Genomic DNA, 72,089 nt, shown 5'->3' with positions numbered 1-72,089 from the left:
CAGTCTGTCCTCCACATTTGACAGTTGAGGATTGTGAATGGGTGTTAGTATAATACATTTAACAAGCTGATTAGCCTGAAGTACCTCTTCAACACCTCAGCATGCCCAAGAGGAGATAAAAAAACAAGTGCCACTAAGTGGTGAAGTCTTAGTTACCTAGCCACCACAGGATATTGGCATTGGGCTTCAGTTTGTTGAAGACAGGAAAAAATTGCTTCTCATAGGAAGCCTTTGATTCAGGAAATACCAGGGAGCACATGACCGTTTGACAGGTGTGTGTTGACAGCGGGAAACGGTCCATGCCTCTCAGCCTCTTGGTGAAGTTCTGACCCTGTAGCGCTCTAGTTTAGCTTCTCCTCCATCAAGGAGCAGATGAGACAGAGGGACAGAGGAGGAAGCCCGTCAACCTGGACACAAATTGCTGGGGTTTACATCTTGGTTTTTATTACAGTGCAGCATGCGGTTGTTGTTTATGAACAACCCTGCAGAGTTAATCTGTTCAGTGTATCGTCTCTGGATAGAAAATAGACAACAACAACAACTATCTGTAGAAAAACCCATAGCGACCGTTTGATGTTGTTAATCGTATAACAACAAGACAGCAAAATAGTTGTCCAGATACCCGCCCTTCACAGCACAGGAAGCAGGGAGAGGTCCGATGGTTTACAGTAAAATATGGCTGGCTGGCCACCATGTGAGGTGTTTTTACATGATGCCATTTTGGACAACAGCTGGAGCAACTCTGCTCCAACACAGCGTGAGAAGAGGAACAGTAGTTTGAACAGAGGACCAAATAAATACAGGTTATAGAGGCAAAAGGGGGACAAAAAGTATTCTATCTTTGTGGGAAACCTCTTGATCTGGGGACGTCATCCGACCAAATGGTGTAATAGTCTAGTGACTTATGTCTGTGATAAAGTCTAGCTTACCCTTGTGAGAGTAAGTGTTTGTGATTTATTAAGACAGATAAACCCTGAACTGATCTGCCAGCTACAGAGGCTGACATAAAATGGTTCTGCTCAACATGGCCTGCCCTTATTTTCCTTTAATAAATCATTGCAATCTGGAGCCCATTTAAATAATTGGCCTCTGGTTCATCTTCACTTAACAAAGACACCATTCAGTCTAAAAGTGACCTCATGGGAAAACAGTGGTGGTTGGTGAACCTAGATACCTGTGGCCCTGCACTGTGTGACAAATCAGATCTGTACAGAGAGTGAGAGAGAAGCTCACAGCAGCAGACTGTATTATGAAGTGAAAAAAGGCTTTCTAGCTTCAGCTCTCCACTTAGATGCAGAGAGGATGAGGTGAGAGTCAATTATATGACAATGATGATGTCATTGGACTACTGGCTTTGATGAAGTCCATATGTCTGGTGGGTTCCCATGGAGTTAGTTCTCTTTGGTACCTTTCAAATAAAACATATGTTCTTCCCCATCTAGAGAGAGCCAAGAGAATGTGACCACAGCATTACTGGAGAGAACCAACAGACCATTACCATAACCTCTGACCTCTGACCTCTCAACATGATACATATCTTTATGAGATTAGGTTAGAATATGCAGGTGGTAGAATTTCATAGACGTGAGATGTTTAGATTGCGCTACTACATTGTGTAGAATAGCGGTTCCATTCTGCATTACGCAATACCGTAGGCTGGGATTACCGACAATGACAATCTGTAAATCTGGTTCATTAAGTTTTTAAGGTGGGTAGTGTCGTGTTTTTGGCTATGCCGGATTAAGTGATATGACATGCTATTCTGTAAAATCATTTCTCTGTAATTTATATTACCTGATTAAGCTACTCAGGTAAATAATTAACTAGAAAGTTGGGGCACCACAAAATAATGTTTATAGAGCTGTTATCTTCCGAATAAACTTTTAAAGATCTGGTAATCTTTTACATCAGTAGCAGTCAATATTTAATCCTCACCTTATTTACAAAAAGCAGAATTTACCATTTCCTGGGAATTTATTCCTTCACATGGTAAATTTAGGGATTTAGGGGTCTCATCGGAAAGTAGTACATTCTTGGTTATCTTCTTATGGCTGCAGGGGCAGTATTGAGTAGCTTGGATGAAAAGGTGCCCAGAAGTGCTCAGAGTAAACTGCCTGTTCCTCAGTCCCAGTTGCTAATATATGCAGATTATTATTAGTATTGGATAGAAAACATTCTGAAGTGTCTAAAAATGTTTGAATGATGTCTGTGAGTATAACATAACTCATATGGCAGGCAAAAACCTGAGAAGAAATCCAAACAGGAAGTGGGAAATCTGAGGTTGGTTGATTTTCAACTCAGCCCCTATTGAATACACAGTCTGATATTGGTTATGTTGCACTTCCTAAGGCTTCCATTAGATGTCAACCGTCTTTAGAAACTTGTTTGAGGATTCTACTGTGAAGGGGGGGGAGAATGAGAGAATATTGAGTCAGAGGTCTGCCAGCAGTCATGCACATTTCACATGAGAGCTCCTTTGCTTTTCTGACGACAAAGGAATTCTCCGGTTGGAATATTATTGAAGTTGTATGTTAAAAACATCCTAAAGATTGATTCCACACATCGTTTGACATGTTTCTACGGACAGTAACGGAACTTTTTGACATTTCATCTGCAACTAGTGAACGCGCTTCGTGACTTTGGATTTGTTTGCCAAACGCGCTAACAAAAGTAGCTATTTGGACATAAATGATGGACATTATCGAACAAGTCAAACATTTAATGTGGAACTGGGATTCCTGGGAGTGCATTCTGATGAAGATCATCAAAAGTAAGTTAATATTTATAATGTTATTTCTGATTTCTGTTGACTCCAACATGGCGGATATATCTATTTGTTTTCTGAGCGTGAAATTTCAAAAAGGCTTTACGGCGAAAGCACACCTTACGAGTTTGTTAGGTCAGCGAGAAGTCACACAAAAACATACAGCCATTTACCAAAGAAGGAGAGGTGTCACAAAACTCAGAAATAGCCTTAGAAATATTCACTTAACTTTGATGATTTTCACCGGAATGCACTCCCAGGAATCCCAGTTCCACAATAAATGGTTGTTTTGATTGATAAAGTCCATCATTTATGTCCAAATTCCTCCTTTTTGTTTGCGTGCTTAGCCCAGTAATCCAAAAGCATAGTGCGCGAGCAATTAGTTCAGACGAAAAGTCAAAAAAGTTTTATTACAGTTCGTAGAAACATGTCAAACTATGTATAGAATCAATCTTTAGGATGTTTTTAACACAAATCTTCAATAATGTTTCAACCGGACAATTCCTTTGTCTTTAGAAATGAAAAGGAACGCAGCTAGCTCTCACGGTCGCGCGCCTGACTGAGCTCATGGCATTCTGCCAGACCTCTGTGACTCAAACAGCTCTTATTCTCTCCCCCTTCACGGTAGAAGCCTGAAACAAGGTTCTAAAGACTGTTGACATTTAGTGGAAGCCTTAGCAAGTGCAATATGACCCCATAGACACTGTATATTGGATAGGCAAAGACATGAAAAACTACAAACCTTAGATTTCCCACTTCCTGGCTGGATTTTTTTCTCAGTTTTTTGCCTGCCATATGAGTTCTGTTATACTCACAGACATCATTCAAGTGTTTTCTACCCAAATTTCTACCCAAATCTACTAATTACAGTGGGGAGAACAAGTATTTGATACACTGCCGATTTTGCAGGTTTTCCTACTCACAAAGCATGTAGAGGTCTGTCATTTGTATCATAGGTACACTTCAACTGTGAGAGACGGAATCTAAAACAAAAATCCAGAAAATCACATTGTATGATTTATAAATAAATAATTTGCATTTTATTGCATGACATAAGTATTTGATCACCTACCAAGCAGTACGAATTCCGGCTCTCACAGACCTGTTAAGAAGCCCTCCTGTTCTCCACTCATTACCTGTATTAACTGCACCTGTTTGAACTCGTTACCTGTATAAAAGACACCTGTCCACACACTCAATCAAACATACTCCAACCTCTCCACAATGGCCAAGACCAGAGAGCTGTGTAAGGACATCAGGGCTAAAATTGTAGACCTGCACAAGGCTGGGATGGGCTACAGGACAATAGGCAAGCAGCTTGGTGAGAAGGCAACAACTGTTGGCGCAATTATTAGAAAATGGAAGAAGTTCAAGATGACGATCAATCACCCTCGGTTTGGGGCTCCGTGCAAGATCTCACCTCGTGGGGCATCAATGATCATGAGGAAGGTGAGGGATCAGCCCAGAACTACACGGCTGGACCTGGTCAATGACCTGAAGAGAGCTGGAACCACAGTCTCAAAGAAAACCATTAATAACACACTATGCCGTCATGGATTAAAATCCTGCAGCGCGCGCAAGGTCCCCCTGCTCAAGCCAGCGCATGTCCAGGTCCATCTGAAGTTTGCCAATGACCATCTGTATGATCCAGAGGAGGAATGGGAGAAGGTCATGTGGTCTGATGAGACAAAAATAGAGCTTTTTGGTCTAAACTCCACTCGCCGTGTTTGGAGGAAGAAGAAGGATGAGTACAACCCCAAGAACACCATCCCAACCGTGAAGCATGGAGGTGGAAACATCATTATTTGGGGATGCTTTTCTGCAAAGGGGACAGGATGACTGCACCGTACTGATGGGAGGATGGATGAGGCCATGTATCGCGAGATCTTGGCCAACAACCTCCTTCCCTCAGTAAGAGCATTAAAGATGGGTCGTGGCTGGGTCTTCCAGCATGACAACGACCCGAAACACACAGCCAGGCCAACTCTTAAAATAATTCTATATACATTATTAGAATCCACCCCTCCCCCCGGCTTGCACAGGGTTTAGACTGTTATGGGTTAACACGTTGGGACACTGGAGGTATATAACTGTCATGGGTTAGTACTGTCATTCCACTTCCAGGAATGACAGTACTAATGTGATTTTACAAAATGATGCATGCTGTTGAGGCCAGAGTCACAATCTCAGATAACAGTGTTGGGAGGACTGCGCTGTCCCAACTGATCCAAGACCAATACCTCACGGACACTTATCTAGTTCACAATTTGCTCCCATTTTACAAACTCTAAGTGAGGTGCAAGGTCATGGAGAACACACACACACACACACGCACACACACACACACACAATATTGTAATGTGTAGTGACTGGGGAGGTGGAGTAATGAAGATCACGATATTTAACCTCCATTTCTTATCTCAGCCTGTCCTCCTATTTTCCCTCTCTCTCCTTGTAGGTATCACCTTCCACATTTCACTCATGGGAGAGACCACGTTGTCTTTAACACATAATGGTCCTCTTGTTGTTTCAGACAGCAATGCATTCCATTGTGTCATCATTCAAATGCTACTCCTTGTCCTTGCTCCATTTCAGTGCATGCTGTCTGAGGTGAGCAAGTACACAAGTATTCACATACCCCCACACCCTTTATAACGGGAACCTATGGTTGATTAAATAACCACCATGCCTCCACAAAGCCTAAAGACAGAAATTGTTTTGGCCTACAGTATCTGTTGTCCTGACCAGCAACAACTGTGGGCCCACGGGCCATAGAGCCTGAAGTTCTTCCTGATCAGATAATGTGGTGAGGTAAAACTCCTGTTCCTGTGTTAATGCAGCATGCTGAGTATTCCTGTGGTTTTCCATGAAAGACGAGTCTGTCCCTGAGCGTGGAGAGAGCTGTTATGTAGTTGACTCAGCGCCATAGTGGCCCCCTCCCCTCCTTCCCATCCCTCCTTTCCTCTATCCCTCACTTCCCATCCACTCGTCACAGAACACACGCTCCACATGCACCAGCCTGGGGTGAGCGGCTGGTTCTGATTCTTAGTAATGGCGATCCAACCTAGGCCACAGCCTAATGAATCATTTCCTCCAACATACGTTGAGAATATCACTTTCAGAGTTGTCGGTTAGGGGACTGATTCAGCGTGTAGCGCTCTCCTCTCTTCTCCTCCTCCTCGCCTTCCTGTGAGGATTAGCCAATCAGCATATCATGTGGTGAGATGCAATACAGTTCCAACAAAGCAGAGGAGGTCATCTGATGTCCTTTCATGTGCTGTGTTGTCCCTTTGATGGCACAAACTTGTTAAATACGGTACTCAAAAACCAAATGAGCATGCGAGTGTGATGTAATTTTTCTTCCTTCTGTCCTCTCTAATGGTGTGCCCCCCCCCTTCTAGCCCACCCCACCCCCTCCTACAACAAACACACATGCACCCTCCACACACCACTCTCCCTCCCTCCCACAGACACCTCTCCCTTCCCTTCCCTCCCTCACACACACACACACACACACACACACACACACACACACACACACACACACACACACACTCACACAGCAGCAGCCTGCTTTCTGTCACGTACCATCTCCCCCTGGGCTCCGGGACCTCCCTGCTGCTCAAGCTGTGTGACTTGGCAGCTCTCTCTCTCTCTCCACATTACACAGCACCCGGGAGGTCACCATGTGTGTGCGTGAGTGGTGGTGGGGGGATGGTGGGGCTACACACTATAAAGGATGCCGCCGAAATGCGTACATTTGTTTTGACCTCTGCTGCTAAAAAATAAGATATTAAAACATATTAATATTTCAGTGAGTGCGGGTTTTTCCTTTCTTCCAGTATACGCCCTTTGAACCCAGCACCCAAAGATTTTTTGGGACTACAAATATTTTGAGCTGAGCACGCCAATTTCTCTTTCTATGGCTACACGCCACAGCACAGCTCCATGACACAGGTGGCCGTATGCTGTACATCAGTGTGTAACTAGGCTCTAACTCCCAGTGCTGGGGAATATTCCTGAACATTCTGATTCTCTCCTCAGATTCTCATTAATGCTGTAGTGGTCCCTGTTCCCCTATTGTCCATGTTAACTCCCCTCCACAGCCATGTATTGGTTCCTCACACACAGTCCCTTACAGGGGCCTTGTTCTCTGCCTCTCTGGGCTGTTTGGCTTGGCAGCCTGCCCTGTCCTGATCTGTGCAGTTGTGTCCCAGTCATCACAGTAAATTGTTAGGACTATTTATGTTGATGCTCTGGAATCCCTCATTTACAACCCCCCAGCCCACTTTTCAACCTCAGGAGGCTGAAGAAATTCGGCTTGTCACCAAAAGCACTCACAAACTTCTACAGATGCACAATCGAGAGCATCCTGTCGGGCAGTATCACCGCCTGGTACGGCAACTGCTCCGCCCACAACCGTAAGGCTCTCCAGAGGGTAGTGAGGTCTGCACAACGCATCACCGGGGGCAAACTACCTGCCCTCCAGGACACCTACACCACCCGATGTCACAGGAAGGCCATAAAGATCATCAAGGACAACAACCACCCGAGCCACTGCCTGTTCACCCCGCTATCGTCCAGAAGGCGAGGTCAGTACAGGTGCATCAAAGCTGGGACCGAGAGACTGAAAAACAGCTTCTATCTCAAGGCCATCAGACTGTTAAACAGCCACCAATAACATTGAGTGGCTGCTGCCAACACACTGACTCAACTCCAGCCACTTTAATAATAGGAATTGATGGGAATTGATGTAAAATATATCACTAGCCACTTTAAACAATGCTACTTAATATAATGTTTACATACCCTACATTATTTATCTCATATGTATACGTATATACTGTACTCTATATCATCTACTGCATCTTTATGTAATACATGTATCACTAGCCACTTTAAACTATGCCACTTTTTTTACATACTCATCTCATATGTATATACTGTACTCGATACCATCTACTGCATCTTGCCTATGCCGCTCTGTACCATCACTCATTCATATATCTTTATGTACATATTCTTTATCCCTTTACACTTATGTGTATAAGGTAGTAGTTTTGGACTTGTTAGCTAGATTACTCGTTGGTTATTACTGCATTGTTGGAACTAGAAGCACAAGCATTTCAGCTACATTCGCATAAACATCTGCTAACCATGTGTATGTGACAAATAAAATTGGATTTGATTTGATTTGATTTAACTCTGTCTCAATGTAGTCCATGGAAGGCAGCTGCGCCTAATGGATGAGGCAAATGTGAAACAAGAGATTTGCTTAATCCTGCTGTCCTGTTGCTTACCCTGGCCAGGACCTGGACCCTACTGCTCCAGTCAGAGAGTCAATGTCATCATGGTCCACCAGTAAAATGGGCCTGTAATTATCGCACTTCAGTCCAACAACCAACCAGATGACTTAACCGTATCAAGTAACTGACACATATTTATGTATCTGTTTCAGTAGAAAAAAGGCAAGCATATTTTCCTCTACATTTGTATGACTATATCAAAATTATAGCATTTTTTACTAAAAACTTGAAAGTAAAGGAATTTTGGATTTTGATCCAAACACAACAGCAGACCAGCAAAACCTCCTGGAATTTGCTGTGCAATTGTTGACTTAACTGCCAGCTACTGAAGATCACTGCATATTTCTGCTGCTTTTTGAGCATTCCTACATTACTAATATGAAGATCTGCCAACATGTGTGCTTCAAGTTTCTTTATTTTCCCCCTTGCAAGCGAGCGTTCCTCCCATGCCCTATGCCACAATTCGCTGCCTAGTCATTTACTAGTTTTGGCACCACACTCCTGTTCTGGCAGCGAACTTACCTTGTATTCAAATCAAATCAAATCAAATTTATTTATATAGCCCTTCGTGCATCAGCTGATATCTCAAAGTGCTGTACAGAAACCCAGCCTAAAACCCCCAACAGCAAGCAATGCAGGTGTAGAAGCACGGTGGCTAGGAAAAACTCCCTAGAAAGGCCAAAACCTAGGAAGAAACCTAGAGAGGAACCAGGCTATGTGGGGTGGCCAGTCCTCTTCAGGCTGTGCTGGGTGGAGATTATAACAGAACATGGCCAAGATGTTCAAATGTTCATAAATGACCAGCATGGTCATATAATAATAAGGCAGAACAGTTGAAACTGGAGCAGCAGCACGGTCAGATGGACTGGGGGCAGCAAGGAGTCATCATGTCAGGTAGTCCTGGGGCATGGTCCTAGGGCTCAGGGCCTCCGAGAGAGAGAAAGAAAGAGAGAATTAGAGAATTCACACAGGACACCGAATAGGACAGGAGAAGTACTCCAGATATAACAAACTGACCCTAGCCCCCGACACATAAACTACTGCAGCATAAATACTGGAGGCTGAGACAGGAGGGGTCAAGAGACACTGTGGCCCCATCCGAGGACACCCCCGGACAGGGCCAAACAGGAAGGATATAACCCCACCCACTTTGCCAAAGCACAGCCCCCACACCACTAGAGGGATATCTTCAACCACCAACTTACCATCCTGAGACAAGGCTGAGTATAGCCCACAAAGATCTCTGCCATGGCACAACCCAAGGGGCGGCGCCAACCCAGACAGGATGACCACATCAGTGAATCAACCCACTCAAGTGACGCACCCCTTCCAGGGACGGCATGAGAGAGCCCCAGTAAGCCAGTGACCCAGCCCCTGTAATAGGGTTAGAGGCAGAGAATCCCAGTGGAAAGAGGGGAACCGGCCAGGCAGAGACAGCAAGGGCGGTTCGTTCAGCCTGGTCACCTCCAATAGTAAATGTCCTCAGCACACATGGAAGACCATCAATAACAGGGCCATTTCCTCAATCTGTGTGTACCATGTACCATGGGGGCTGGCACAGCTGACAGATAGCTCTCTCTCTCTCTCTCTCTCTCTCTCTCTCTCTCTCTCTCTCTCTCTCTCTCTCTCTCAAGTTGAACCCATCTCATTCTCTGGCCAACACACAGTTATTATGAAATGTCTGTGTTTTCCTTTGATTGATTATCCCCATGCCCATATTCCACTACATTTCACTCTCAGATCCTTCTTTATCCAGGAATCAGTCCTTGTAAAGAACGCTTCTCATGTCGTCCTGTTGGAAACGTCTCCAGAACTAACAGAGAGAAGGCCATCAGTCTAGATGATGAAAAGATTGCTAGAATGTTTTTTGATTGGTCACCACCATTATGGGTTATGTAAGTGTTCATATTCCCTTGTAGGGGCCCTAAAGTGCCATCTAACCATGTATTTTTAAAAATCTTTCTCCTCCTCCTCTTCTCTCTCTTGTAGGGGCCCTAAACTGTACCTCTTTTTATCCATATCTCTACTACTCTTCTCTCTTGCATCTCCCTTTCTCTCATTTCTCTTGTATTCTCTCTCTCCTTATATCTCTATTCTCTCTGTGGCCAGGGACAGCAGCTGGCTGCACTTTGCTCTTAAGTGACCGTGAGTGTGGACGGGTGACATCACTGGGCTTCCGGGGGAGATATCTTTGAACAAGATCAGCAGGCAAAACATTACGGGCTTAATGCCCTCATTACCATGCACGTGGGATCACGATGCAGTCAGGGTCACTCGGAGGTCTTTTGTGTCTTTTATCTACCTCTTCTTTTCCGTTATCCTCTGTTATCATCTAATCCCCCTAACTACGTATGTTCCCTGAAGTCCAAACCTTGGATTTCTACCGCAATTCTGGACATGGAGCAACAATCAGGCGGGTGCTGGGGGATTCTGTGTGTGTGTGTGTGTGTGTGTGCGCGTGTGTGTGTGTAAGCTGCATTTATGTGTGTGAATAGGTTGGTGCAAGGCTCCAATGTAACTTTTACTCTCTAATTTTTATTGTCTTCAAATCTTTTCCCCTAATTCTGTATACATTTACAGTATGAGCTTCACTTCTAATTGACAAAGTTTGGGATAGGAATGCGTAGACAACTTGATCTCACTCAAGACATTGGATTACTGTAGATTGGATATAACAGTAGCCACCAAGAGGAAGATGGTTCTGTTTTCTTATATAGTCACGGAGATCCCTCTTTCCTCTTTGTTAAAGTATCCTCCACATGCTACAGGTGTTACTGTGTGAATTACCTTCCACCCCAGTGTCATGACTGTCCTGTGAGGATCCAAATAGGTCAGATCAGCTTTGCAATAAATAACTTCAACCAGACCTTTCCAAGAAGGCCCTGTCTACCGAGAGAAACCTATGATTTTCACGTAAATACATGAATGATTTCTTACTCCAAGCGGGTGGCGGTTCGTGTGCAAAGTATAAGTGAGAGTAGTCTTTTAATGTACCAACGTTAAGTGTCTCTGTCCCTCTCTCTTTCTTGCCCTCTCCATGTCTTTTTGTAACAAGCAGCCATATTGTTGTCAATCCGCTAGTAGCCTGTTTCTAATGTATTAATTGTGAATGTTTATCCTGTGTTACAATTTAGTTAGCTAGTAAATAAATTATTAAACACATTTGTATAGTACTGAATCATAAGTAAGGCTCGGGTTTTGCAGATGCAATATTACGACTGTTCAAAATGATGATATGATACAAGGTTATGATTAATAAGTTGACTGTTTATGGATGATTGGTAAATACCTTTAGAGTTTAATTCGGGAGATGGTAACTCTTTAAAGAACCACTCTCGTGGTGCCCCAAATCCTAATGAGTTAATTGTTACATGATTCATTTAGTTGGGTAATAATTACACACAGTTAGTTGATTAGATAAATAACAGTCATCAGATTAATGAAAGTCAAGTCACGACACCAGGTATAGTTTGCTTCCTGTGAAACCACGGCACATATTATTCCCCAGTTCGTCACATATATATTGACCTCTCAAGGTCAGTTTGACCACACGTTAACCATGCTAGATCAGCCATAGCCCACAGTACTAAAGCCGATGACTTGTCATATATCATACAATGCTAAATTACATACTTAAACACAGCCCCGGAGGGTTGCGTGAGGAAGGTGTGATGTCAACTTAAGGACATGCCAAACCGAAGTAGTGCTGTGGGATATGAGCTCTAGGGCTCCATCCATGTTTGGAAATGCTGCTGTTCGATGTCGGATGTGCATCACGCAGTGGGGCGTCAGGAGTGTTTTCTCAGCTGTTTGAGTCAGGAGGAGGATGCCGCTAGCGCTCTGTGCACTCTGAGATATGCACGTTCTCTATAATGGGTCAGGTTTCACATGAACGCCACTAAGCCTCTCCAAACAGACAGTACTGGCGGTATACACATAGCCTGCTACAGGCCCACACACACACATCCATGCACACCTACACACACACACTAGCTTACATGCAAGCGAATCCTCTAAACCAGATCAAAGCACGTACAGTGTGCTCTGTGTGCAAACACACTGTTCTAAGCACGCTCCTCATTTTCAGTGACTTGCACAAATCAGGCACGTAGAGACAGTAAAGTAGTGAAGCATGGCTCTTCAAGAGACTAGGAGGTAAACTGTCTGTATCCAACCAAACATCTTTCATAGGCCTTTTACAATGATGCAACGTCATATGCCAGATTTGTAAGTGGATTTTGCACTTTTTAATAGTAAAGTTACTCAGTCGATATAAAAGTCTATAAAGTTTACAACCCTTAAAAAGCCAAACATTATGTTGAAGTAATGATAGATCAGTAATTGAGCTCATGGTTAGAGTCTTAGTAATGCTGATAAACTGGTTGGGTAGCAGGATGCCAGATACCAAACAGTAACAGCCATCCATCCAAAAACCATCATGTTACTATGAAAGCATGCCACAAGGGTGTGTTGTGTGTGTGTGTGTGTGTGTGTGTGGGGGGGGCTGAGCAAGGACACCCCAGAGCCCATTTAAATCCCAATTTCCAACAAAAGAACAATAAACGCAACAAGTGGTCTGCTCCAGTGTGTACATAGTAACTTATCTTGGCGTGCACACATTTCCTCTAAAACTGGCATAAATGTTCTTGGGTAAAGTAAATCTTGGCCTGAGAGGGGAAAAAAGGACAAAACAGAGTGTAGCTGTTGGCAGTAGGCCCCTGGCAGGCCGTGATGCAGGTCGGCTTTAGTAGAAAAGAGAGAGAGAGGGAAGGGGCTAGCTGGGTTTATTTATACTGGCATAGAGGAGAAGTTCTACCTTGGAGGTGGTGGGCTGTGGTGGCCTATACATCCTGGCAGCCAAGCTTGCGGGGGATGCAGTGCTGTGTAGGGGGAGACCGGTGAGAGAGGAGGGAGGTGTGGTGGAGTTAGTGGGGGGTATGCTGAAGGGAAAGGGGCCTACTCTGCTGGGGAGTCAGCCAAAGTGCAGGCCTCCCTTAATGGGTTCTCCACTGCTATGTGATCCCAGCTCGGAGAATTGGAGCAGACACCCTGACTCCTGTCTTCCCTGCTCTCTCTATGGAGCGATGGACTGTGTGTGTGAGAGGGGGCGACAGTCATCCTTGCCTTCTGGTGCCTCCAACGTGAGGAAAGGTGATGGTGACCAAACCACAGACACCAGTGGTTCTTCAGTGTGATTGAAGTCACACACTTAGTATAGCATACTCACAGAACAAGTAGGGAGGGCTTCTTGATCATTGGAACAATCTTCTCAGTGGGAAAACTGACCTGTGAGTCACTTTAACTGGATTTGCACCTGAGCCTGAAACGTCCTGATAAAAGACAAGCACAGTCAGTATTGGGTTAATGCTCACCATCTTTCTCGTCTTTAACTCAGTCAGAGAAAAGTACTGTAGTCCTTGTGCCATATTGCTCTGTCGTGTCAGAGAAAGAATCATTCATGCTAGTCCTGGAAGTTAAAATGTGGTAAAATTGTTTTATCATAAATTCCCTTTAAATGGTTTCCACTCCGGGCTGACGAGGTTCTAGACCCCCCCAAGTTACTCTCTAGTTCAGACAGAGGTAGCAGACTGAACTGCAGACAGATAAGTTGTTAACCTCTTCTCTGCCTGTCTGTCCTGAGTGATTACCTAATCAAGTAAAAGTGCTGCTGATGAGCAATATTGTTTCCATGAGATTTTCAGGTTTTGATGTAAAATGTTGGTGCTCTTCAGCCATCAAAATGTTGATTTGATTTTGTGTCACACGCGCACACACACGCACGCACGCACGCACACACACACACACACACACACACACACACACACACACACACACACACACACACACACACACACACACACACACACACACACACACACACACACACACATACATAATTGAAGTCGGAAGTTTACATACACTTAGGTTGGAGTCATTATAACTCGTTTTTCAACTACTTCACAAATTTCTTGTTTAACAAACTATAGTTATAGTTAAAGTCATTTTTCCAACAATTGTTTACAGACAGATTATTTCACTTATAATTAATTGTATCACAATTCCAGTGGGTCAAACGTTAACATACACTAAGTTGACTGTGCCTTTAAACAGCTTGGAAAATTCCAGAAAATTATGTCATGGCTTTAGAAGCTTCTGATAGGCTAATTAACATAATTTGAGTCAATTGGAAGTGTACCTGTGGATGTATTTCAAGGCCTACCTTCAAACTCAGTGCCTCTTTGCTTGACATCATGGGGAAAAAAACAAAAACAATTGTAGACCTCCACAAGTCTGGTTCATCCTTGGGAGCAATTTCCAAACGCCTGAAGGCACCATGTTCATCTATACACACAATAGTACGCAAGTATAAACACCATGGGACCACGCAGCCGTCATACCGCTCAGGAAGGAGATGCGTTCCGTCCCCTAGAGATGAAAGATACTTTGGTGCAAGAAGTGCAAATCAGTCCCAGAACAACAGCAAAGGACCTTGTGAAGATGCTGGAAGAAACAGGTACAAAAGTATCTATATCCACAGTAAAACGAGTCCTATATCGACATAACCTGAAATGCTGCGCAGCAAGGAAGAAGCCACTTTTCCAAAACCGCCATAAAAAGCCAGACTATGGTTTGCAACTGCACATGGGGATAAAGATCATACCTTTTGGTCTGATGAAACAAAATTAGAACTGTTTGGCCATATCAACCATTCTTTTGTTTGGAGGAAAAAGGGGGAGGCTTGCAAGCCGAAGAACACCATTCCCCCCGTGAAGCACGGGGCTGGCAGCATCATGTTGTGGGTGTGCTTTGCGGCAGGTGGGACTGGTGCACTTAACAAAATAGATGGTATCACAAGGGAGGAAAATTATGTGGATATATTGAAGCAACATCTCAAGACATCAGTCAGGAAGTTAAAGCTTGGTCGCAAATGAGTCTTCCAAATGGACAATGACACCAAGCATACGTCCAAAGTTGTGGCAAAAAAAAAGGACAACAAAGTCAAGGTATTGGAGTGGCCATCACAAAGCCTTGACCCCAATCCTATAGAACATTTGTGGGCAGAACTGGAAAAGCGTGTGCGAGCAAGGAGGCCTACAAACCTGACTCAGTTACACCAACTCTGTTAGGAGAAATGGGCCAAAATTCACCCAAATTGTTGTGGGAAGCTTGTGGAAGGCTACCTGAAACATTTGACCCAAGTTAAACAATTTAAAGGCAATGCTACAAAATACTAATTGAATGTATGTAAACTTCTGACCCACTGGAGTCTCGATGAGTGAAAACATCCGAAGCTCATCAAAGGTAAACGATTTAATTTGATTCCTTTTCTGATTTTCGTGACCAACTTGCCTGCCGCTAGGTGTACATAATATTTTGCTTGAATATCGATAAACTTACACAAATGCTTGTCTTGCTTCGGCTGTAAAGCATAATTTCAAAATCTGAGATGACAGAGTGATCAACAAAAGGCTAAGCTGTGTTTCGCTATATTTCACTTGTGATTTCATGAATAGGAATATGTTCTAGTAAGATTGTTTGTCCATTGCGTTATGCTAATTAGTGTCAGTTGATGACAATTCTCCCGGATCCGGGAGGAGTAGTTCCAAGAGGCTAACTGCCTTGTTCAGGGGCAGAACAACAGATTTTTACCTTGTCAGCTCGGGGATTCGATTTTGCAACCTTTCAGTTACAAGTCCAACACTCTAACCACTAGGCTACCTGCTGCCCCAGTATCCCATGTATTTTGTCTGCATGGCATCCCCATTGACATCGTTTCCGACAGAGGACCCCAGTTTGCCTCCCAGGTATGGAAATCCTTCTGTTGAGTATCATTATCCCTCTTTCTTCTGGATATCAACCCCAGACCAACGGCCAGACCGAACCAGGGCCAACCAAGAGTTGGAGACTGCCCTATTCTGCGCGACCTATGCCAACCCTTCCTCCTGGAGCACTCAGCTACCCTGGGTTGAACATGCCCACAACACCCTCACCAACGCCTCGTCAGGTATGTCACCCTTTGAGTGTGCTCTGGGTTACCAACCCCCCTTGTCCCCACCCAAGAGTTTGCGGTTCCCTCTGTCCAGGACCATCTACGCCATTGTCGTACCTGGCGGAAGGCCCGGGCTGTCCTTCTTTGTGCTTCCAACAGGACTCAGTCACAATTCAACTGTCACTGGTTCTCAGCCCCAGTCTACACCCCGGGGCAAAAGGTATGGCTCTCATCGTAGGACCTGCCATTGGATTGAAGGTGGCATCAAATAAAATGTCCCCCCGATTCAATGGCCCCTTTAAAATTGACCGTGTCATCAACCCCTCCTTGCCTGAAACTCCCAGCCTCTCTCAGGATCCATCCTACCTTCCACGTATCCCTAATTAAACCTGTCTGCTCCAGTCCCCTGTCTCCTCCTGCTGCAGCTCCTCCACCCCCTTGGCTCATCGATGACCATCTTGCCTATACTGTCCAGCGGCTTCTGGACGTGCACCGTCTGGGTTGTGGCTGGCAGTACCTAGTGGACTGGGAGTGATCCGGGCCAAAGGAGTGTTGCTGGGTGCTCTGCCGCCACGTTTGGGACCCATCCCACTTACAAGATTTCTATATCTCACACCCAGATAAGCCTGGTCGGGCGCCAGGTGGCACCTGTAGAGGGGGGGTACTGTCACATCTGCTCCTGCAACGCCCTCTACTGCTCATCCTGTGTCTCTTTGGCCTGCCGCTTCCCCCAGTGCTCTTTCCCTCGCTCTGTGTGTGATTGTGTGGGCGGAGACAGGTATGCTGAAGCCAGAGCATATCCCCACCAGCTGCAATCTGTTCCATAATCAAGACCTCTACAAGTACTCAGTCCTGCCACATCCACACTGCCAGATTGCCATCTCTGCTCAGTCAGTCTACGCTTCTAGCTATTTGTTACTATTCAGATCATGTTACCCTGCTGTGCCTGTTTCCCTGCTGACGCTGTTTTCCTGTCTCAACCCCTCTCGCTCCAGCCTCAGACTCCGCACCTGGTCTCCAGTGACCCGCCCGAGCTTCCCCTGACCTGCACTTCATCTTCCCCCTATGTTCCAATAAATACCTTGCTTACTTCATCCCTATCTCCATGTCTGAGTCTACTCTTGGGTTCACCCGTTCCACTCTGCCTAACAAGTGCACAATGATTAACACATGGGAAGAGACGCGTAATCATCTGCTCAATCCACAATGGCACAAAATCCAAAACACAAAGCACAGGCACTCACACTCACCAACAGACATTGTAACAATAATCAACAGCACCATGGTGAACAAAGTGCACATATATACAAATACAATCAGTGGGAATAGGGGCCAGGTGTGCGCAATGAAAGTTCCAGAGGGATCTGTGACATTCCTGTGTCAGATCAGCTTCTACTTCTCCTCTGCATCCCACTCATTCCCTGTACAACACAGTGACTCCTACAGTATTATCATGGAGAAGAACTGCAGTCCAAGTCCCCTAAGGCCGGCAAGCTGAGTAAACGGTGTCTCCGGATCCCTGTGTTAGCCAGGGCCGTTCCCGTAGGCACCCTTCATCCTGCACCTCCGCAATTGCTTAGCCTGTCTTCGGGGGCCCCCTCTCTGACCCCAGGTGACCCTGCCTTCGAGGGCCCCCTTCTCTGTCCCCAGGCGACCCCTGGATTCACTCAGACCCTTTATTACAGCAGCACCCCTCGACGTCCGCCGCAAGTAGGCTTACCTTACTTACTGTACACTAAAACACTACACTACACAATATTACACTACACTACATTATACTATACTACACTACACTACACTCAAACACACGGTCCTATACTCCACTATGCTACACTACACTACACTACACTACACTACACTACACTACACTACACTACACTACACTCACTATACTATACTACACTATACTGCACTACAACATACTATACTGCATTACACTATACTACACTATGCTACACTATACTATACTATACTAAAACACACTACACTACACTAGCTTGATAATGTAGCACATACTCATAGAGAGACACTATACTAGTACAAGCAGACATGTAAGCAACTACACACTCATAAATATACATTCACCCACTGACTGACTGACTGACTGACTGATTGACTGACTGACACAGACAGACAGACAGACAGACAGACAGACAGACAGACAGACAGACAGACAGACAGACAGACAGACAGACAGACAGACAGACAGACAGACAGCTTGTGTTGTTGTGTGTTGATGTTGACCCCACCTGTTCCATGTCACCTGGTTGTCAGGCTAAGTGGGGGGCCCTGCTGGCACTCAGTGTGCTGTCATAAAGCTAATGACTGTTGAATAAAGCATGGGGCACATTGTGTCCCTAAATGGGGACAGAGCTGCCTGAAAAGAAGCGAAAAGAAAACACCAGGTACTGTACACTGCACTGACTCTGGCTGACATGACATGAATATTCATCTGCTGCTGCCGGCCCAGCCAAATTAACAAAGTGTTGACTTGCTGAAATTTTTATCAGACCTGTAGCCAATGTTCACCAGGGAGTTTGTGTTTGCAAAACAAGCCCTAGACTGAACCTTGAAGAAGAAAGAGGGTTGACAGCATGGGCTCTACTGTGAAACAGATTGCTTGACTCTGTACACAACAGCACAGGGATGGAGTGACTATGGACCAAGTATATGTCTGTAGAAAATCACTCAACACATTTGAATGTTCAGAACCCAAAATATAATGTCAACATTTATATTTTTCAGTGTTTAGTGATCAGTTCAAGAGACTAAGTTGTGTTTAATTAGAACTAGGAGGGAGTCAGTCCCTGATAGGAGCAATCAGACCCACCTACAAACAGAGAATGTAAAAACTACTGAAAATGAATCCCTGCGAACACAAATCCCTGCGAACACAAATGTATTAGTAATTTTGACCATTGCCAAGAAAATAAATGTCTTGAAGTGGGATGGAGGGTGGGGTGAGGGAGGGGAGGGTGGTGCAGTTCATGGGGCAGTGCAGGGGAGAGATGAAACTGTTGGCCTCTTGTTACAATTGTTACTGAGAAAATGACCTGCTATCCTGAGCAGAGGACTGCCAAAACATGCAAGTACAGTACAGAAAGTCTGTGGATGAATGTCTGGAAGACAAATATACACTCTTAAAAAAAAATGTGCTACAGTATCTAGACCCTTAAAGGGTTCTTCGGTTGTCCCCATAGGAGAAACCTTTGAAGAACCCTTTTGGTTCCAGTTACAACCCTTTTGTGATCCATGTAGAACCCTTTCTACAGAGGGTTCTACATGGAACCGAAAAGGGTTCGACCTGGAATAAAAAAGGGTTCTCCTATGGGGACAGCCGTAGAACCCTTTTGGAACCGTTTTTTTGTTGTTATGTAGACCGGGGTTGGTTGTTTCACGGGTGGGTTGTCACAGTGCTAATTACCCAATCTAAATGGCCCTATGTAATTTTCTCAAGGTTAAAACGTGTGGCTTCTTCGAAAGAACTCATCCTCCTGGTTAATTCATGTTAGCATGACAAATCATTGAGGTGAGGGGATTTTATGTTTTTCATAGTTGGAAGTTAAAAATGTATTATTGGTATTTTTCTTGTAAATGTTTGAATTATGGGAGTATCCATGAATAAATATGTTTGTTGAAAAGAGGAAAGGGAGTTGGTTGTCACTATCAACATTGCCACTGCCAGTATTAAAATAAATCCCAAGCTATTTTGTGCTTGTGCTATAAAGAGCTCCCTTCGTTGCCTCTCTCACACACATATATTATGCACGCCTACACGCACAACTTTACTCAAAATGTTATATGATATTAACAAGGCATAAAATGCGGAATTTTGTTACGATTTGTTTCACTTCCTGCTACAAAAGGAATAAGCTACTAGCAAACATTGTGACCATCAACCCAATACCAACCCCGCAATGGAGCTGGTTGTCACAAGTGGACAGAGTGTGTTTGATGGCTAATAACTCCATGTTGGAATAAGATATGAGGATAAAAAGGGTCGCGATTTCAATCCAATACCTTGGTATTTCTCCTAATATTGAAAAGTCTTGTAAGATATACTGTTCCTGAGTGAAAGGTGTGACAACCAACCCTGGTCTCCCCTACATTCTATTCTATGGTTATGCAACAAAACAACATTTCTGTAGTTTCTCTTTACTACCATTCACTGTGTTTTACTGAGTTGAAAACTCAACCAAATGTAAATCAAAACTAGCCATTTAACTGATGTCTGTGCCCAGTTGGTTGTCTTATGCTAACAGGTTTCATGCTGTAGGCTCAAAATCAGTGCCTGACCTCACTAATGCTCTTGTGGTTGAATGGAAGCAAGTCCCCTCAGCAATGTTCCAACATCTAGTGGAAAGCCTTCCCAGAAGAGTGGAGGCTGTTATAGCAGCAAAGGGGGGACCAACTCCATATTAATGCCCAGGATTTTGGAAATAGATGTTTGACAAGGAAGGGACAGGTGACAGTGCACAAAGCACCGCCCAACATAAGTAGTAGTCTATTAGAGACTGGAAAAATGTGTCTGCTTGTATATTTAGCAATGAATCCACTGATAGGAATATTGCTGAAAGACGTCCAATGGTTCTATCGAACAAGGATACGAATATCTACATGCACAAAACCTACAGTTCAATCAGTTTAACATAGAGTTTTCGCAAAATGTCACAAAGCTGGAATATATTTATTTTAAGATCTTGTCCCCCCATCAATACACCCGGAAGCCGTCAAGGGTGTATCATTCAGAGTACGAAGCCCTGACTTGCCTTCCTCCTGCGCAATTATATGTGAAAGACAATTCACTGTCCTAGAAATGCCTGGGACATGAAAACAAACCCAGATTCCCCCAGGGTGAAATTCCCCTTTAACCCTTTAACATGACTCACTAACACTAGCCCCTAGCCTAGCTAACGTTAGCATTAGCCACCTAGTCACCTAGCTCATGTTGGAATTCGTAACATATCATATGTTTAGCAAATTCGTAACACGTTGTAAAAATTGCAATTTGTAACAAATTGTACAAATTGTCATTTTATAACATGTCATACGAAACAGATGGTGGACATCCACAAATGAATACATACCATACGAAACATAATATATCATACTAATTGGAGTGACACGGATTTACATTTACTATTTTACATCTACCTCTGCTTAGATATGCAGAAAAATATACATATTTGTTTTTTTTACATAGAATTAAGCATAAGGATAATGGCTCTAAAGTGCATGAAAAAGCTGTTTCAGGTGTTTAAAAAAAATGCTAAAATCTCCAACTTCCAGACCACCCCCCAACCATCCTTATGTACTTTGTGCCCACTCAGATTTTTGTGGTGCATGATGTCTCTGGCTGTGTTGTTACCCCGCTTAACCTTTTCCTTGTGGAAATGCTCCCATTATTTTAAGTTAATTGATGAGAAAGAGAGCAACAATGTAGTCAAATCGTGAGCTTGGGACGATAAGGTTCTATTTGCATTTTTTGTAAAAATTTTGTTATTGACATAGGCTTATTCTGTTTAATGTTCTCTACCTATACTGTACTTTAAATATCCCAATTTGTGTTGTTAAGTTCAAAAGAATACTAGATACAATTAAACAATTTAAACCAATGAGGTTTCGAACTTTAAAGTAAATTATCTCAGAATCATCTTTTTGCAGACAGAACCTTTTAGTCCAAGCTCTCAAAGTGCAAACTCTGCAATGGCAGTATTGTTCTCTTTGCCCAGAAGCACCAAATGTTACATGAAAAGCATCTAGAACATTAAAATCTTATGTTTCAAAAACATGGCAATCATGTTATTTGTATGTTTGGTAGGACCTTGATGGAATATTCTCCTAACCCACAGAACTGGACACATGAATGTTCTTGTAAAGTTTTCATTTAACGTGTCTAGCTCGTTAATATAGTATATTCTGAAAACATGGCAACCATTTTCTGTGTATGTTTGGTGCGCAGGAGGTTGGTGGCACCTTAACTAGGGAGGACGGGCTCAGGGTAATGGCTGGAGCAGCATACCACACTTCATCACACTGCTGGCCTGCTTCTGAAGCTAAGCAGGGTTGGTCCTGGTTGTTCCCTGAATGGTCCCTGACCAGATGCTGCTGTAAGTGGTGTTGGAGGGCCAGTAGGAGGCACCCTTTCCACTGGTCCAAAAAAAATATCCCAATACCCCAGAGCAGTGATTGGGGACACTTCTCTTTGTAGGGTGCTATCTTTTGGATGGGATGTTAAAAGGGTGTCCTGATTCTCTGTTGTCACTAAAGATCATATTTATTGTAAGATTAGTGGTGTGAACCCCGGTGTCCTGGCTAAATTCCCAACCTGGCCCTCATACCATCACAGTCACCTAATCATCCCCAGCTTACAATTGACTCATTCATCTCCTTTCCCCTGTAACTATTCCCCAGGTTGTTGTTGTAAATGAGAATGTGTTCTCAGTCAACCTACCTGGTAAAATAATGGTTAAAAAAAATTGATGTGGTATCAAACACAGTTTCCATGTCTTTGATGCTATTCCATTTGATTTGATTTGATTTGATTCGCTCTGTTCCATTATTATGAGCTGTCCTCCCCTCAGCAATTTCCTGTGATTTGGTGGAACGTTGACAGAATATTCTCATAACCAACAGAAAACTGGACACAAATGTTTTTGCCATGTTCCTATGAAATGTGTCAAGAACATTAATATCTTAAATTCTGAGAACATTGCAACCATGTTCTTTGTAAGTTTGGTGGGATAGTTAGAGATGTTCTCCTAACCCACAGAAAACTGGACACATGAATGTTCTTGCAACCTTCTCATTTGACGTGTCTAGTACTTTCATATCTTACGTTCTGAGAACATTGCAACCATGTTCTTTGTAAGTTTGGTGGGACAATTAGGGACTATTATCCTACCCAATAGAAAACTGGACACATGAATGTTTTTCCAATGTTCCTGTGAAACGTGTCTAGGACATTCATATCTTAAGTTCTGAGAACACGGTAACCACGTTCTGGGTAAATTCTATTTGACATTAAGGGAATTGATTCTTGGAAACATTCCTTGCACATCACAGGAGCATTCCTATGAAAACTTTAGTTAATGACCTAATGAGACTCTTAAGGGAATGTTCTCTAATGTTTTGGGAATGTTTGTTGTTAGCTGGGAAGCACCTCTCAATGCCCCTCAGTTGTGGCCACAATCAATCAGCAGAACTGTGGACCAGGGCTTTGCGGCCTGGTTTATTAGGACACGCTCAGTTGGGAGAAGTGCATAATGCTAACACGCTAATGATGGTATTCCCTTTAATTCCAGGAACATCCTTAATCTGCCTGTGTTTATATTGTTGTTATGATTTTCCATGCAAGCCGAGGAGTTAAGCCCATGCTTCTACTAGACGCAGAGGCTTTACATCACCATAGTAACAGGCTAGTTTGCTCAATGGGCCTAATTATATGAATAGCTGCCGTGCGTCCACGCTAAACATAGTGTGTCTCTTGCCAAGAGCGCATGGCTGGGCAAGGTCTGCCACAGCATGTGCCATCTCCTTTTCTGTTTTTCTCTCTTCCCATAGCACCAAGGACCGGGCTGGAAGTTTAGGGAGGGTTCAATGTTATGGAGTAGGCTGAGGATAGTTATTTTCATTAGGCTACAGTATGTCACGTTACATTATATTATTCCCAAGCAGCTGTGCTGATGATGAATCTCCTCCTCCATTTGTGACGGTCACTGTCTTGTCAAGTATCAGCTATCGACAGATTGAGCTATAGCGCCTAAAAACTAAGCAATATGCTTCTGTATTCCTTTTAGTTGTGTTTTTGCAGTAAAAGACAATCCTTTAATTCAATTTGAAGATCTGTGCGTTTGATATCTGAGAAGCTATTGTTTTTTCCCTCTGATATCTTACCCATATGTAGAATAGCACACTCTTTTGTGCTTCCAACCTTCTCTTGTTACTTGAAAAAATATACACAGCAATAATACAATTTATTTCCCCATTAAAAACATAATAGATCGGTCTGCTTCTCAAAGACAGTTCCATTTGGGGTGCTTAAGAGTGGTGCCAGCGGATTGTTTTGTCTGAGCAGTTACGTCCTGTGAGACTGCTTGACGCTTCTATATCTGACACTACACAAGTTTTATAGTCTCCTGTGGCCGCCTGACTTACAGCATGAATTACCCAGCTCTCCCTCTTCCTGAGAAGTTACATGGGGACACACATCCATCACGACACAACACAGTCCAGGAAACAACAGTTAAAATACTCTGTTCTAAACTTGGCAATGCACTCTTTACTTCCTCCAGTTTATTGAGTTTTATCCCTACTGTACAACTTTTTGAAACTACGATTTATTTGTCATTAGAGTTCATTTGCACAAGACCATGACAACAGCATGGTGATTCCTATAAAAGAGTCAGTGGTTGGCCATCTGGGTAGTGATGATCTCGTGTGAATGGTCCCTCTATGGTGTGCTGGCCTAACCTTCACAGCCGCCCGCGCCACACGTCACCGTCTGCCTACCGGGGAAATGCACTGGGGAGGGTCTATGTAGTAAATCCTGACAGAACTTCTGCCTTTTATTTTGACAGACCTCTATGATGTAATGAATGTCTGCAATAGTCTGGAGGAAGCATTAGAAGCCCCCAGAAAACTGCAGGACTGAAGGTCCAATGGTTCTGGGGGAAACAATTGAGACACGCTCATGGGAGAAGTCTGGACTTTGTCAAATCAGAGACTAGACTGTTACCTCAGCTCTCATAGTCACTGCTTCACCTAGAAACTCTTGTATGTGTGTGCATGTGTGTTTATCTTGAATATTTTAATAAATTATGTTTTCCAACAATTGCCAAGTTCACATAAAAAATGTCCAAACCATGTGCTTGCAGTTTGTTGCATGTGCATTTCACCTATGCAGATGTATTCATATTTTGTTTCCTGAAAATAACATTTTGTTATGTGAAGGAAATTTGGAAATTGGAATTAAGTCCCCAAAACTACTTAATAATTACACAACAATGACCTACAACAATGACCTTTACTGATGAAGGTCAGGTCACATAATATGGAATTAATGTTTATTTATTTATTTTTGTTATTATTGCGGCCCTTTCCGCTCATAGCCCCTGTCATCCCATATACTGGTTGAAAATGGTAGACATTATCACTGATAAGTGCCGAAATTGGAACGCAGTGACTGGTCAGTAACCAAGAAGACAAGAAGATACCCCCATCCTTCCCTCTAATTGAGCTACTTTTGCGCATTTGTTGTTGTGAGGGAACTGCTGTAAGTAGGCAGGAGTTGATGTGTTCTGAAAGATGAGATGTTGAGGATTGTAATAAATGCCACGTTGATGTCATACAAATAAACCACACACCGAGTACAAATGTGCACTTCACATTTCCATATGTGGAAATTCATGTCATTTACAGTATCAATGTTTATGATCGCAATGTTTAATCCACAGTTACAAGGATGACATGTGTTATACCATGCATTGTCCTGAATAGAGTGAGAATATGTTAATTGTATTGTGAAGAAAATTTGTCGCGGAACACGTACTTGAATGCAAGCTCCTGACTCCATCATGACTCCATCATCTTACAATCTGTTAGGCTTTCAAAAAGCACTTCAGACAAAAACTGTAAGATCGCATTTTATAACTTAGCTAGCCATGTTGGCAATAGACTAAGGTGACCGGATTTCTGAAATGAAAACCGGGGACATTTCCAGCTCGGCGGTCAATATATCAATAAAATATCCAATGTTATTATCTATGAAATAAAAAAGGGAGACAATTCCAGTTTCATGTATTTAGTCTAACAGGCACACTGTGATAGAGAAAACAACTATATTACAGAAACACTACAGACGAGACAGAACTGTCTGATCTGAACAGTGGTCCTGGTAGTCTGAGTAGAATAAGAGCAGAAGAGAACATGAGCAAAATTGAAAAAACAGACAATAGTATATGTGAAATACTTAACAACATAATAAAGAAATAAGACGATGATGAGGTTGGTACCTACATTGTATACTGATACCAACCTAATCTGTATATTTCTCAGAAGAATGTATCTTCTTCAGGATTGCTCTGTCTTTGGCCAGCTTCTCCATGAACTCTTTGCAGGGAAGGTTGAAGTTTGTCTTCACAATAAGCATGGCCTTGATGGTAGGAACAGTGAACCTATTTCTTGCTGCTGTCCATAGATCATTCATTTGGGAGAACACTCTCTCGACCGGTGCATTACTTCCAGGTAAGCACATGACAACAGACGCTTATTTAGCCAGGTTAGTGTGTGGGATGTCATACTCTTTGAAGTGGGTAACCACCGTGCTCCATCTCTGACTAAGCGGTGTCTCAGATGTTTCCCATTCTTCAAGCGATCCCCCCTTTAGGAACTCTTGCAGGCCAGTAACCTCGTCAAACAATGCATCCTCATTGATGGTCGCATTGGGGCATTTTTCCTGCAGTGTGCCTGTTGCCTTCTGGATCTCTTCACACTGAGGTTGCCTTTTTAAAAGGAGACAATGTCAATCTTTTAGATTATCTGTGTGCTTTCCCCATGCTTGCAAGTAGTTCGCAGCCATAGTGAAGAATGATTGGGATGTTTTGAGAAAGCTCTCTTTAGACATGGCTCCATTGTCCTCTAGCTCTCAGAAGTCCTCTGACCAAAACTGGAATGAAGTTGTCATCACGTCTTGCTGTCAATTTTCCCTCAACGTTTCTCAGAATTGCAGCGGACTCCACAGCACAGCGGTCCTGGCCTTCAAGCATCTTGATCGTGTCACTGAATACAGTCAAGTTTCCATGGACAAAGGCCAGCCAAAGTTCAGACAGCGCATCTATGAACATTGTCCACAGGACAACAGGGCATTTGTCTTCAGAAATAAAAAAGGATTTCAATGGCACATACATTTTCAGCACTCTTTCTAGAGCAGGGAGCATGGACAGCCAGCGAACATAGCTGTGTCCTAAAATGTTATGGTACTCCTGGCCAACAAAATCGCAAAAGCTCTTCAGTCTTTCTACTCTGATGGTAAAAATATCCAAACATCCAAATATCTTTGTGAGCAGGTACTCAACATCAAGGGGAATCATATCCAAAGCTGTTCTGGCCGTGTTATGAATGATGTGGGCAGGACAACCTAAGCCAATCACCTCCCGCTGCAGAGCATTTTTTACATTGGTATGGACATTGACCCTTCCCAGCCTATTCAGTCCACCAAAGTTTGTATTCATGTTGTTGGCAGACAATGCCACGACTTTGTTTTCCAGGTTACATTTTTGGATGACCGCCAGGACCTCAGCTGCAATTTCCTCTGCTGTTTCTCCTTTCAATTCAACAAAATCAAGCAGTTTTGTTTCCACAGATGTGCTGCCATCATATATCTTACAATATCTGACTAGTATTGGCAGCAGCTTTACATGTCCATGATTGGACGCATCAACGGACAGGGACACAAATTCAACCTGGTCTAGGTCCTGTGTTACCAAAGTAGTTGCCCATGGTGCTAACACATTACTCACTATGGCTTCACATTTTGTCCTAGCACGAGTAAACTTTGGCTCATAAAGCTTCAGTGTGAGTTGCGCTGTGCAGTCCATAGATCTGTAACTATGACTGTGTCGCATAGTGTGGTATGCAAAGACACCCTCCTGCACAGCTAAATCATATTCTTCTTGGGAAGGCTCTACCTTCTTGAAGAATGTGGTGACAGAGGGCATACCAACACGGGCAATCAGAGAGGCTTTATGCTTTTTCGTCTGTTGATGTTCTACCACTGCCGTTCTTCCCCCGCTGCCAATTGAAAAAGAGGAATTACAAAGGGTGCAGTTAACCATTGTATCGTCTTGACCTGAGCATATAAATGGAAATTCTCTCATCATGTTGTCATTAAAATGGCATTTCCGTTTCTTGGAAAGAGCCATTGTACCTCCTCTGTCTGCTCTTCTTCACTCTCTTTGTGTCACTCTTCTTACTCTCTTAACTTTTTCTTCTCCTCCAATCTTTCTCCTCCTCTTTTCTTCACTCGTCTTCCTGCTCTTTCTTCCTTTCCTTCTCTTCACCTTTCCACCTCACTCTTCCACACTCTCCTTGCTTCACTCTTTTTACTCCCTTCATTTTTCCTTCTCCTTCCTCTCCAATCTTTAATAATAAATAGTACACTATTAGATAAAATACTTTGGTTAACAGATTCCCATTGCTTGCATCATTTTTGTATTTTATCTCAAAAACATTGTTTGGAATAATAAATTGGCAGGCTCTGCAATCATATCTTTACCTTTCCTCCTCTATCTCGTTCACTCTTCTTCCTATCCAGTCTTCCTCCTCTCCACTCTAACAGATAACATTATGCTAATGTTATCCATGAACATTTCTAAATATATTTTCACACTACTTATAATGCCAAACCATTCAAATTGTAATGTACAAATAAATATTCTCAGAATTATGCATTCATTTAATATAATCATATTTTCAAAATAGCCCGTCCACTGCATGTTTACATGTGAACGTTTTTTAACCTAGCTACCATGAAAGTAGCTAGTTAACCTAGCTAGATAATGTTAACTTAGTCGACATAGCTAATGTTAGCTAGCATAACCTATTTAAAACCTTATCGTAGCATATCATCTATCTATATAATAAATTGTTACATTATAACATCATTAGCTAGTATCTTAAACAATTGTAACTTACCTGGCTTGAAAAGACGTTTGTGGTGATGTGGATTAACTTGACACTTGCTAGCTTCTGGCTGAGTTTTACACAGCAGTTTTCTCTAAAACTAACGTCAGCAAGTAGTCAGTAGAAGAGATAATGAAGCTGCTATAGCGAGTAGCCCCCTCTGCTGGACAAAACAAGCGCAACGTGATTGAGATGTCAACCGGTAGGCTCTGCTGCCCGGTCTTTCTTGCCACGTAAAATATTATTTCACTCTGCAGTCTGTTTTTAATGCACAGTTAAAAACAGGGACATTTCCGGGGACAGCTCCAGCCAGGGACAGGCCTCCAAAAACGGGGACTGTCCCCGGAAAACGGGCACGTCTGGTCACCCTACAATAGACTAAGCTTTCAAATTATGCCCACCTGAACTAGATTACGATTTACATTTTGGATTGCGTAAACAAGAGCAGATATTGTGTGATGGTGGGGACGCAGGGCTGTGTTCCTAAGAAAACCCCACAAGTGTGCTTGCTTAAGTTCATCAATGGCAAACTAGGAGAGCTCAAAAGAGCACTTAATAGTTGAAGGCTCTTTCCTTGAGTCATAAAAGTGCATTGAAATTTTAAAGAAAAGTGCATTGGAACTGTGCACAGTTTGGAGAGGTGTGTCGGCACTTAAAGAGACCAGTTAGACATCTCACTCAAACCCCTTGTAATAGTTTATTCTTATCTTGCACCTATTCCAAAATGTCAATGAATATTATTATTAGGTACTAAATGTATCCAGAGTATTTTGTTGTTGACAAATGCTGTGAAAAGTACAGTAAATGTAAAATGCACATAAAATCAACAGTGTAATGTTTGGATTCAGTATTGTGTAAAGTGAACTATTTTGTTCTCACTTTTGTTTCTGATAATTTCCCCATAATCTCTAAATTGTTCTCTATCATTATTGCTACCATGGTCATGCATATGTTTTTTATATTTCTGCTGTTAGAAACATTTCAATTAGCCAATTTCCACGAGTGTAAGGGCTTAACCAGTTAGAGGGGCGCCCCTGGTCATTTTGGAAGTTTTTCAAAAGTCTTTTAAGTCCCACTTCTCTCTCATTGCACCAAATTCTTACTTCCTATGATTTCCTATGATCAACATGACAAATAGACCTTCTAGGTTGATTCAGGGCTTAACATAGTGATATATATAATTTGGTCAGTATAAATACCAATTGGGCATTTCTTATGCCATTTGGACATGGTTTACTGACTTTTGGGTTCGGAAGCCGACTTCCTATGATCATATATGGCAAATGGACATAACATCCTGATTTGGTACTTTCAATACTTATGCATGGCATTTGGACATTTCTTATGCCAGTTCCCCTCTCTCCACTGATTTGGTACTTTCAATACTTATGCATGGCATTTGGACATTTCTTATGCCGGTTCCCCTCTCTCCACTGGGATTCTCTGCCTCTAACCCTATTACAGGGGCTGAGTCACTGGCTTACTGGTGCTCTTCCCTGCCATCCCTAGGAGGGGTGCGTCACTTGAGTGGGTTGAGTCACTGATGTGATCTTCCTGTCCAGGTTGGCACCCCCCTTGGGTTGTGCCGTGTCGGAGATCTTTGTGGGCTATACTCGGCCTTGTCTCAGGATGGTAAGTTGGTGGTTGAAGATATCCCTCTAGTGGTGTGGGGGCTGTGCTTTGGCAAAGTGGGTGGAGTTATATCCTGCCTGTTTGGCCCTGTCCGGGGGTATCGTCGGATGGGGCCACAGTGTCTCCTGACCCCTCCTGTCTCAGCCTCCAGTATGTATGCTGCAGTAGTTTGTGTCAGGGGGCTAGGGTCAGTCTGTTATATCTGGAGAATTTCTCCTGTCTTATCCGGTGTCCTGTGTGAATTTAAGTATGCTCTTGCTAATTCTCTCTCTCTCTCTCTCTCTCTCTCTCGGAGGAGAAGGACCTGAGCCCTAGGACCATGCCTCAGGACTACCTGGCCTGATGACTCCTTGCTGTTCCCAGTCCACCTGGCTGTGCTGCTGCTCCAGTTTCAACTGTTCTGCCTGCAACTATGGAACCCTGACCTGTTCACCGGACATGCTACCTGTCCCAGACCTGCTGTTATCAACTCTCTAGAGACAGCAGGAGCAGTAGAGATACTCTGAATGATCGGCTATGAGAAGCCAACTGACATTTACTCCTGAGTTGCTGACCTGTTGCACCCTCGACAACTACTGTGATTATTATTATTTGACCCTGCTGGTCATCTTTGAACATCTTGGCCATGTTCTGTTATAATTTCCACCCGGCACAGCCAGAAGAGGACTGGCCACCCCTCATAGCCTGGTTCCTCTATAGGTTTCTTCCTAGGTTCTGGCCTTTTCTATGGAGTTTTTCCTAGCCATCGTGCTTCTACACCTGCATTACTTGCTGTTTGGGGTTTTAGGCTGGGTTTCTCTACAGCACTTTGTGACATCAGCTGATGTAAGAAGGGCTTTATAAATAAAATTGATTGAAATAAAATCCTCTATTTTACCAAATAGGGCTATCTTCTGTATACCACCCCTACCCTGTCACGGTACAACCGATTGGCTTAAAGGTATTAAGAAGGAAAGTAACTCCACAAATTAACTTTTAACATGGCACACCTGTTAATTGAAATGCATTGTAGGTGACTACCTCATTAAGCTGGTTGAGACAATGCCAGGTGTGTGCAAAGCTGTTGTCAAGGCAAAGGTTGGCTACTTTGAAGAATATACAATATAAAATATATTTCGATTTGTTCAACACTTTTTTGGTTACTACATAATTCAACATGTGTTATTTCATAGTTTTGATGTCTTCACTATTATTCTACAATGTAGAAAATAGTAACATAAAGAAAAACCCTGGAATGAGTAGGTGTGTTCAAACTTTTGACTGATACTGTACAACATTTAAATTTACTGTACATATTTGACACACATTGACATACATGATTACATTGTGCATGTGCTTTTATACAGTAATAAATATTCAGTGCACAAATTATACAACATTTACATTTACAAATACAACATAATAAAAACATACAATATTTACAAGCATTTTAAAAATAACATTTCTTATTTAAACAGGTACAAGTTATCTTATACAACTGCGACCTGGCCAAGATAAAGCAAAGCAATGCAACACAAACAACACAGAGTTACACATGGGATAAACAAACATACAGTCAGTAACACAATCCCCCCAAAATATATACAGTGTGTGCAAATGTAAGATTAGGGAGGCCAATAAATAGGCCATAGTGGTTGAAATAATTACAATTTAGCATTAACACTGGAGTGATAGATGTGCAGAAGATGAATGTGTAAGTAGAGATACTGAAGAGCAGTATCAACTACTAACAATATGGGGATGAGGTAGTTGGGTGGGCTATTTACAGATGGGCTGTGTACAGGTGCAATGATCGGCAAGCTGCCATGACAGCAGATACTTAAAGTTAGTGAGGGAGATATAAGACTCCAGCTTCAGTGATTTTGCAATTCGTTCCAGTCACTGGCAGCAGAGAACTGGAAGGAAAGACGGCCAAAGGAGGAGTTGGCTTTGGGGTTGACCAGTGAAATATACCTGCTGGAGCGCGTGCTACGGGTGGGTGCTGCTATGGTGACCAGTGAGCTGAGATAAGGCAGGGCTTTATCTAGCAAAGACTTATAGATGACCTGGAGCCAGTGGGTTTGGTGACGAATATGATGCGAGGGACAGCCAACGAGAGCATACAGATCGCAGTGGTGGGTAGTATATATGGCTTTGGTGACAAAACAGATTGCACTGTGATAGACTACTTCGCTGAGTAGAGTGTTGGAGGCTATTTTGTAAATGACATCACCGAAGTCAAGGATCGGTAGGATAGTCAGTTTTACGAGGGTATGTTTGGCAGCATAAGTGAAGGAGGCTTTGTTGTGAAATAGGAAGTTGTAGATTTAATGTTGGATTGGAGATGCTTAATGCGAGTCTGGAAGCAGAGTTTACAGTCTAACCAGACACCTAGGTATTTGTAGTTGTCCACATATTCTAAATCATAACCGTTCAGAGTTGTGATGATAGACTTGCGGCTGGGTGCGGGTAGTGATTGCTTGAAGAGCATGTATTTAGTTTTACTTGCATTTAAGAGCAGTTGGAGGCCACGGAAGGAGTGTTGTATGGCATTGAAGCTAGTCTGGAGGTTATTTAACAAAGTGTCCAAAGAAAGGCCAGAAGTATACAGAATGTTGTTGTCTGCGTATACATGGATCAGAGAATCACCAGCAGCAAAAGCGACATCATTGATGTATACGGAGAAAAGAGTCTGCCCGAGAATTGAACCCTGTGGCACCTCCATAGAGACTGCCAGAGGTCAGGACAACAGGCCCTCTGATTTGACACACTGAACTCTATCTGTGAAGCAGTTGGTGAACCAGGCGAGGCAGTCATTTGAGAAAGCAAGGATGTTGAGCCTGCCGATGAGAATGCGGTGATTGACAGAGTCGAAAGCCTTGGCCAGGTTGATGAAGATGGCTGCATAGTATTTTATTTTATTGATGGCGGTTATGATATCGTTTAGGATCTTGAGCGTGGCTGAGGTGCACCCATGACCAGCTCAGAAACCAGATTGCATACTGGAGAAGGTACAGTGGGATTCAAAATGGTCTGTGATCTGTCTGTTCGAAGACTTTAGAAAGGCAGAGTAGGATAGATGTAGGTCGGTAACAGTTTGGGTCTAGAGTGTCTCCCCTTTGCAGAGGGGGATGACTGCGGCAGCTTTCCAATCTTTGGGGATCTCAGACGATACGAAAGAGAGGTTGAACAGGCTAGTAATAGGGGTTACAACAATTGTGGCGGATCATTTTTAGAAAGAGAGGGTCCAGATTGTCTAGCTCAGCTGATTTTAAAGGTCCAGATTTTGCAGCTCTTACAGAACATCAGCTATCTGGATTTGGGTTTAGGAAAAGTAGGGGAGGCTTGGGAAAGTAGCTGTGGGGGGTGCAGAGCTGTTGACCGGGATAGGGGTAGCCAGGTGGAAAGCATGGCCAGCCATAGAAAAATGCTTGTTGAAATTCTCGATCATTGTAGATTTATCGTGGTGACATTGTTTCCTAGCCTCAGTGCAGTGGGCAGCTTCTCCATGGACTCTACATTGTCCCAGAACTTTTTCGAGTTTGTGCTACAGGATGCCTTTGCTTTCCTAACTGCCTGTGCATATTAGTCCCTAACTTTCCGGAAAAGTTGGATATCGCAGGGGCTATTCAATGCTAATGCAGTACGCCACAGGATGTTATTGTGCTGGTCAAGGGCAGTTAAGTCTGGAGTGAACCAAGGGCTATATCTGTTCTTAGTTCTAAACATTTAAGATGGTGAGAAAAGCACTTTTAAAGAATAACCAGGCATCCTCTACTGACGGGATGAGGCTAATATCCTTCCAGGATACCCGGGCCAGGTCGATTAGAAAGGCCTGCTCGCTGAAGTGTTTTAGGGAGCGTTTGACAGTGATGAGGGGTGGTCGTTTGACAGCAGACCCATTACGGACGCAGGCAATGAGGCATTGATTGCTGAGATCCTGGTTGAAGACAGCAGAAGTGTATTTAGAGACAGGTTGGTCAGGATGATATCTATGAGGGTGCCCGCGTTTACGGAGTTAGGGTTGTACCTGGTAGGTTCCTTGATAATTTGCGTGAGATTGAGAGCATCTAGCTTAGAAGAGGGCTGAGGGGAGTCTATAACAAGCGACAACAGTGAGAGACTTATTTCTGGAAAGGTGGATTTTTAAAAGTAGGAGCTCTAATTGTTTGAGCACAGACCTGGATAGCATGACAGAACTCTGCAGACTATCTCTGCAGTAAATTGCAATTCCATGATTACATTGTACATGTCATCTATTGTTTTGAGGGTGAAATTTCATCCACGGGCTTGTATAATCCTTGTATAAAATATGTTGAATATGTACAGTGCCTTGCAAAAGTATTCGGCCCCCTTGAACTTTGCGACCTTTTGCCACATTTCAGGCTTCAAACATAAAGATATAAAACTGTATTTTTTTGTGAAGAATCAACAACAAGTGGGACACAATCATGAAGTGGAACGACATTTATTGGATATTTCAAACTTTTTTAACATATCAAAAACTGAAAAATTGGGCATGCAAAATTATTCAGCCCCCTTAAGTTAATACTTTGTAGTGCCACCTTTTGCTGCGATTACAGCTGTAAGTCGCTTGGGGTATGTCTCTATCAGTTTTGCACATCGAGAGACTGAAATGTTTTCCCATTCCTCCTTGCAAAACAGCTCGAGCTCAGTGAGGTTGGATGGAGAGCATTTGTGAACAGCAGTTTTCAGTTCTTTCCACAGATTCTCGATTGGATTCAGGTCTGGACTTTGACTTGGCCATTCTAACACCTGGATATGTTTATTTTTGAACCATTCCATTGTAGATTTTGCTTTATGTTTTGGATCATTGTCTTGTTGGAAGACAAATCTCCGTCCCAGTCTCAGGTCTTTTGCAGACTCCATCAGGTTTTCTTCCAGAATGGTCCTGTATTTGGCTCCATCCATCTTCCCATCAATTTTAACCATATTCCCTGTCCCTGCTGAAGAAAAGCAGGCCCAAACCATGATGCTGCCAACACCATGTTTGACAGTGGGGATGGTGTTTTCAGGGTGATGAGCTGTGTTGCTTTTACGCCAAACATAACGTTTTGCATTGTTGCCAAAAAGTTCAATTTTGGTTTCATCTGACCAGAGCACCTTCTTCCACATGTTTGGTGTGTCTCCCAGGTGGCTTGTGGCAAACTTTAAACAACACTTTTTATGGATATCTTTAAGAAATGGCTTTCTTCTTGCCACTCTTCCATAAAGGCCAGATTTGTGCAATATACGACTGATTGTTGTCCTATGGACAGAGTCTCCCACCTCAGCTGTAGATCTCTGCAGTTCATCCAGAGTGATCATGGGCCTCTTGGCTGCATCTCTGATCAGTCTTCTCCTTGTATGAGCTGAAAGTTTAGAGGGACGGCCAGGTCTTGGTAGATTTGCAGTGGTCTGATACTCCTTCCATTTCAATATTATCGCTTGCACAGTGCTCCTTGGGATGTTTAAAGCTTGGGAAATCTTTTTGTATCCAAATCCGGCTTTAAACTTCTTCACAACAGTATCTCAGACCTGCCTGGTGTGTTCCTTGTTCTTCATGATGCTCTCTGCGCTTTTAACGGACCTCTGAGACTATCACAGTGCAGGTGCATTTATACGGAGACAGATGGATTGTATTTATCATCATTAGTCATTTAGGTCAACATTGGATCATTCAGAGATCCTCACTGAACTTCTGGAGAGAGTTTGCGGCACTGAAAGTAAAGGGGCTGAATAATTTTGCACACCCAATTTTTCAGTTTTTGATTTGTTAAAAAAGTTTGAAATATCCAATAAATGTCGTTCCACTTCATGATTGTGTCCCACTTGTTGTTGATTCTTCACAAAAAAATACAGTTTTATATCTTTATGTTTGAAGCCTGAAATGTGGCAAAAGGTCGCAAAGTTCAAGGGGGCCGAATACTTTCGCAAGGCACTGTAGGTAGCTCTTGCCCACATGGGTTCTGTGGGTAGTTGTTTTCTGTATTGTTAGTTTCCTGACAGAACTGTTCGTTTTCCTCTATGTTATTTTTGGTTCTAGTGTTCTGATTTTAATAAAATGTCATGAACACGTCTCACACAGCGCTTTGGGCCAGTCATTCACAGGAAGAGGATCGTTACAGAAACTCCGTATCTGTCGCAAACTTTGACTGCTAACCTTGTGCGATAGCAAGCCTTTTCCTTTTGGAGAGTTATGAAGTTATAAAAACTGGGTGTTTTGCAAATATTGAACTTACAATATGGCTACTAATACTGGAAAAGCTAAATCAAAGTCCAAGTATACAGATTTATACAGATACTATATTCTTGCAAAAAAATGTAATGTAAATGTGTCCTTCATGATTTACCCATACTAGCTTACTCATACTTCAATTATCAGTCTGAAACTTTGCACATACACTGCTCCCCTCTTGTGGACACCATTGGAATTACAACCAGAATGATGGATAGATATGGGACCTTTCTGTTGCATTTCAAAGATGGTGGTGGAAAGCAAATACAAAAAAACAGTTGATTTTTTTCTTTGTATTTTCTTCTACCAGATCTATTGTGTTATATTATTCTACATTCAATTCACATTTCCACAAACTTCGAAGTGTTTCCTTTCAAATGGTACCAATAATATGCATATCCTTGCTTCAGGGCCTGAGCTACAGGCAGTTATATTTGGGTAAATCCTTTTTGGCAAACATTTTTAAAAAGCGGACTATCCCTTAATACAGCCCAGGATTCAACTAAAACTAGACAATACCTACAGGCCTAGAGTTTCAAACTTTGGTTGATTTCAAATGGAATCTGCAAGGTAATTATAAATATGTTGGATTCACGTCTCCATCTCAACCAAAACATTTTTAAAAAGTTAAAGAATTGGACTAAATCAAATCAAAGTGTATTTAAAGTCCATTTAATGTTTGATTTGATTTAGTCCAATTCTTTAACTTTTTAAAAAACATTTTGGATGAGATGGAGATGTGAATCCAACATATTAATTATTAATTTGTAGACAAACTGAAGACTAAGTCAGTGGCATAGATGGAACTATCCAAGCAGAAGATCTACTTCAAAGGTTGATATATCTCTTTTCCAATACAGTAAATAGCCTATTAACTTGTTCACAAGTTAATAAATTACATGTTGGATTCACGTCTCCATCTCATCCTAAAATAAAAGTTAAAGAATAAGATTAAAGGCAGTGGCTCAGATGGAAATATCCAAACAGTATATACATCTCCCTTGAACACAATCCAATATTACTTTTGTAAGACATTAAATAGCCTAATGTTAAGGCTATCTGTCACGTTCTGACCTTTATTTCCTGTGTTTTGTATTTAGTTAGTATGGTCAGGGCGTGAGTTGGGTGGGCAGTCTATGTTTGATTTTCTATGATTTGGGGTTTTCTATGTTTCGGCCTAGTATGGTTCTCAATCAGAGGCAGGTGTCATTAGTTGTCTCTGATTGAGAATCATACTTAGGTAGCCTGGGTTTCACTGTGTGTTTGTGGGTGATTGTTCCTGTCTCTGTCTTTGCACCAGATAGGACTGTTTAGGGTTTCACACGTTCCATGTTTATTGTTTTGTAGTGTTCATGTGTACATTTACATATTAAAAGAACCATGGACACTTACCACGCCGCATATTGGTCCTCTGATCCGTTTCACCTCTCCTCTTCGGAAGAAGAGGAGGAAATCCCTTACAGAATCACCCACCCAACTCGGACCAAGCGGCGTGGTAAACAGCAGCGACGACAGCAGCTGCAGCAGCAACAACAGCGGCCAGCATCACAGGACTCCTGGACATGGGAGGAGATACTGAACGGAGAGGGACCCTGGGCACAGGCTGGGAAACATCGCCGTCCGAAATCAGAGCTGGAGGCAGCGAAAGCTGAGCGGCGGCGATATGAGGAGGCAGCACGGCAGTGCGACAGGTACGAGAGGCAGCCCCAAATTTTTTTTGGGGGGGGCAGACGAGGTGTGGTACTAAGCCAGGTAGCAGACCTGAGCTCACTCCTCGTGCTTATGATAAGCAGCGCATTACTGGTCAGGCACCGTGTTATGCGGTTAAGCGCACGGTGTCGCCAGTGCGTGTCCATAGCCCGGTGCGCTATAGGGCAGCCCCCCGAAAGTGCCATGCGAGTGTGGGCATTGAGCCAGGGCGTATGGTGCCTGCTCAGCGGGTCTGGTCGCCGGTACGCAGTTTTGGTCCAGGTTATCCTGCGCCGGCTCTGCGTGCTGTGTCTCCGGGCGCTGGGAGGGTGCAGTGCGTCCTCTGCCTGCGCTCCGCTCGTGCCGGGCAAATGTGGGAGTGGAGCCTAGGGGAGAGGTGCGTGTAGTGAGCACTAGATCTCCCGTGCTTATCCACAGCCCGGTTCAACCTGTGCCTGCACTCTGGAGGGTCCGGGCTAGAGTAGTTGTCCAGCCTGGGGAAGTGGTGCCAAGGTTGCGCACCAGAGCTCCAGTGCTCCCCCACAGCCCGGTCCTTCAGGTGCCTCCTTAACACCAAGCCTCCTGAAGGTCTCCCCAGCCTGGTGGTTCCTGTGGCAGCCCCACGCACCAGGCTGTCTCTCTGTCTCCTCCCTGCAGGTGGTCCCGCCTGTCCGGTGCCGCTGCCGGAGTCTCCCGCCTGTCCGGCGCCGCTGCCGGAGTCTCCCGCCTGTCCGGCGCCGCTGCCGGAGCCTCCCGCCTGTCCGGAGCCTCCCGCCTGTCCGGCGCCGCTGCCGGAGCCTCCCGCCTGTCCGGCGCCGCTCCCGCCTGTCCGGCGCCGCTGCCGGAGCCTCCCGCCTGTCCGGCGCCGCTGCCGGAGCCTCCCGCCTGTCCGGAGCCTCCCGCCTGTCCGGCGCCGCTGCCGGAGCCTCCCGCCTGTCCGGCGCCGCTGCCGGAGCCTCCCGCCTGTCCGGAGCCTCCCGCCTGTCCGGCGCCGCTGCCGGAGCCCCCGCCTGTCCGGCGCCGCTGCCGGAGTCTGAGGCGCCAGAGCCCGTCAGCCCTGAGGCGCCAGAGCCCGTCAGCCCTGAGGCGCCAGAGCCCGTCAGCCCAGAGGCGTCAGCCCTGAGGCGCCAGAGCCCGTCAGCCCAGAGGCGCCAGAGCCCGTCAGCCCAGAGGCGCCAGAGCCCGTCAGCCCAGAGGCGCCAGAGCCCGTCAGCCCAGAGGCGCCAGAGCCCGTCAGCCCAGAGGCGCCAGAGCCCGTCAGCCCAGAGGCGCCAGAGCCCGTCAGCCCAGAGGCGCCAGAGCCCGTCAGCCCAGAGGCGCCAGAGCCCGTCAGCCCAGAGGCGCCAGAGCCCGTCAGCCCAGAGGCGCCAGAGCCCGTCAGCCCAGAGGCGCCAGAGCCCGTCAGCCCAGAGGCGCCAGAGCCCGTCAGCCCAGAGGCGCCAGAGCCCGTCAGCCCAGAGGCGCCAGAGCCCGTCAGCCCAGAGGCGCCAGAGCCCGTCAGCCCAGAGGCGCCAGAGCCCGTCAGCCCAGAGGCGCCAGAGCCCCTCAGCCCAGAGGCGCCAGAGCCCCTCAGCCCAGAGGCGCCAGAGCTTCTGCCCCTCTGTCCAGAGCTTCTGCCCCTCTGTCCAGTGGGGTCATTGAGAGGGGTGGCCATGGTGAGAAAGCCACGGAGGCGGACAATAAGGCGGACTAAGACAATGGTGAAGTGGGGTCCGCGTCCTGCGCCAGAGCCGCCACCGCGGACAGACGCCCACCCAGACCCTCCCCTATAGGTCAAGGTTTTGCGGCCGGAGTCCGCACCTTTGGGGGGGGGGGTACTGTCACGTTCTGACCTTTATTTCCTGTGTTTTGTATTTAGTTAGTATGGTCAGGGCGTGAGTTGGGTGGGCAGTCTATGTTTGATTTTCTATGATTTGGGGTTTTCTATGTTTCGGCCTAGTATGGTTCTCAATCAGAGGCAGGTGTCATTAGTTGTCTCTGATTGAGAATCATACTTAGGTAGCCTGGGTTTCACTGTGTTTGTGGGTGATTGTTCCTGTCTCTGTCTTTGCACCAGATAGGACTGTTTAGGGTTTCACACGTTCCATGTTTATTGTTTTGTAGTGTTCATGTGTACATTTACATATTAAAAGAACCATGGACACTTACCACGCCGCATATTGGTCCTCTGATCCGTTTCGCCTCTCCTCTTCGGAAGAAGAGGAGGAAATCCCTTACACTAAGGTAACATTATTTATTCAACCTTAAAATGAGTAAAACACCTATGGCCACATTTGGACATTATTGTAACTATAAATGTCTTATGTAAACATAGAATGTTCAGGGTCACAGGTCTATGAAAATCTGCACAATTGCTATAATAACCTGCACAGAATCTCACTCACACCTTGCACTTGTATTTTTATGTAATCTCTACTGCAATCCAGGTCATTTGGTTGTGCTATTAGACGAAGCACAGTGATAGCATATTAAGTTGTTTTATAAAAAAATATATATCTGACATTGTTTTGATAGCACACAGGAATTCAACAAACTTTTGGCTCTCTTTTTGTGTGGGTGAAAATAGGTTGGAATCTCATTGATCAACGTCCACCAAATATTACCCAATTTTCCACGTTGAAATGACATGTTGTGCCCAGTGGGTCTGCAGATTACTCCATACACGGACACAAAAAAACTGAATACAGATTTAAATAATTCTGTTGAGATCAACGGGGCATCTAGAGTAAGCCATCCATGTGATTTGGTCTGAGGTGGTAGCCAGGACCACAAAGCCACGTTTCAATGATTGTTGGGATTTACTTCAAGCATTCATTTGTTTTATTATATCCTCTACGTAGCAAGGCATTAAACGTAAACTCATTTTGCACTCATTATAATGTCAACTGGAACAATATCCTGACTCCTGCACAGTGCTTATGGCTGTTATAATTCCAGAGGAGATTTTCAAATGAAGGGAAACACATTTTGGGTTAACCAGAAAAACCAATGGAACGTCACAGACCATCTCTGGAATATATTAGACTGAATTAGAATGCAAATTAGAACTCTTTCCATTTTGGATTGAACACAACTAAATTCTTTGCATGCTATGAAGTGTTCTGATGACAGACTGACATTCTCTCATAAATGGAGGATAAGTTAAAGGAAGGATCATGCTTATTAAACTGACAGGCAGAAGGTGATGATTTCCACTCTGGGTCCAAAAGTGAAAGCCAGCTAATCTTGGGGAAAGAAAGTCCCTCTTTATCTGAATGGGACCAATACTTCCAGCAATACTCTAAGACCATGGCAAACTGTTGTGGAGACTTGAAGTGTATGTTTGATATTTTCAACCTCATAACAACACTTGTTATATTTATAGACATTTTTAAAATGTCACCTTTCATTCAATGTTTCAGACAGTTTGATGTCTTTACTTCATGGGAAAGTTCACTCATTATACACTTTAGTTGTGTATTTTCCTTTGATTTGACGTGTACTTTCCTTTTTGTCCAACAAAACTTTTTGTTGAAGGTACTAAAGCTATGCGGCGGTGCTTCACTTTGGTTAACTCTGGTATTCACCAGTGTCTCCCTTGGAAAGACTAAACCTCCCAGGCCTTCTGAAGCCAAAGCTCAGACACAATGTTCCACTGTATTTCCAGGGATGGCACTTGACAGTAGAACATTTACCTTACGTATTACATCTGTCTGCTCAATCTCTCCGACGGCTTCTGTCTACAGTCACTATGGTTACTACTTCATCTAATAAACAGTCTTTTTAACATGCCTCTCAGGACTCTGGCAGAGGGAGTGAGATTCTTTACAGCACAGAGCTGTAGCTGGTGGCAGAGTGGAGGGAGGGCCCGAGCTGAAGAACCCAAGCTGAAAAAAAGTTTGGTTGGTGTGAGTTTTGTTTTCCTGTCCGAAATACAATTCAGCAGATCTGGGTCCTTGAGCTAGGGGGAATAGCTACTCTCTGTCTCCTCGCATGCGCCCCCCCCACACACCCACACCCCATCCAAGTTCCCCATAGTGTCAGAGCAGAGAAAGACTATAGCAGTACAGAACGTCTACAGCCTGCTCTGAATTAACCCATGTGAAAACAAGCCTCCCTCAGAGTTCACCCACAGTGCTCATTCATGCAGGCTCCGGACCGAATCACAGCCAAATGCAGCTTGGGGAGGGCTACACACACCACTGGCTGTGGGAAAGGTGTACAAAGGGGAAAGGAAAAATAGTGGAGGGGAAACACAACTGTCTATACAGATACAATGCATTCGGAAGGTATTCAGTCCCCTTGACCTTTTCCACAATTTGTTACATTACATCCTTATTCTAAAATGGATTAAATGTTTTTTTCCCCCTCATCAATCTACACACAATAAAAAAAATGCAAATGTTTTACAAATTAAAAAGTGAAATATTACATTTACATGTATTCAGACCATTTACTCAGTACTTTGTTGAAGCACTTTTGGCAGCGATTACAGCCTTGAGTCTTCTTAGGTATGATGATCCATGTATTTGAGGAGTTTCTCCAATTCTTCTCTACAGATCCTCTCAAGCTCTGGCAGGTTGGATGGGGAGATGTTGGATCGGGTTAGATCTCGTCGGAGCGCTCTGGAACAGGTTTTCAAGGATCTCTCTGTACTTTGTGCTGTTCATCTTTCCCTCTATCCTGACTAGTCTCCCAGTAACTACTGCTGAAAAACATCCCCACAGCACGATGCTGCCCACAACATGATGCATGCTTCACAGTAGGGATGGCGCCAGGTTTCCTCCAGACTTGACGCTTGGCATTCAGGCCAAAGAATCCAATCTTGGTTTCATCATACCAGAGAATCTTGTTTCGCGTGGTCTGAGAGTCTTTTAGGTGCCTTTTGGCAAACTCTAATCGGGCTGTCATGTGCCTTTTACTTAGGAGTGGGTTCTGTCCACTTTACCATAAAGGCCTGATTTGTGGAGTGCTACAGAAATGGTCCTTCTGGAAAGCTCTCCCATCTCCACAGAGGAGCTCTGAAGCTCTGTAAGACCTTCCTGACCAAGGCCCTTCTAACCCAATTGCTCAGTTTGGCCGGGCGGCCAGCTCTAGGAAGAATCTTGGTGGTTCAAAACTTCTTACTTTTAAGAATGATGGAGGCCACTGTGTTCTTGGGGACATTCAATCGTGCAAACATTGGTACCCTTCCCCTGATCTGAGCCTCTGATCTGAGCTCCTGTCTCAGAGCTCTACTGATATTTCCTTCAACCTCATTACTTGTTTTTTTGCTCTGACGTGCACTGTCAACTATGGGACCTTTAATAGACAGATGTGTGCCTTTCCAAAGCATGTCCAATCAATTGAATTTACCGCAGTACTCAAATGAAGTTGTAGAAACGCCTCAAGGATGATCAATGGAAACAGGATGCACCCGAGCTCAATTTCGAGTCTCATGGCAAAGGGTCTCAATACCTACGTAAATAATGTTTTTCCGGTTTTAATCTGTAATAGATTTGCAAACATTTCTAAAAACCTGTTTTTGCTTTGTCATTATGGTGTATTGTGTGTAGATTGATGAGGATTTGCTTTTAATTAATCCATTTTAGAATAAGGCTGTGAAGTAAAAAAAGATCTGGAGAAAGGGAAGGGGTCTGAATACTTTTCAAAAGGGAAAGGGGGCTACCTAGTCAGTTGCACACCTAGTCAGCTGCACAACTGAATGCATTCAACTGAAATGTGTCTTATGCATTTAGCCCAACCCCTCTGAATCAGAGAGGTGCGGGGGGCTGCCTTAATCAACCTCCACATCATCAGCGCCCAGGTGTTAACTGCCTTGCTCAGGGGCAGAACAACAGATATTTACAGTACCTTGTCAGCTCGGGGATTCGATCCAGCAACCTTTCATTTACTGGTCCTACACTCCTACCCGCCAAGCACTGTAGACAGGTGTGTGCCTTTCCAAAGCTTTCCAAAGCATGTCCAATCAATTGAATTTACCACAGGTGGACTCCAATCAAGTTGAAGAAATATCTCAAGGATGATTAAAAGAAACATGATGCACCTGAGCTCAATTTTGAGACTCATAGCAAAGGGTCTGAATATTTGTTTTCTAAAATATTTCTAAAAACCTGTTTTCACTTTGTCATTATGGGGTATTGTGTGTAGATTGATGAGGATTGTTTCCCCTTTAATCCATTGTAGAATAAAGCTGTAACGTAAAACAAAATGTGGAAAAAGTCAAGCGGTCTGAATACTTTCACCATATAATAACTTCATTTGAGCAAGTTTGCTACATTAGGTAAATCATCCTGGAGCAACAGGAAATGGAAACAGGAAACTATTATGTGGATTATAATTTGTCCTTTTATATATTTTTTGTCAAGTTTGACATTTTAAAGTGGAAATTACAAACTTTAGAAGCCTTTTTAAACCTTGAATACACAAATCTGCATTTCCTGCTGTGTAGAAAATTTCTCAGCAACGAAAGAGTGATCAAATTAAGATCCTACATCTGTAACAACTTGTATGTGAAATGTAGATGTTTATTTATGTCTATCAGTATTTTGTAGCTGTAAAGGAGGTAAGAAGAATCACTATGGCCTACAGAGTTACAGTAGTAGTTGCGGAGAAGAAATAGAAGACGTCCAAGGGTTGTCTAATTCTCATATATACTCTAAACATTTTCCTAGAGTAATTTCCTGTGTAAACGTGAAATATCTGTCTTACATCAGAGCAAATATACTGTGTTCCTATCCTTGTCTTTCAAGAAATGTTATATGTTTTACATCCACTTGTATATATACAATACATTTGAGGTTTCAGAGTGAGATATACAGTATAGCTACATTCAAAGTTATCATTCGGATGGCATTGAGATGTATGGCAGATGCAGTAGATGGCACTCTCTTGAAATACCAGCTCTCACAGTCTCACATCAGAATTAGACGTTCATCCATGTTTCTCAAACGTCAAATTTCAAAATTGTTTCAAATGTCAAATTTCTAAGAAATATCTCAAGGATGATTAAAAGAAACATGATGCACCTGAGCTCAATTTTGAGACTCATCGCAAAGGTTCTGAATATTTGTTTAGGCATTAACTACAAATTTATAAAGTAAAGGTTAAGATCAGGCATAAACTAAAAATTCTAAATAAGGTTAGGCATGGATGGTTAATGGTTAACGTAAGTGTTAAGGTTTGGGATAGGCTTAAAACTAATGTATCAAAAACAAATTTCTATCACTGGATTCAAACATGCAACCTTTTGATTCAGCCAGAGGCAGATGCTTATACTCATCTGCAATCCCTTCCCACAACACCCTAGCACAGGGCTGCCCAACCCTTTTCCTGGATATCTACCGTCCTGTGGGTTTTCAGTCCAACCCTAATTTAACACACCTGATTCTACTAATTAGCTGTGCAACAAGACCTTAACTAGCTGAATCTGATATGCTAAATTAGGGTTGGACTGAAAACCTAAAGAACAGTAGATCTCCAGGAAAAGGGTTGGGCAGCCCTGCCCTAGCAAATCCGCACTCACTTTTCCCCCTAGTGGCCGGTTTCCACGTCATTTCTCGACGTCCTCAGACAGGGATGGACGTCGAATACTGGCTTGTATCATGGGTGACCTGGCTGCTCCTGAATCAGAGTGCGTGGGTTAAATAGGGATTTACAGCCCAAGTACAGAGTGCCCTGGGTGAAATATTGATGAGTGGGGCCTGTGGCTGGGGGTGTGACTGCATGTGCCCTACCAGAGCCAGGGTGTTGGTGTCTGGAGGCAGAGCATGTGTGCTGCTAACACCCAAGGTCCACATCAATCTTTCATGGCAACACACAGCCTTGACATCATGATCTATTATTACCTCTTTGACCTCCCTGCATTGTCTTGTTCATAGCATTTGTGCTCTCCTAAGACTGAGATACGCCACAGACAGGGCTGAGAAGGAGTATAGGATTTATTGCATGGAGCTCAGGCACTATGGATATCATACACTACATGTTTATGACCCAACCAGAACATAATACATCATAATACAATGGAATTATGTAAGTGCACTAAAACTTCTGAAAATGTATAATTGTTATTACCGTATGTACTTATGCAGATACAAACACCATGAATGCATATCTGAATGGGTCAGAGGATGTATAATTCTTCAGATATCTCAACATGGGCAACACAACACATGATTTCTCCACATCACTGCAACAACAAAGCACTTGCAGTAAAATCGATTCATGACCACCAGTTTATATGCCAATTTGGGGTGGCCAAACTAAATACCCTCATATATAACAAAAGATACTTAAGATTTATTACAAACTGTGACTTTGGGCTGCCACATCATAGTAATTTAAATTCTTACATATCACTTGTGTAGCAATCTGCACACATATCTCTATGTTATTTTGGTATTAATTTATCTTGTAGATTAAATTCTACTTTGACATAATACTTTGATGGAGTGAAATTGTCCATAAAACTCAAATATTATGTGTTTCCAATTTTTATGAGAATTTAGAAGGGATATTTTGTAACATGAATTGCTACAATATCTATTTTCCTAAATCTGGAGGGATAACATATCTTGATTCCAAATGTCAGGAATTTCCCATAGATAGCCTGTTCAATAAAATTATAGAAATACAAACATGATTCAGTTATCTGTCACAAAAAGTGATTTATACAATCAACAGCTAATAGCTAATGATAATAATAATAGTAAAGTATGAATATAAATCTTATGGTTGGTACCTACAGTATTAAAGCATAAACATTCACTGTTGTGTACATACCTTTTATATTACATTGGATTACTGCACTCCATTAATGGGCGCTCTGTTTGAAAACACAAAGAACAAGATTTTATGCCCCAGTAAGTAATTCTCCTCTGAGCTTGGCAGAGATCTTGTAGTTCAGGGGCTTCAATGTTAACCCATAGGAGCAGTCTAAGGAGAGGTCCTGACTTGGATTATCTTCAAATGTGCACTGGTGAATCAAAATAGCAGAAAATAAAAAGACCTCCACTTTGGCTATCTGGTCACCAATACATCGCCTCTTTCCTGCTGAGAATATCATCACACTGCTGGTCAGATCCTTGTCAAGGGCACCGCTTTCATCTAGGAAACGTGAAGGGTCAAAGAGATGTGGGTCCTTCCACTGTAAAGGGTCGTGGTTGACAGACCACTGGTTGATGAAGACCACTGTGTCTTTGGGGATGTGGAAGCCTTCGATGGTAACATCTGAGGTGGTGGAGTGGGGGATGGTGAGGGGTACAAAGCTGGTGTAGCGCATGGTCTCATAGATAACGGCATCTAGGTAAGCCAGGTTGGCTTTGTCCTCAATACAGGGCAGCCTGTCACGGCCTACCACTTTGTCAATCTGCTCCTGCAGTCTGGTTTGGATGTTGGGGTATTTCACCAATAAAAGGAGCATCCAATGAAGGCAAGTGGACACAGTATCCAGTCCTGCACCAATCAGATCAGACACTGTCCCTTCTGTGTGGGCCTCCGTCAACCCGGTATCACTGTCCGCCTTGTCAATGACCCCAATAATGGCATCACTCATGTCCCGGGTCACTTCAGGGTCAAATGTCTCCCTGTGCTCCACAACCTTGTCTCTCACAAAGGTGAAAAACTCTTTATTGAGGTCTTTGAAGCTCTGGTAGACCCTGCGGACAGGATTTGGGAAATACTGAAGCCAGGGCATGACATCCACCAAGCTGCCAGCCCCCACCGTCTCTCCAAACTTGTCCACGCTGCCCAGAAGGGTTCTAAACTCAATGTCATCATGTCCATAACGTTTTCCAAAGCACAGGGCACAGATTACATTTGCAGCAGCTACTGTCAGTTCATGAGCAGGGTTGAAAAACTGACCCTCAGCATTGAGTTTGAGGAAAGCTTCAATGAGCTCAGTGGCCTCTGCCACAACGTGCTGTTCAAATGCTTTTTTGGTCTGGCTGTTGGCAGAGGAGAAAGCTCTAATGGTGGTCTGAGCGATCTTCCGGTGCGTCCTCCACTGTTTGCTGTAGTTAGTGAATGTCATGCTGTTACCACCAGACACTGACTGAAAAGACACAAAGTTGGGTCTGCCTGCAAACTCTGTGCTGTGTTGAACCAATGCTTCTCGTATTGATGCATCTCCATTAAGCACCACTATGTTGTTGCAGCCCAGTCTTATCTGATACACGTTGCCGTACTTCTTTGCCAGCTTGGAGAAGGTGATATGAGGCATCTGCCCCAGCTGCATGGCATTGCCAACCACCGGCCAGGCAAAAGGTCCTGGCAGCCTTCTCTTGAGTCTGAGATTCCTGACCCACAGACAGGCTTCCAGACAGAAGAGGAAAACCAAGGAGGCGACCAGCGCTGGCTGGACCTGTCCACTCCACTCCCTGATGATGCTGCTGCCTTTCACCTCAAAGTCTGTTTCCAGCAGTGCCATGGTTCTAAGATATTCTATTTCTGTTGTCCAATTCTTCAAATTTTGAGAGATTACACTTTTTCTTTGTTGAACGTTATTCCTGGTAACCGTATAATTTAAATGGATCCTCCTCTCACCTCAATTCCCCCCAAAATAAAAAAAGAAGTACTTTTTTTTACCATACTTTTTAAAGTATGGTCAGTCCTACATTATGATCTGAAAATGTAGGAAATGAATCGAGACAATGAAGGTTTTCAGCACCTCTTACACACTACAGTCTCTGTCTCCTCCTCCTCCTCCGTGCTGGCTTGTGAACAGGCTCGATCAGGTTGAGTGGTTAGCAGTGGTGCATTTGGTGTCCTTCTTCAGATGACCACATTAGAGGAATGAAGATTTCAGCTTTGACACTCCCTTATATATCTTCTTAGTGGGTGGGAGGGGTCAGGGACTCAGGTTTTTTATTATCTCTCCCCTCCCATTGTGACCACAGAGCAGGCATTAAAACTCCTATTCATTTCTTTTAGCACCGTGTCGCTCATTCCAGCTGAGTGTCAGTTCTTTCTTATACCTAACACTCAACCCATGGTAAGACAAGGAGGAAAGCAGCAAGCAGTCAGGCCTGCCAGCCAAGGGCTAAAACAGAAAGAGTTTAGATTTAGCGGGCCAGAGGACCTGAAAGATTGGGCTGCACTACCATTAAACACAATACAGGTACCACAGGGGATCATTTTAGATGGTTTCTATAAATGGTGTAGTAGTTAGGGTTCCAGATTTCAGTCACAAAGACCACCGCGGCTAAACTCACCCCAACTAAACTCACAGGACACTGATTGGTCCTGTTATATTCTGGATTGTGGAAATTGCTTGATTACCTCTCTAAGGCAGGTAACTTGGCGGTTAAGCACGATGGCAAGTAACCAAAAGATCACTGGTTTGAATCCCTGAGCTGATTAGGTAAACTATCTATTGATGTGCCATTGAGCAAGGCACATAACCCTAATTGTGCTGGATAAAACCGTCTGCTAAATGACTAGAACATATGTAGGATTTTTTCCTGACAGAAATACAGCAAAATAAAATAAATCAATCAATCAAAAGTTTCAGTGAAGTACCCAGGCTAAGGGAGGACTGCTTGTAACTTTAAAATATTCGGTTGAGCTTTCTTCTGTCGATTATAAACTAATGTATGCACTTTTAATTACATAATTTTTTGATCTGTTATTTTCAGCCCATGTTCTGTTAACTCTAAACACCACTAGGAATAGAATCCAAGATATGACTATGAAAGCTCTGGGTTTTGCATCTGGACACAGAACAGAAACAAACAATACACTTGTATATGTTTTATAAGAGTATGCATTTACAAAAGCTTTTGTTAGCATAAGGGTCCTTTTATACTTATAAACAAAATAATATAACTCTTAGGCTTGAGGCTTTATCAAAATAGTTCAAAAGTTATTTCAAAACAGGGACCTCTGACAATTACACTAGTAATAAGGCTATGGAGAGAAACACATAACTTTTAGAAAGTAGACCTACTGGGGGTTCAATGCTGTTCAGCAGGAATTCATCTACTATCGAATTCTGTGCTCTGATGGTGATGCTTGCTGCAAGGAGAGATTCCTCTGTTATATGATGTATTGTTGCCAAACCAGATCACAATTCAAACACATTTGATGTGTTTTAACAGTTTGGATGAGATCAAACATGCAGGACTGGTGTAGACTAGCTGTAAAACATAATGATTGTAACCACTTGTTTACAGTTTTACTATAATTGATTAAGTATTGTATTATACAATGTACCTTAGAGTGTGAATCCCCATAATAATTGTTACTTTGTAATTTTTTATGCACCACCTCATATTCATTCCTCTGTACATGGAGTGTGTTACTACAAAGAACAACACATGGAGAGGAGAATGCAATCCTTCCGGTGATGAGGTACTTAATGAATTAATGAATGACAAATGAGAGAGAAGCAGAATCAGTCACTATCAGCCCCTGATTGATTTAAACATTGCTTTATTAATTCCAGATGTAGCTTATTTTTCAATCATATAAAACAAACAAACCAACAAACAAAACAACATATTTTCATTCATGAATCCTTGCCTGGACATTCAACACATGTTGTAGTTGAGTTTCTTGGTTTGAGAGAGGCAGATATTCTGAACAATATTTAATACATTTCTGAAAACATGTTCTTTGACAAAGGTGACATTACATCTACAGATTTCAGAGCCTTGAGGTTTAAACATGCATGCATTTTTTAAAATACATCGAAACTCCATTGACTTGTGTAGTAATATTGTATTTAGTGACAGTTGATTTGGATATGAAGGGATGGGTTGTGTAGCTAGAGTGCCTGTTCAGTAAAGTAGATTTCTGAGAATATCAATAGGGTCAGTGTTTAGAATTGGTCCTCTCCCAACTGTTCATCAGCCTTATCAGTACCATACTTCTAGACTCCAGTAGAAACCCACCTCTGTATTGAAACACCTCCAAATATTGTTGGAGACACTGAGCGTGAAGTTGCACAGAGGCAACAGTGCTGTTAACGCTGAATTGTCTTCACACGGTAGGCTATGGAAAATACATATCTTGATTTTCCTTTAGCAGTTCGTCAGCATCTGTCAACAGTATTCAATGTGCTCATATGCATGGTGTACAGTAGATAGTGAATTTGATTATAATACTTAACAAATATTGTTCATACCTGAAAGATATATATTTAAAAAAAATTGTGACAGCTTTATCTGAAAAAGATAAATACATTGAAACATCACCATGTTAATAACAGACATCCACAAAGTCCTCAAGGCAACAAACTGTGGTCCTTCAGGTGTGACTACAACATTCACAAACACTCACAGGCATATTACACTGTGATATAACCTTCCATTGACTGTTGAGGAATATTCTAGTTTCCTGCACATATTTTGATATATTAACATGCTGAATACTGTATATGAAGTACGCCCAAAACTCAAAATGGATATGAAACAAAAGTATACTTCCTTAAAGAAAATGATCAAGTACATAGTTTGAGAACCTGTTCAAATTGATTGACCCCATAACCCCTGGCCCCCAACACAGGAGAAAAAGCTATACCTAGCAAACTTTCCATCACTGTAATCATACTTTCAATCCTGTATCAACAACAATGCAAACATATTAAATTGTGATCAGATATGAATTAAATATTAAATATGAAATATTACACTCAACAACAACATTCAGTGCATGTTTACTAATACTCACTGTAAAATATCATTGCTTGGCAAACTTATAGTTTCTGCTGGCCTTGAGTCACAATATTGGGATGAGATTTTTATGCAGGTGACACCAGACCGAGCAGCTTCCCCCTGAGCTTGGTTGTGATGGTGTAGTGCAGGGGCTTCAGTGCGAGCCCATAGGAACAACCAAGGGTCAGGGTCTCTGAGGGATTGCTCTCAAAGGTACACTGGTGAAGCAAGATGGCTGTAAATAAAAATATTTCCACTTTGGCAATCTGGTCGCCAATACATCGCCTCTTACCAGTGGAGAAGATCATGACGCTGTTAGTTCGGTCCTTGTCAAGGGCACCGCTTTCATCTAGGAAACGTGAAGGGTCAAAGAGATGTGGGTCCTTCCACTGTAAAGGGTCGTGGTTGACAGACCACTGGTTGATGAAGACCACTGTGTCTTTGGGGATGTGGAAGCCTTCGATGGTAACATCTGAGGTGGTGGAGTGGGGGATGGTGAGGGGTACAAAGCTGGTGTAGCGCATGGTCTCATAGATAACGGCATCTAGGTAAGCCAGGCTGGCTTTGTCCTCAATACAGGGCAGCCTGTCACGGCCTACCACTTTGTCAATCTGCTCCTGCAGCTTGGTTTGGATGATGGGGTATTTGATCAAAAGCAGGAGAATCCATTGTAAAATGGTTGACATTGTGTCTTGGCCGGCTCCAATAAGGTCTGTGACTGTTCCTTCTGTGAAGTCTTTGGTCAGTCCACTGTCCTTTCCGTGCTCAATCACATTAATGATAGCATCACTCATGTCCCGGGTCACATCAGGGTTGAAGGTTTCTCTGTGCTGCACCACTTTGTCTTTCACAAAGGCAAAAAACTCCTCATTTATGTGTTTGAAATTCTGGTAGACGCTGCGGACAGGATTTGGGAAATTCTGAAGCCAGGGCATGACATCCACCAAGCTGCCAGCCCCCACCGTCTCTCCAAACTTGTCCATTTTGCCTAGGAGAGTTCTAAACTCAATATCATCATGGCCATAACGTTTTCCAAAGCACAGGGCACAGATTACATTTGCAGCAGCGACTGTAAATTCATGAGCGGGATTAAAATATCGTCCATCAGCACTCATTCTCAGAAATACCTGCACAAGATCCATAGATTCTCCTAAAACGTGCTGCTCAAATGCTTTCTTGGTCTGGCTGTTTGCGGAGGAGAAAGCTCTAATGGTAGATTGTGCAATTCTCCTGTGCATTTTCCACTGTTTGCTGTAGTTAGTGAATGTCATGCTCCTGCCTCCTGAAATCATCCGAAAAGACACAAAGTCAGGTCTGCCTGCAAACTCTGTGCTGTGCTGAACCAAGGCTTCTCGTATTGCTGCATCTCCATTAAGCACCACTATGTTGTTGCAGCCCAGTCTTATCTGATACACGTTGCCGTACTTCTTTGCCAGCTTGGAGAAGGTGATATGAGGCATTTGCCCCAGCTGCATGGCATTGCCAACCACCGGCCAGGCAAAAGGTCCTGGCAGCCTTCTCTTGAGTCTGAGATTCCTGACCCACAGACAGGCTTCAAGACAGAAGAGGAAAACCAAGGAGGCGACCAGCGCTGGCTGGACCTGTCCACTCCACTCCCTGATGATGCTGCTGCTGCCCTTCACCTCAAACTCTGTGTCCAGCAGTGCCATGGTTCTAGATGATTTATTACCTATTCCTGAAGACAGATATTGTGAATAGAAAAAAACAGTACAAAAAAGTTCCACTTTTTTCAGCACTCTCAGTCAGTTTTAGCCCAGCTTACTTTTCAAAAGTGATTTAGTGATATTCAATTTCAATTAATCCATCTAATATAAAACTAGTTCAGTTAGTTTAAACTCCAAAGTGTCCTGCTGAGACCATGGTGACAGTCTCAGTACTTCTTGGGAAATTATCTCAGATTAAGCTTGGTGAGTTATGGTGAAGTTGTTCTCTAGTCACACTTTTCAGCAAGATGTAAGACCTTAGTGACTAGTTTTGCATCAGCACGGTGTCTTATATGTTTGCAGTCTGTGGGCAGGGCTCAGCATTATTTTCATACTCCTCCCATTGTGGTAGCCCTGCACTATATATTATCTTTCTGCTGTTGGACCTCGACGCGCGCCGCGCACTAGGAAACAGAGCGCGCAAGAGCAACCGCTGTCCCCGGAGGTGAGCTCCAGTAACTAGTGACAAGTTTAGGAGGAAAGTGACGATTATTTTACAAACTCGAATAGTGACATACGATCCCATTTTAAATTGTTATACTTTCTTATACTTAGAAAACTCAACGGCGCAGTTTGGTACAGAAAAGCGTATAGCGGTTTGTTTCTCATATAGTCGATAACGTATGGTTGACTTTTGTGCGCGTGTGCATGGACATTCTATTCTTTCCATAATTAGCCTAACTGAAACTCTGTTTAGTCTCTTTCATAAAATTATGAATGTTCTCATGGTGCCATGTAGCCTAATACATGTATTTTAAAAGCAAGGGTTTTCATTCAGTTTTACTACTTTTCAGGTACTGTGCAACGCGTTGTTGCATATTGCGTTCTTTTAGTGCTGCATATAGCAAGTTGTATATCTTTGTGATAATATTTTAAATCACTCAACTACCTCGTGGTTCAAATCGAACTCTGAAGGTCAGTGAAAGTTGCTTATGAGCCTACCCGAGTCGGAAGGTTTCCATAATATTGCGCAGAAGATGAAACAAATAATATTTGTAATAATACAATTATGTTAGATCTTCCATCATTGTCTGAATTTCCTTTCTTGAATAGCCTAAATTACATTTAGCTTATTGAACTAGGGATGGGTAACTATCAGAAGTGTTTAAATGAAATGAACCCCCATCTTGATAAGGTCTTGGGTGGCTCTTACACATCTGTCTAGTGATATAAAATTAAAATGACCCAAAGTTCACATGGATGCAACTAAAAATAATTATCCAAGTGTGGATTGAAATATTGTCTATAGACCATATATAGACTGTTTATTTTGCCATGATGAAGAACTTCCTGCCTGTGTAAAACTATCAGGTTATTTAAAAATGATAAATAAAATGTTGCATTTGCAATACAGGTAAATAGACTAACTTGCCTTACATAAGTATGCTTATACAAACACCTCTAAACATAAAGTACAAATCTTATCAGAGAAAATCCATGAAAAATTCATATTCATATTTTCAGCAGGTCTCATGCTACAGCATTTCTTTGAGCCTTTACAAAGCATAAAAGTGGCTGTAGTTTTGCGTGAGAGCCATGTTTCAGATATGAGCCAGCAACCTGGTCTCAGAGCCTTTCATATTATTCTGTACATAATCCGAGACACTCCATTTAGTATGGTATGTTATGTTTCGTATATTTGCATAGGACAGATGGTTACTTAAGGCAAAAACCAAAAGATTGAGAGTTTGAATCTTTAGCATTTTAGATAATTAGCAACTTTTCAACTACTTACTGTTTTCTAGCTACTTGAAACAAAATCCCCTGCCCTTAATCTTAACCCTTTTAGCTAACCCTTCCCCTAACCCTAACCTTAAGCCTTTTAGCTAACCCTTACCCTGAACCTAAAGTCTAGCAACCCCAAAGTTTGCGAGTTTGAATTTAATCACAGACAACTTTAGCATTTTAGCTAATTAGCAACTTTTCAACTACTTACTACTTTTTAGCTACTTTGCAACTACTTCCCCTTCTCCTAACCTCAACCTTAACACTTTTAGTTAACCCTTCCCCTAACCCTACCTTAACTCCTACTCTTAACCCTAACCTTAACCCTAACCCTGGGCTACCGAGTGGGGCAGTGGTCTAAGGCACGGCATCTCAGTGCAAGTGGCATCACCACAGTCCATGATTCAAATCCAGGCTGTATTAGATCCAGCTGTGATTGGGAATCCCATAGAGTGGCGCACAATTGGTCCGGGGTAGGCCATCATTGTAAATAAGAATGTGTTCTTAACTGGCTTGCCTAGTTAAATATTTTCTTGTTTAAACTTAACCCCTAGCCTAGCTAATGTTAACCAGCTAGCTAATGTTAGCCACCTAGCTAGAATTCGTAACATATCATATGTTTTGCAAATTTGTAACATACATGGTCAAGAAAAAGTATGTGAACCCTTTGGAATTACCTGGATTTCTGCATCAATTGGTCATAAAATTTGATCTGATCTTCATCTAACTTAAATTAATAACACACAAAAAATGATATGTTTTCATGTCTTTATTGAACACACCATGTAAACATTTACAGTGCAGGGTGGGAAAAGTATGTGAACTTTTGGATTTAATAACTGGTTGACTCTCCTTTGGCAGCAATAAACTCAACCAAACATTTTCTGTAGTTGTGAATCAGACCTGTACAAGGAATTTTGGACCAATCATCTTTACAAAACTGTTTCAGTTCAGCAATATTTTTAGGATGTCTGGTGTGAACCGCTCTCGAGGTCATGTCACAGCATTTTAAATCAGGTTGCAAAGCAGCTCCAAACCATGATGCTCCCTCCATCATACTTTACAGTTGGGGTGAGGTTTTGATGTAGGTGTGCAGTGCCTTCTTTTCTCAACACATAGTGTTGTGTGTTTCTTCCAAACGAATCAACTTTATTTTCATCTGTCCACAGAACATTTTGCCAGAAGTGCTGTGGAACATCCAAGGGACTATTTTGCGAACTTCAGACTTGCAGCAATGTTTTTTTGGACAGCAGTGGCTTCTTCCGTGGTGTCCTCCCATGAACACCATTCTTGTTTAGTGTTTTATGTATCGTAGACTTGTCAACAGAGATGTTAACATGTTCCAGAGATTTCTGTAAGTCTTTAGCTGACACTCCAGGATTCTTCTTACCTCATTGAGCATTTTGCACTGTGCTCTTGCAGTCATCTTTGCAGGACAGCCACTCCTAGGGAGAGTAGCAACAGTGCTGAACTTTCTCCATTTATAGACAATGTGTCTTACCGTGGACTGATGAACATTAAGGCTTTTAGAAATACTTTTGTAACCCTTTCCAGCTTTATGCAAGTCAACAATTCTTAATCTTAGGTCTTCTGAAATCTCTTTTGTTTGAGGCATGGTTCATATCAGGCAATGCTTCTTGTGAATAGCAAACTCAAATTTTGTGAGTGTTTTTTATAGGGCAGGACAGCTCAAACCAACATCTCGTCTCGTCTCATTGATTGGACTCCAATTAGCTTTTGGAAAAGTCATTAGCCTAGGGGATCACATACTTTTTAAAACTGTAAAGGACCTCGGCGTTACTCTGGACCCTGATCTCTCTTTTGAAGAACATATCAAGACCATTTCAAGGACAGCTTTTTTCCATCTACGTAACATTGCAAAAATCAGAAACTTTCTGTCCAAAAATTATGCAGAAAAATTAATCCATGCTTTTGTCACTTCTAGGTTAGACTACTGCAATGCTCTACTTTCCGGCTACCCGGATAAAGCACTAAATAAACTTCAGTTGGTGCTAAATACGGCTGCTAGAATCCTGACTAGAACCCAAAATTTTTATCATATTACTCCAGTGCTAGCCTCTCTACACTGGCTTCCTGTCAAAGCAAGGGCTGATTTCAAGGTTTTACTGCTAACCTACAAAGCATTACATGGGCTTGCTCCTACCTATCTCTCTGATTTGGTCCTGCCGTACATACCTACACGTACGCTACGGTCACAAGACGCAGGCCTCCTAATTGTCCCTAGAATTTCTAAGCAAACAGCTGGAGACAGGGCTTTCTCCTATAGAGCTCCATTTTTATGGAACGGTCTGCCTACCCATGTCAGAGACGCAAACTCGGTCTCAACCTTTAAGTCTTTACTGAAGACTCATCTCTTCAGTGGGTCATATGATTGAGTGTAGTCTGGCCCAGGAGTGGAAAGGTGAACGGAAACGCTCTGGAGCAACGAACCGCCCTTGCTGTCTCTGCTGTCTCAGGATGGTAAGTTGGTGGTTGAAGTTATCCCTCTAGTGGTGTGGGGGCTGTGCTTTGGCAAAGTGGGTGGGGTTATATCCTTCCTGTTTGGCCCTGTCCGGGGGTGTCCTCGGATGGGGCCACAGTGTCTCCTGACCCCTCCTGTCTCAGCCTCCAGTATTTATGCTGCAGTAGTTTATGTGTCGGGGGGCTAGGGTCAGTTTGTTATATCTGGAGTACTTCTCCTGTCCTATTCAGTGTCCTGTGTGAATCTAAGTGTGCATTCTCTAATTCTCTCCTTCTCTCTTTCTTTCTCTCTCTCAGAGGACCTGAGCCCTAGGACCATGCCCCAGGACTACCTGATATGATGACTCCTTGCTGTCCCCAGTCCATCTGACCGTGCTGCTGCTCCAGTTTCAACTGTTCTGCCTTATTATTATACGACCATGCTGGTCATTTATGAACATTTGAACATCTTGGCCATGTTCTGTTAAAATCTCCACCCGGCACAGCCAGAAGAGGACTGGCAACCCCACATATGCTCTCTCTTTCTCTCTCTCGGAGGACCTGAGCCCTAGGACCATGCCCCAGGACTACCTGACATGATGACTCCTTGCTGTCCCCAGTCCATCTGACCGTGCTGCTGCTCCAGTTTCAACTGTTCTGCCTTATTATTATACGACCATGCTGGTCATTTATGAACATTTGAACATCTTGGCCATGTTCTGTTATAATCTCCACCCGGCACAGCCAGAAGAGGACTGGCCACCCCACATAGCCTGGTTCCTCTCTAGGTTTCTTCCTAGGTTTTGGCCTTTCTAGGGAGTTTTTCCTAGCCACCGTGCTTCTACACCTGCATTGCTTGCTGTTTGGGGTTTTAGGCTGGGTTTCTGTACAGCACTTTGAGATATCAGCTGATGTACGAAGGGCTATATAAATAAACGTGATTTTATTTTTTCCAACCTACACTGTGAATATTGAAATGATCTATTCAATTCAGACAAGAAAAATACAATAATTTGTATTTTATTAGTTTAAGCACACTGTTTGTCTATTGTTGTGACTTAGTTGAAGATCAGATCAAATTTTATGACTAATTTATGCAGAAATCCAGGACATTCTAAAGGGTTCACATACTTTTTTCTTGCCAATGTATAATATGAATTGTAATTAGTACCATATCATAGGAAATGGGTGATGAACAGCCACAAATGAATACATACCATACGAAACTTAACATATCATGCTAAATGGAGTGTCTTGGAATTACGTACAGAATAATACGAAATGCTGTGAGACCAGGTTAGAGCCATCCAATGGCAGCTTTCTTTATATAATATCACAATACACCTCAGGTGCCCTCTGGGTGCTCTCTGAAGTGGCTCTTGAGTGCCAAAGAGTTAGGAGGAAACTTTTCAGGAGATCAAAAGGGTTGAATGACATTCTGATCCCTCGAAAGGTGGAAGGTGGAATGGTGACACTAAAGATGACGGTTTTGGTACCTGAAATACAGTATATCATGCTTTCATGCCTGGTAGCACACATCATGGTCAACCTGAGCCCTGTCCTTGGCAAGCATTACAAAGTACAGTTTATTCTTTATTGAAATCAAAGTTGAATTTTAGTTCCAGAGGCAAAACTCCCCCCCCCTCCAGTTTTCTCACCAACTGTGAAGTTTATTTTTGCAGAGAGGTAATGACCCTAATTGAAGGCACTAACATTTTCAAAATGTGAGGCAGTAAGTTAGGGGGACAGAGACTTCAGTAATACTCCAGCACAGTCACTCATTATTGGGGCATGAGGTAACGGGTAAGGGGGAGGGGGAATTCTCGCTATGGGTGTTACAGATTTTCTTTCTATGTTTTGGTCTAGATTATTTAATCATTGCATAGCCTATTTTCATAGCTGAGGTTAAATAATAGTAATTAAAGACATGCTCCGGTACTTTGGCGACTACTAAGTATTTTTAAACCTCCCACTTTGGGCTGGATGTGTCAATGTGTAGTTCATACATGCATAATCTATTACCTCACGTAGCCAGTTTGAAAGCCACTGTTTTCTGGAAGCTGTGTGATGGCATTTCCCATTTACCGTCACGTGGGCCAGCCCCCCAGCAATTCAAGTTTCAGCCAATGAGCTTCAGCCCCTCGGCATTTGAGTGACAGCCAGCAAGACGCACACACAGTAGAGCGAGAGAGCCAGCAATGACGTGGTGCACATATCTGCACATTTGTGATGTAGTACGCAATATCCTGGGAGCCCTTTTGGCTCCTGAGCACTACTGGCTAAAAAGTATACAAAAGTACCGGAGAATATCTTTAAGAGATCAATCTGCCAAGCCTTTCTTAAGTTGATTCAAATATTCTTTGAGCTGAGTTTTTATTAAAAACTGTAGAGTCCTCATTACATGCAGGGTTGGGTAGGTTACTTTCTAAATGTTACTAATTGCCTGTCCAGAATTGTAATCAGTAACGTAACTTTTGGATTACCCAAGATCAGTAACAAAATCTGATTACGTTCCCCTTAAGAGGCATTAGACGAAGACAAAAAGGATCCATCAAACACATTTGGTGTGTCATCATAGTGGTCTCTGACTTGTAGACAGACTCGCTAAGGTGGAACAAATTTAAACTTGCCCCTTTTTTCAATGGTGAATTGAATGTCATTGAGAAAACATGGTGAAAAATGATATATATTTTTTAGCAATCATCCTTTCTGAATTGAGCAATCTTTACATTAAACATTGACATAAGCCAAAAGATGTATTATTATTCTAAGGTATGACTGAAGTACAGTAATGTTGAAAGTGGGAAGAAAGGATGCTTTCAACATAAAAAATGTTAAACTACATAAATAACAACAGAAAAGGTTGTAAGGGTGAAAAAACCTTTGTGTTTTTAAAAAAATGTCTTGTTCCTCTGAGACTTGAAATGGAATACAGGTAAAATCATGCAATGTAGAGCATTGCTCAAACGTCAGAAGGTACATTAAACATGCTCTGTATGTGTATGTTTTACTACTAGGGTTAATTGGTTGTTTCTTTTAATTGGTTGAGAGAAATGTGAAAAGACATCATTATTCCATAGTTTGGATACAATTGAAGCCACAATCTGTAATTCTGCATATTATACCTTCAATGAGGTAAAGTTTTGTTTGACCCTCAGTACTTCAAAATGAAATTGGTCTCTCTTTTCTTTTGATAGTTATCCAACTTCATAACTATGTATAGAAGCTGTTCACTTCCCTCTCCCTGTTTTGTCAGCAGAAATGTGGTGTTCCTGAAAACACGAAAGCATCCAGCATGATTCCTCGGTTAACCAGACACAGCAATGTCAAATCAAATCAAATTGTATTGGTCACATACACATATTTAGCCGATGTTATTACGGGTGTAGGGAAATGCTTGAGTTCCTAGCTCGAACAGTGTAGTAGTATCTAACAGTTCACAACAATACACACTAATCTAAAAGTAAAAGAATGGAATTAAGACACATATAAATATTAGATGGAGCAATGTCGGAGTGGCATTGACTAAACTACAGTAGAACAGATACAGTATATACATAGGAGATTAGTAAAGCAGTATGTCAACATTATTTAAAAATTATTAAAGTGACTAGTGTTCCATTATTAAAGTGGCCAGTGATTCCAAGTCTATGTATATAGGGCAGCAGCCTCTAAGGTGCAGGGTTACGTAATCGGGTGGAAGCCGGCTAGTGATGGCTATTTAATTAACAGTCTGACGGCCTTGAGATAGAAGCTATTTTTCAGTCTCTCAGTCCCAGCTTTGATGCACCTGCACTGACCTCACCTTGTGGATGATAGCGGGGTGAACAGGTAGTGGCATGGGTGGTTGATGTCCTTGCTGATCTTTTTGGCCTTCCTGTGACATCGGGTGCTGTAGGTGTCTCAGAACAGAAGACACTGCTTCACTTGGATGACTATTTCTCGCTTGTCTCATTGTTCTCTCGCTACAGGGTAATTCTTCTGTGTGTGTAACACTACACCATAACTGACCTCCTCCTCCTCCTGCTCTCCTTCATACACATGTGGCCACTCGCATCCCCATCACCTCTAATTAGAGCCAGGGTTACAGCAGGCTGGGGCTCATGTGTGTTCTTTTTGCGTGTGGCTGCCGTGTTTGCCTGTGATTATCTCCTGTAACCTGGCTGTGAAAGTTTGTCCCTGACCCCAAGCTGACTCTGCTGGGGTGGGGAGAAGAGTGGTGGGAAGGGCCTGGGGATGGGAAGGGGCTTGGAGCGCTTCATGTTGCATATAATGCTCTGGCGGCAGGCGCGTGGAGACAGGACCCACGGTAGACCAGGCTGCCCCAGCCCTGGAGCTAATCATTGTTTACTAGTCTAATTTCCACTTCTCAGTGAGCTACTGTCACGCACAGCACCGACAGGCAGGAAGGAGGGTGGCAGAGAGGAGAGGAAAGCCAGGGGTCCAACAGGCAGTTGCTGAGCCGGTGGGACTTGGGAAAGGGGAAGAGCAAAGGGGAATGCAGGAATTTCAGTGTAGATTAGGCTTTAGAAAGAACACGGGTGAGCCAATATCGAAAACAAGACTGCCAAAAAAAACCCAGACAAACCAGTAAACAGACCAACCAAAACATCCCCTGGGCCTTGGCCATCCCAGCCAGCCAAGGAGGTAACCACCGGACATTGCTAGTTTGAGATGCTGAAGTTTGAGATGACTGCATTTTTTCAGGGCTGGCCATGTACGGTATGAGGTCACAAAGACAGACACTCCTCACTGGGCACATACTGGTGAATCAACATTGTTTCCACATAATTTCAATGAAATTACATTGATCAAATGTGGAATAAACGTTGAATTGGTATCTGTGCCCAGTGGCTCACAGCTCAAACATGGCCACAGTCTTGACTGCAGTATAAAAGGAGGACTTAAAAAGGAACATTTAGGCATCATTCACATTAGTGGAATGATAACATCCTGACACAGTAGTTGGGGGAAAGTAGAGCTGACACGTAATGTGCACAAAGATAAACAACACTTGTTGTAAATCTTGAAGTGTATAAATAGCCTAGCTCTTGGCCTGTGCAATGATGCCACCTTTTCACACGAGAGCCATGACGGCCAAAATCTGTTGAACATTTTTAATTGGTATGAAAATGCTGTTAAACTAAGTGTCATTGAATTACTGAAACCTTTTCACATGTTGAGGACATTTTCCCTGCATTCAAGGCCTGTATATCCTCGTAGCATCCATGCTATAAAGAGTTTTGCAATCTATTCATAATTCAAGACAAAGAGTGACATAAATTACTAATGATTAACAAAGAGAATAATATACATAAAAATGAATGTGGCCATGAATATGGTATGAGTTTACAATGAAATTGCTTGTCATGCAGAACGTTCACCCCATGTACTTCGCTCAGTGATCTGAGTGGCATGATCATAACAGCCTGGCTGTGTTTAAAAAAAAATATATATTTTTTTAGGTGGTAGATCAGCTTTAATATTACAGATATATTCTGGCTTCTATGAATGTAATTGTTTGCATAATTTCCAATCCCCCATATATATATATAATATATAATCATATTTTAAGTGAAAAGTTTGCACACACCTACTAATTCCAGGGTTTTTCTTTATTTTTTACTATTTTCTACCTTGTAGAATAATAGTGAAGACAAAAAATTATGAAATAACACATATGGAATCACGTAGTAACCAAAAAAGTGTGAAACAAATCCAAATATATTTTCTATTTGAGATTCTTCAAAGTAGCCACCCTTTGCCTTGATGACAGCTTTGCACACTCTTGGCATTCTCTCAACCAAATCTACCTGGAATGCTTTTCCAACAGTCTTATAGGAGTTCCCACATATGCTGAGCACTTGTTGGCTGCTTTTCCTTCAGTCTGCGGCCCAAATAATCCCAAACCATCTCAATTGAGTTGAGGTAGGGTGATTGCGGAGGCCAGGTCCTCTGATGCAGCACTCCATCACTCTCCTTCTTGGTCAAATAGCCCTTACACAGCCTGGAGATGTGTTGGGTCATTGTCCTGTTGAAAAACAAATTATAGTCCCAACAAAGCGCAAACCAGATGGGATGGCATATCACTGCAGAATGCTGTGGTAGCAATGCTGTGTCACGCCCTGACCTTAGAGAGCCGTTTTATTTCTCTATTTGGTTAGGTCAGGGTGTGATGTGGGGTGGGCATTCTATTTTTTGTTTTCTAGATTTCTTTATTTCTATGTTTTGGCCGGGTATGGTTCTCAATCAGGGACAGCTGTCTATCGTTGTCTCTGATTGGGAATCATACTTGGGTAGCCCTTTTTCCCTCCTTTCAGCGTGGGTAGTTAACTTTGTTAGTGGCACTTAGCCCTGTAAGCTTCACGGTTGTTTATCTTGTGTCTTGTTTTGTTGGTGACATTCCTTAAATAAAAAGATAAATGTACACTTACAACGCTGCACTTTGGTCCACATCCAACAACACCCGTGACATGCTGGTTAAGTGTGCCTTGAATTCTAAATAAATCACAGACAGTGTCACCAGCAAAGCACCCCCACACCTCCTCCTCCATTCTTCACGGTGGGAACTACACATGCAGAGGTCATCAGTTCACCTACTCTGCGTCTCATAAAGACACAGCGGTTGGAACCAAAAATCTCACATTTGAACTCATCAGAACAAAGGACAGATTTCCACCAGTCTAATGTCCATTGCTCGTGTTTCTTGGCCCAAGCAAGTCTCTTCTTATTGGTGTCCTTTAGTAGTGGTTTCCTTGCAGCAATTTGACCATGAAGGCCTGATTCACACAGTCTCCTCTGAACAGTGGATGCTGAGATGTGTCTGTCACTTGAACTCTGTGAGGCATTTATTGGGTTGCAATTTCTGAGGCTAGTAACTCTAATGAACTTATCCTCTGCAGCAGAGGTAACTCTGGGTCTTCCTTTCCTGTGGCGGTCCTCGTGAGAGCCAGTTTCATCTGACCATCATGTCTTAAAGTCATGATGGACTGTTGTTTCTCTTTGCTTATTTGTGCTGCCATAACATGGACTTTGTATTTTACCAAATAGGGCTATCTTCTCTATACCACCCCTACCTTGTCACAACACAACCGAATGTCTCAAACGCATTAAGAAATTAAAGAAATTCCACAATAATATAACTTTTAACAAGGCACACCTGTTAATTGAAATGCATTCCAGGTGACTACCTCATGAAGCTGGTTGAGAGAATGCCAAAATCATCTTAAACACTCTTATTGCACACAGAGTGAGTCCATGCATCTTATTATGTGATTTTGTTAAGCACATTTTTACGCCTGGACTTATTTAGACTTGTCATAAGAAAGGGGTTGAATACTTATTGACTCAAGATAGTTCAGATTTCCAATTTTTATTAATTTTTGTTTTTTTGAAAACCATAATTCCACTTTAACATTATGGGGTATTGTTTGTACTTTCCAAATGCACTGTATGTCCAATGATGACCTCTTAAACTGAGGTGAGGTGAGGACATACTGCTCTGGTGAGCAGGGGTGCAACTTTCACTGGGGATGGACATGTCTCCCCCACATTCTGAAATTGAATATTTGTCCCCCCCAGTTTTATCATTGGAATGTGATACAAATCAAAGCGTTGATGTGCTTTAGGACCATGCGGACGCCTCCGAGCGGTCGGGTAGGCTGTTTGGAGTGTTAATCTGACAGGATAAAAAAAAGTATAATAATAATAACTATGTCTCCCCCACTTCTAAAACCAACGTTGTGCCCCTGCTGGTGAGTCTCATTTATGTTAATACAGAAATATTAACTTCTGGACACAGGATGTTTTCCATTGGACTCTTTGTTCAAAGACAGCCATTGAAAAGCATAACATTTCAAATTTATTTGAAGTGTTTTTTTTTCATGATACACATGATACACATGATACACATGATACACATGATACACATGATACACATGATACACATGATATACATGATACACATGATACACATGATACACATGATACACATGATATACATGATACACATGATACACATGATACACATGATACACATGATACACATGATACACATGATATACATGATACACATGATATACATGATACACATGATATACATGATACACATGATACACATGATACACATGATACACATGATACACATGATATACATGATACACATGATACACATGATACACATGATACACATGATACACATGATATACATGATACACATGATACACATGATACACATGATACACATGATACACATGATACACATGATACACATGATACACATGATACACATGATACACATGATATACATGATACACATGATACACATGATATACATGATACACATGATACACATGATACACATGATATACATGATACACATGATATACATGATACACATGATACACATGATATACATGCAACTCAGAATAAAAAAAGAATGTTCACAAGCTAAATGCTTTCATTGATTTGGAAACGGACAAAAGGGGGGAGGGATATAGGCTACATTTATAAAACGGCATCGTGTATTTACGTTAACCTAAACACAATTGGGTTAAGTTATTTTTAATGTTTCATGAACCTCAATGATATGTTTTATTTATGTCTGATTACTTATGTCTGATTACTTATGTCTGATAGTACTTTTCATGTCATCTAAATGCTTTCTTTCTGATGCATAGGACTAAAATGTTTATTTTTTCCTCATTAGAGTATTGCAAGGTTATTGTTATTTTCCTCTTGGCACTCTTTGTTATGTCTAGGCCCTGATTAGCAAGCATTCCCATCCTGTGCGCGTGGTTATTGTTGAAGGGCCAAATTACCTGTAGTTAGGCTACTTCGGCCGCCGAATTGCAGCTGATACTATTTTTGTGCGCTCTGTAGGCCTACGTGCCTCTCGCAGCCTCTGTTTGCATAACCTGTTGAACTAGGGACAAGTCAAGTCAAGTCTAAATGACAAAATCAAAGCTGGAACAGAAAGCAATTACATCAAACTCTTCCTGAGGAAATGATAGGGTTTGCTCACCTCGGATGCAGAATTTCTGTCACGGAATGCCCTTGCGTGTAGACCTAATGTGTGCAGGATTGATGGTTGTGAATCCACTAACAGTTGGGTTGCGGTCAATAACCTCAAAGATATGTAAATAACGAGATTACGAGAAACAATTGACTAGGCCTACTATTCTGTGTGAAAAGAGCACATTGTAGGCCAAGTTTGATTATTTGTCTTATTACACATGTTTAATATATATTCGTTTCTCATTTGCGTTATAAGAGTGTAAAAAAACATGTTATAAGGATGTAATAACACAATATTTTGTGATAAAATCTCCGTGATAGGCCTAGTTTGGAGGATAATAAACTTGCCTAAATATGCACAGAATTAATTTCCATAGGCTACTGTATTATCACTGAAAGCTTACATCCAAATTTAAACAGGAAAAGTGTCGCATGTAGTCATGTCCTCACCCTTCACGACGGTCTGCGTGACATATTTTTACTTTAAGTGGCACTGATTCGAAGCCATGCATTATGTACAGTTATTTGTTTTTCTCATTTGAGTTTTTGCGTGCTAAGGAACGGAGCAGAGATGAGCTTGCGTGCCATGCCGGCCTAGCGTGCGCGGAGCTTGGTCACTGAGCCCCAGACTCCCCAGGGAGCAGGGGGTGGAGATTCTACTAAGAGATTAAAATGAGCAGGAGAAGGGAAAAAGTACAAGTAGAAATGCCTTCCAGATGACCCCGATTTTGTTAGCTCATCTGTGGCTGTCTGACGGACCCGTATTAGGGCACAGTTTAATTACGCATTCCTCACCCTGGGTGCCTGATGCGTAATGATGACTCCACTAGTGCTCCAGATAACGAATGTTCATTGCCAAGGTTTTCTTTGAATTACCCCTACTGCGCAACTCACTGGTCACATCCCATTTTCAGGTACCTGAATTAGATATTTGTGAGAATATTTGCATATCATAATTTAGTTATTCAAATAGTTCCATGTACCTTAGTGACTAGTCATACTCTTCTCAGGAACATGAGCGTAAAGCAATAGAACATAGGATCATTTTCATCCCAAACTGGTTCAAATGTTCTCTTCTTTCCTTCCTAAATAATCAGAGTTTATAGTTTACTGGATTGCTAATTATCACTGTCATCAATTATTTGGGATGAGCAGCCAACACAATCAATGTACTCTATGTTTAATTTTGATCTCATTTTGGAATGTCACAGTTTATACTTGTCTAATCCATTTAATTTGTTAAATTACAAAATGTTTCCAAAAACTGGAGATGGAATGTGCTGTGGCTTTGCAGCAAATTGTCTATTGTGTAATTAAGGGGTCATTTGTAAAAATGAAGAGGAAATGAAGAGCCGGGGCCAAGGCCCAGTTCTTGTATTTACTGGGAAAGCCACAACACTCCCTTCATCATCCTGTATTATTATCTCTATCTCGTCATTCAGCAAGTCTTCAGCATTCTAGAAACCGTATCACTCTATAAGCTTTACATTTGTACATTTTACCAGGAGCTGTATGGAAAAGTTTTAATGATTGATACCTTCATAAATTGTACATTCCCCAGCAAGAAACCAAAAATTGTCTCTCAAACAGAAGGGGGAACTAACAAAATGTCACCGACAACAAACAAAACGAAACAGGTGGTGTTCAGGAGGTGTTTTGAAAGACACTCATGGGAGCGTCCACTGAAAGTTGACTAGCAACAACAAACAACTGGGACCTAAAAGACAGCCGCCATGAGTGGCCACTAAATTTGCCTAAGAAGAGGCAAACAAAATTAAAACCTACACCAAACTTATGGAAAACCAAAATGTGGAGCAAAACTGAAACAAGGAATATCGGATAAAGAATTGCGTCTTAGATATCAAATAGGGAGCAACAACTAAAGGTGTTAGCCCTCCACATCTCTCAAGATCACTGGGCAAGCAACTCTTAAATATCAGCACAGGTGAAATCACTTCTGACTAACGAGATGACAAGCCAGCACAGGTGTAACACATATTGACTGACAGTGCCGTGTATTCATGGATGCCAAGGGAAGCCAGGCTTCCACAAATAAACTACATGACCAAAAGTATGTGGACCCCTGCTCATCGAACATCTTATTCCAAAATCCAAAAGCATTAATATGGAGTTGGTCCACCCCCCCTCCTGTTGCTGCATGGAAACCCATTTCAAGAAGCTCCCGACAAACAGTTCTTGCAGTTCTGATGTTGCTTCCAGAGGCAGTTTGGAACTCGGTAGTGAGTGTTGCAAACAAGGACAGACAATATTTTACGTGCTACGCACTTCAGTACTTGGGGGTCCCATTCTATGAGCTTATGTGGCCTACCACTTTGCGACTGAGCCGTTGTTGCTCCTGAATGTTTCCACTTCACAATAACAGCACCTACAGTTGACCGGGACAGCTCTAGCAGGGCAGAAATTTGACAAACTGACTTGTTGGAAAGGTGGCATCCTATGACTGTGGCAACTTTGAAAGTCACTGTGCTCTTCAGAAAGGCCATTCCACTGCAAATGTTTACTTATGGAGATTGCATGGCGGTGTGCTCAATTTTACACACCTGTCAGCAACGGGTACACAGTTGAAGTTGGAAGTTTACATAGAATTAGGTTGGAGTCATTAAAACTAGTTTTTCTTGTTATACAAACTATAGTTTTGGCAAGTTGGTTAGGACATCTACTTTGTGCATGACAAGTAATTTTTCCAATTTTTCCACAATTCCAGTGGGTCAGAGGTTTACATACACTAAGTTGACTGTGCCTTTAAACAGCTTGGAAAATTCCAGAAAATTATGTCATGGCTTTAGAAGCTTCTGATAGGCTAATTGACACCATTTGAGTCAATTAAAGGTGTACCTGTGGATGTATTTCAAGGCCTACCTTCAAACTCAGTGCCTCTTGCTTGACATCATGGGAAACCTAAAGAAATCAGCCAAGACCCCAAAATGGTAGACCTCCACAAGTCTGGTTCATCCTTGGGAGCAATTTCCAAATGCCTGAAGGTACCACGTTCATCCGTACAAACAATAGTGCGCAAGTATAAACAACATGGGACTACGCAGCCGTCATACCGCTCAGGAAGGAGATGCGTTCTTTGGTGAGAAAAGTGCCAGAACAACAGCAAAGGACCTTGTGAAGATGCTGAAGGAAACAAGTACAAAAGTATCTATATCCACAATAAAACAAGTCTTATATCGACATAACCTCAAAGGCCGCTCAGCAAGGAAGAAGCCACTACTCCAAAACCGCCATAAAAAAGCCAGACAACGGTTTGCAACTGCACATGGGGACAAAGATCATACATTTTGGAGAAATGTCCTCTGGTCTGATGAAACAAAAATAGAACTGTTTGGCTATAATGATCATCGTTATGTTTGGAGGAAAAACGGGGAGGCTTGCAATCCAAAGAACACCATCCCAACCGTGAGGCACGGGGGTGGGAGCATCATGTTGTGGGGGTGCTTTGCTGCAGGAGGGACTCATGCACTTCACAAAATAGATGGCATCATGAGGCAGGATAATTATGTGGATATATTGAAGCAACATCTCAAGGCATCAGTAAGGAAGTTAAAGCTTGGTCACAAATGGTCTTCCAAATAGACAATGACCCCAAGCATACTTACAAAGTTGTGGGAAAATGTCTTAAGGACAACAAAGTCAAGGTATTGGAGTGGCCATCACAAAGCCCTGGCCTCAATCCCATAGAAACTTTGTGGGCAGAACTGAAAAGGTGTGTGCGAGCAAGGAGGCCTTCCAACCTGACACCAGCTCTGTCAGGAGGAATGGGTCAAAATTCACCCAACTTATTGTGGGAAGCTTGTGGAAGGCTGCCCAAAACATTTGACCCAAGTTAAACAATTTAAAGGCAATGCTACCAAATACTAATTGAGTGTATGTAAACTTCTGACCCACTGGGAATGTGATGAAAGAAATAAAAGCTGAAATAAATCATTCTCTCTACTATTATTCTGACATTTCACATTCTTAAAATAAAGTGGTGATCCTAACTGACGTAAGACAGGGGCTTTTTACTAGGATTAAATGTCAGAATTGTGAAAAACTAAGTTTAAATGTAATTGGCTAAGGTGTATGTAAACTTCCGACTTCAACTGTAGCTGAAAAGAGCTGAATTCACTCATTTGAAGGGATTGTGAAACATACTTTTGTATGTATAGTGTATATGACCAATAAATACATACAAATTATTAATTAATATCTCTCTCTGTGTTTTCAAAATGTTCTATCATTTCGCAAGTGGCTGAATCTCACCACAGAAAGCTTGGCTTCCTCATTGATTTTACCCACGCACTGCTACAGCTGACTAATGAGGTGACACCAGTCTGTGTACCCAACTTGCTAACATGCTAATGTCCAACCTCAAAATTTAAATGGAAAAACCAAAGCCTGTAACAATGTTAGTAAGTGATGTTTTGTTATTTTTCTTTTCTGCTTTCTGGGCCATACATGTTTGTAAAGGGAAAAAATATTCATGAATTAAAGGTCAACATCACCTTTGACCATCAGCATGACAAGATATCACCTGGACACAGGCTACAGTATAAGCTGAGTGTGCCAATACCAATGCCTTCTAAACAACACATGGCTGAACAGATTGTATACAACATCTCCTGCAAAAACACCTTGTGAAAAAAAACACATCTCCTGTGTCCTGGTGACCAAAATCAGATCATCTGCACAGCATCTGTGCTATTCTGTGTAATAGAACATGAAGCAGGCTGCTTCTCTTTTTTCTCTAGCTCTCACATCTAAGGAAAAGGCTCATAAATGTATGATCTGTGTTTTCTCTGTTCCAGCCCCCCATTCTGTCCCAGACAAGGCTCCCTGCAGGTGGGATACTGAGCGGGGCCGGGACCGGGGCCAGTGTCTCCGACACAGACACATTGAACATTATGTGCAGTGAGGATGCTGCCAGCAGGTCACTCTTCTCATTGTGTAATTAGGCGGATAATGTTCCGTGATTCCCTGTCTTTTGCACCTCCATATGTTCCGCTTGAGCAGCTCGGTGGTTTTTAGTATCATGAAAATGAAGCCGGGTCAAGGAACGGTCAGGTTACCCCCCTTTGGTGTTCAAATTTGTCAGATGAGCTGGTCCCCCTCACTGGAGCAACCAGGCCAGAGTTAATTCACAACGTTCTGGGCCCCGGCTCGGTCTCAGGCTCGCTGGCGGCCCTGTTGTTGTTTACACTGGAACAAAATGCTATTTTTCTGATTAAGTTCATCAACTTCGCTGCTGT

At 42.7% G+C, this 72,089-nt stretch overlaps 2 protein-coding genes across 2 annotated transcripts; both read right to left on the bottom strand.

Annotated features, from left to right (window-relative positions):
* Positions 1-46,180: 46,180 nt before the first annotated feature.
* Positions 46,181-49,051, bottom strand: LOC112261830 (cytochrome P450 1B1-like). Its single transcript, XM_042330041.1, has one exon. It carries the CDS (start codon positions 48,682-48,684, stop codon positions 47,110-47,112), a length of 1,575 nt encoding a protein of 524 aa, XP_042185975.1. The 5' UTR covers positions 48,685-49,051; the 3' UTR covers positions 46,181-47,109.
* Positions 49,052-50,670: 1,619 nt separating this feature from the next.
* Positions 50,671-53,883, bottom strand: LOC112261829 (cytochrome P450 1B1-like). The gene has a single exon (XM_042330040.1). It carries the CDS (start codon positions 53,578-53,580, stop codon positions 51,997-51,999), a length of 1,584 nt encoding a protein of 527 aa, XP_042185974.1. The 5' UTR covers positions 53,581-53,883; the 3' UTR covers positions 50,671-51,996.
* Positions 53,884-72,089: the final 18,206 nt, after the last annotated feature.

Source organism: Oncorhynchus tshawytscha, linkage group LG11, assembly GCF_018296145.1.
Source record: "Oncorhynchus tshawytscha isolate Ot180627B linkage group LG11, Otsh_v2.0, whole genome shotgun sequence".
Lineage (NCBI taxonomy): Eukaryota > Metazoa > Chordata > Actinopteri > Salmoniformes > Salmonidae > Oncorhynchus > Oncorhynchus tshawytscha.
The sequence above is the reverse complement of the archived record's forward strand: the minus strand, read 5'-3'. Positions and strand labels throughout refer to the sequence as shown.

Coding starts and splice junctions, on each gene's coding strand:
- LOC112261829 (XM_042330040.1), bottom strand. CDS start 53,580: ATGGCACTGCTGGACACAGAGTTTGAGGTGAAGGGCAGCAGCAGCATC.
- LOC112261830 (XM_042330041.1), bottom strand. CDS start 48,684: ATGGCACTGCTGGAAACAGACTTTGAGGTGAAAGGCAGCAGCATCATC.